The sequence below is a fragment of the Capsicum annuum genome, chromosome 9 (assembly GCF_002878395.1).
Source record: "Capsicum annuum cultivar UCD-10X-F1 chromosome 9, UCD10Xv1.1, whole genome shotgun sequence".
NCBI lineage: Eukaryota > Viridiplantae > Streptophyta > Magnoliopsida > Solanales > Solanaceae > Capsicum > Capsicum annuum.
This window is the reverse complement of record NC_061119.1, coordinates 145,272,567-145,344,655: the sequence shown is the minus strand read 5'-3', so window position 1 is coordinate 145,344,655 and position 72,089 is coordinate 145,272,567.

Below are 72,089 nucleotides of genomic sequence, written 5' to 3'. Positions count from 1 at the left end.
CTCTTATGACATTAAAGTATTGATATTTAGATTGATTCATAATCAGGAATATCAGTAGGTGTTCCCAAATGAGTTTTATTAGGAATCCAAAATAGTGCATCGATGCGATCTTAGTGTGGCGCGGCAGCCATCACATCGATCAAAATTTTCCTTGGCTCCTAGTGGAAATTTCTATTGAATAGATACAGACTCAATGCAGTGCATTGGCTATTACATTATTGCCAATAACGCTGTGCGTCAGTCTGTCCATCAACAGTTCAATTATCAGTCATTAAAAAGCTGCGTCCTAAGGGGTAATAGAGTCTTTATCCCATATTTATCATCCCCCAAAACACGAGATTAAGCCCCTTTAGAGGATAAATTCATTTATTATTCTAAAATTTCTCAAGAAGAGAAACCCTAAGGGGGATAAATTTCAGATAAAGAACTCAAGAAACCACTACCAATCTTTCAGAATTCAAGTACTAAGGTATGTGAAGTGTTGATCCAAGGGTTCCTTCCACCCTTGGAGTCTAAGAAACTTTTTAAACCTTAAGTAGTTTGATTTCATGATTTTCATGATTGGAATTTATGTGTATTCACGATTATTATTTGAATTAGGTTTCTATTTAATGATTTATTACATGTTTTAAGTGAAATTGATTATTATGTGTGTAGATTCATTTGAATCTATTATTAAACCCTTGAAATTGTAAAATTGGAATTAAATCATGATGCTCATATGTTGTTTAGCTTTATGTGCATATATTATGCCCTGCAAGTGTTTGATAGAATGCCTCTATTTATATATTATGAACAATTGTGCATTTTTATGCTATGCAAGATCATGTGATCCTTTACTTTTAATGTTATCGAGTCCTGGGGTATTTAATACCCAACAAATTTGATGTTTAGCTAAAGCCAGCGTCATTTACCAAATAATCTCAGTAATGGCTCGATCAGTAAAATTCAATCATGTTACAATCAGTAGTACTCTCAGTCAGTTACAGGACTCAGAAAAATTTAGTAGACTCAGTATCATGTCCATTCTAGTTCAGCATTAAGTTCAGACCTTAGTAAACTCACTCAGCTAACAAAATTCAATAGTATTTCATTAGTCAACAAAACTGAGTAAACTCAGTAACAGTTGAGTCAAGTCTAGTATGAACTAGGAAAATCAGTTTAGTTCCTATTCAGTTAGGAGTAGGATTCAATAGCTATCTAGCCTAGGGATGGGGGCATCTCTGCCAGCATAGGGTTTTATTCGTAGTATCAATCCCTATCTTATAGAACTAGGTATCCAGCATAGGTTGAGATATTTTCTTGCCAGATATTATGAGGGTTGATGTATCTTATATGAATTTTTCTACTAGAGAGGGTTGACAAAAGAGCTTCTTATCAGAGAGGGTTAACTCACAGCTTGTCTTTACCCAAGGTACGGTATTAACACCCTTCTAATTGGGGTTATAAGTTGGACCCTAATCATTTTGAAAGGGGCATATAGATTAGATGATTACCTACCACAATCTCAATTTCAGTTCGAGTCTCAGAATATAACTCAGTTCAGTTCTACTAATTTAGGACTGTCAGATACAGTTACTCAATTCAGTACGAAACTTAGTATAGTTCCACTAGATTAAGACTTTCAGATATAATCACCCATGTTATCAGTTACACAGTATCAGTAAACTCAGATACCAGTAAATCAATAATTCAAAATTCAGTATCTAGTGTTATCACGATCATAGTTATAGTATACGCATTCATGCATGTACTCTTATTTAGCTATATTTATATCATTCAGTTATTATTGTTCATGTATATGAACCCATGCATTTCAGCCTACCATACTTACCATACCAGGACATTCAAAGTACCAACACATACTTTTCTCTTGCGCTATGATATTTTATATCATAGGTTCAGATGAACAGACTCCCCATCATCCCTAGCAGTTATAGATTTTCAGTAGTCAGAGTTAGTGACGAGTCCTTATAGTTCTAGGACATGATTATTAATTCAAGATTTCAGTTTATTTCAGTAGTCAGATTTAGTTGGGGACTTGTCCCATCAACTCTACATCTCAGACTATTTAGAGGCTTTTTAGATAAAGTATTTTCAGATAGATATTTAAGTTTTGGTGTTGTTATACCTTATTTTAGTTTTAATTTAGTAGTAAACCTTACAGAAAGTTTCTGCCCAATTTCTGCATATCATAGTATTATTATTCAGTTATTGCAGCAAGTACCAATCATGGGCTAGCTTTTCGTCCTTCGGGATTATGAGCACCATGTAGCATCTGGGGTACAGAGTCAGGGCATTACAAACTTGGTATCAGAGCCTAATGTTTGAGAAAAAGCTAGCATATTTAATGCTTTTTAGCTGAAAATAATTGTGAATTCTGAAGAACTCTTATTGTTTTGATGTGTTTTCTCATGATATTGCAGAAAAAGGCTGAGGAAATGAGAATAAACAATAATGGAGAAAAAGAGTTTAAAATCTGAGCAAAATAGAAGAAAACATGGATGACGACCTCCGTGATAAGTCGTCAGCCTCGTGATAGCCTATCAGCATTGGCGTCAGCCTTAACCAGGGAGTTGCAGTTTGAGGAGCTGTTCTGATGATGCCGGTGACATGGCGTCAAAGTCATGATAAGGCGTCAAGAATGGTGTCATCCTTAAGTAGAAAGTTAGCATGGGAAGAAGATATTTGATGATGTCAGTGATACGCCGTCAGATCCCTGACGCGATGTCAACCACATCGTCAGCCTAAGACAGAACCTGAAGGCAACTGAAGCCTCTCTGACACAATCCGTGATAGGGCGTCAACTTCTTGACGCGGCGTCAGCCTGAGCGTCACCTATTTCAGATAATTTTTTTAATTTTGTTACTTTATTTCCTTAATTAGGATTTAGTATAAATAACATCTTTTAGGGTTTTTGATTCAAGGAATAATTCATCTATAAGACATCAACTCTAAGAGGAGAGACACGTATTTTTGCTCTTTTTCATAAAATATTCTTATGTTTTCGTGTTAACTATTTTTGGGGTGTCTACCTTGTGATTAAATTGGAGGAACTACTTGTTATTTTCTACCCATTCATAAGTTTACCATTATAATCATGAATTCAACTTGTTATTTCGTTCATCAAATCATGAACGGCTAATTTCATTAGCCGGAGTTATGGGATCCATGGATTAGGGTTTGATATGTAAAACATCTTGAGATTCTGTTGTTTTAACTAAAATCTAATAGTTGCAAACATTAGGTTAAACCTTAGGTTTTATTTGCTTTTAGTGGAGAAATAGACTAGAGAACATAAATTATCAACAGGGACTTGGAAGCTACCAACCTTCTGTTTAATGATTAATGCCGTAACTGGATTAATCTACCTGAGATAACATCCTATTAGAAATAAATAAGTTATCTAAGTTCGAGAGAATTAGATAATAAATTGTCTGGTGAGGTCGAGAGAAAAGTAAGATAGTATAATCGTCAGGGATATTCTACTGTTCTACTCATTCCGAGAGTCTCTAGCTTTACCTAGTATCTGTCAATTCTCGAAACACTTAATGAACATAGCTCTGGTTTCCCATTTATCTGGATTACCAACATTGAAGTATTGAAAGTGATATTTAACACACCATGAACTTAAACCCCCATCTTTCAGAAATAGTAAACTACCAGTAAAATCTTTCATAAACAAATCGAAGTTCACACCCTATTCCTTGTGCGATTCGACCCCAACCTAGTTGGGTTTAATATTGACAACGATCGTTTACACCCATTCTAGAGTATGATTTGAGCGTTATCAAAAATGGCGCCATTACCGGGGAATACGATTATAGACTAAAAATTTTATGTGCGAAAATTTGCTGATAGTTAAGTTTCCATGATTTATGTTTATTTGTTGTTTTTATTTATTGTAGGTACTGTGTTGTTTATTCCAAGAACGAGAAGTTCCAGAGAACCTCTATTACCAATCAATCTAGAACCTCAACTAATTGGGAGAATGGCTAAACAACAGAAAGTAGAAAGACTAGCTGCTTTAGCTAGGGCTCAGGTGAATGTACAAAATTAGGGTCAACAAGCACATTACCAAAACCCTGATGATGAAGACTTGGGTGATAAGGAATTTCTGAATCCTCAAAACCCAATGAGAGTTGAGGAAGTTACTGCACCAGTACAGCCAAACATCAACAAAAATTATCTAGTTCGAGGAAGTTATGGTTAACAGCCTATGCAATATAAGGCTGATGAAGATAATGAAAGAATGGATGGAGCTAGTACAATGGGTGGTATCATTCCTCCACCGTTGGCACTAGGTGAAAAGTTTAGTATAAAAAGTACCATGATCCAACCCTTGAATCTGAAAGGGTTATTTGGAGGCTTGCTTGGTGATGATCAAAACATGCATTTGGTGAAATTCATCACCATCTGCAAATCCTTTGACAATTTGGGAGTGAGCCAGAATGCGATCAGGTTGAGGTTATTTCTATTGTCTCTATCTGGAGAGGCAACAATGTGGTTGACTGAGTTAGAGACTGACTCTATAACTAACTGGAGACAGTTGAAAGATGTATTCATAGAACGGTTCTTTACACTCTCCAGAAGGGAACAGTTGAGGGACGAGATTAGAAACTTCAGACAACTTCCGACTGAAGCACTGCATAAGACTTGGGAATGGTTTAAGAAGAAACTTGCACAATGTTCGAACCACAATATGACAGACTTGCACTTGATGGAGACTTTGTACAGAGATTTCAACTCTGTGACAAAGCCAATTGTTGACAATTCTGCAGGTGGTTCTTCATTGACCTCTCTTTTCTGGATGCTTCTGATATGCTGAATAGAATGACCAAGCAGAGTCGGGCTTGGCACACTAGGGATTCTGTAGTGGCTAGCCCTACTGTTGCTGGTGGTATTACTACAGAGCAGTGTAGAAGAGATGAGGAGCAAGATCAAGACATGTCCCATTTAAAGACATAGATGGACTAGCTGGCTAAGCACTTACTATCCAACAAGACTAAAATGGTTAAGGCTGTGGACTCTCAGGGTACTATATCTGCAGGTGCTGATACTGAGGCAAACTATGTGAGTAATTAGGGGGTTTCCAAGGTAATATCCAAGGGAACCAAGGTCAGACTTTCGATAACAAGCCTGATTATAAAGATAGAGAGTAGGGACATTGGAAAAACAATAAGGACAGGAGTGGTTTCTATATTCCTCCTATAAGTCGGGATACTACAATAACTCGTTCTGGTAAGATGTCCATAGAGAACATGATGGAAAAGCTGTTGAAGGGAGTGGAGGAAACCAACTCGGGGGTAACTAATATGAAAAGTGAGTTTTATACCCTCAATCGGTTGGTTAGCTCACACTCAGCTTCTATTAAGCAGTTGGAACAGTAGATAAGCCAACTTTTGGCTACTCTGAATCAGAGAAAAGCTGGCACTTTACCAAGTGATATGGTTTAGAACCCATGGAATGATGGCTCTTGTATGGAGATTACCACTCATAGTGGTAAGATATTATCTAGACCTTCTATGGAAAAAGCTATAGCGAAGGAGGTAAGTGTTGATAAATTAGAAGAAAGCAATCTAGTGGAGTCTGAGAAGCTGGATGGCTTTGTCGACACATCAGAGAAAGAAGACGACATGAAATAGGAAGTGGTGTTGAAACAAATACCAAGACCTCCACCTTTATTTCCTCAGAGGTTGAAAAAGAAAGAAGATAACGAGAAATGTAGCAAGTTCATGGAAATAATGAAACAACTGACTGTGAATGTGCCATTGATGGAGGCACTTGAGCAAATGCCGAACTATGCTAAATTTATGAAGGAATTTATAACAAAAAAGCGGAAGGTAAGTTGTGAGATAGTGGAAAACATCCATCACTGTGGTGCTGTGTCTTCACAATCTTTAGTGCAGAAAAAGCTTGATCCCGGAGCATTTACCATATCGTGTATAGTTCGGTCCATAAATTTTACCAAAGCTTTATGTGACTTAGGAGCAAGTATAAATCTTATGACACTTGATATCTATAAGAATCTTGGATTGAGGGAGCCTACCCCCATAACGATGCATCTTGTTATGGTAGATAGATCGGTTAAGCGATCGGTTGGTATATTGCAGGATATGCTGGTAAAGGTGGATGATTTTATTCTGCCTGCAGACTTTGTGATACTAGATTGTAATGTTGTTTTTAAGGTACCCATCATCTTGGGTAGACCATTATTAGCCACAGGGAGAGTATTGGTTGATATGGAGCTCAATGAGCTCAAGTTCAGATATGGGAAAAAGAAGGCCAGATTTAAAATGCAACCTCCTATGAAGCAATTGGAGGAGATGAACATCTTGTTAGTTGTGGATGTATTCCAGGAATGCAGTAATGAGGTAGTGATACTGCATTTTGACGAAGTCTGAGTAGTTGAGATAACAAAGTCATGCCGCGACACTAAATCAGGCGCTATTGGGAGGCAACCCAAAATTTTATTTTCATGCATTTTTTATTCAATTAGGTAGTAATAGAAAGGAACTGAAGGGGTACAAAAAGGTCAAGGTAAAAATTGAAGAATGCAAGTCAAGTGGTCTTGACGACATTCGTGATAGGCTATCACAATTGTGATGGCTTATCACCAACGTCGTCAGAAAGATCAGAGGGTGAGACATTCTCTGTTAAGGTTGATGACCTTTGTGATAAGTTATCATATTTCTGATGGCTTATCATGAGTTTACATCGACCATTGTGTTATTTTGAAAAATTTAGGCCCAATTCAATCCAAATTCAACCCGGCCCAGGTGTAAAATCCTTCAGGTTCCCACTTTATTTTATTTCCTTCTTTAACTATTATTTTATTTCCTTGGTAAGATATTTACTTCCTTTCAAAACACTCCCAAGTATACAAGGAAACCTTCTTCCTAATAGTTGTGGGATTACAAGGAAAATCAGAGTCTATCTCTCATCTTTTCTTCTGTCTCGTGTAATCAAGTGGATCAACTCATTAGGTATGCTCATAACTTTTTTCTCCCATCATTGAAGTGATAAAGTTGTTGAAAACATGATTTTCTAAAGGAAGAAACTTGAGTTCAAGTTGTAATAGCATGGAAATAAGAAAATAGGGTTAATTTGTGCCTAAATTGCAAATATTTAAAAAGCCTAAGTACAAAAATAAAAATACCATATGATTATACGAAGAATTTGGTCCCAAAATTATGAATGCAAACTGAGTGGGGGAAAAATTCTGAGCTGACGACGTTACTGATAGGCTATCACAAGCATGATGCCTTATCAGCTACATCGTTAGAAACTTTTAAAAAGGGAGCATTCACTGTTTAAGGCTGACGACATAGCTGATAGGTTATCACAAATGTGACGCCTTATTAGCCACTTCGTCATAAGTTAGATGATAATGCTAAGTTAACTTGAATAATATGTTTTGACTGTTATACCTTGATCATTAACTTGTGTTTGTCTTATGGTCCAGGAACATTCTAATGGAACCTAAAAGCGATAATCCTAACACACCAAAGAAAGATACCAAGCCTAAAGTGGTTTGAAAGCTTATTGATGAAGACTCTAATTATGAAGATGAAGAACCACTGCTCAGGTGGAGGAGAAAGAAACCCATTCTAAAGGCACCTCTTCCACCTAAACCCATTGCGGTGGAGGATAGTGATGATACTGAGGGTACCACCCCAGCTGAGAGTGAATCTTCTGAGCAATAAGGTTCTAAGCAAACTGAGTCTGAACAGCCTGAGTTTAAGAAGGCTAATTTTGAGGAAACATTCTCTGAAACTCCCGTGACTAAAAATCAAGCTGAGAAACAACCCCCAGTTCGGGGAACTTTGATAAAATGCAAGAATCTGGAGGTTCGAGAGAGTGCAAGATGGCAGATCCCTGAAGCAGAAGAAATCTTCCTCAAAGGGTTGATTAGAACAACAAAAAGATCTACCAGACGACCGATGTTTCTAGAGAAGAGAGTCATCATCACAGGATTGCCTGGGTATCCTATAGCTGAAAAGAAATTCAAAGATTATGGGATGGGATGGACTAATAAGGGAGGTAAACTATTTTTCCTTATAGTAGTCTAGGATTTCTATGCGAACTACCAGGTTAGATTAGAGAGCATGTGCAAGAGTGAAGAGACCACATTAGACCAGCCTTTGCTTACCAGAGTTCCAGTTCGTGGGGTAAATGTAGATATTTCTGATACGACTATCAACAGATTTTTACATGGATCTAACTTTAATCCTCAGGTCACAAATCCTATATTCTACCATCGTCTGAAGAGTAAGGATAACCAGCATCCTTGGTTAGCTACACTTATAGCTGAGAGAGACCCTTTATGGATGATCTGACCCAGTGAGCGTATTTACAAGGGTTCTTTGACTCAAGAGAAAAACTTATGGTGGGGTGTTGTGTGCACCCATTTGATGCCGACCGACAGATCTAATATTCTGGGTGATGATCGAGCAATATTGGTTGCATGTCTTATGGCCAGCCTTAAGCTGAATTTTAGGGAGATTATTGCTGAAGAGATCAAGATTTGGGTAACGAGGTCTGACACAGCTTATCTATTCCCTTGTCTGATTACCAGGCTATGTACAGAGGCAGGGGTACCACATATTGCTGTGATTGATTAGACATTGTATGCCACTAAGACCCACAACCCTATTCGCTATGAGAAAAATCAGCCAAGGCTAACACTTGATAGAGGGGTGAGGGTTGAGGTGAACCCATCAGTTGTAGGCCCTAGTTCAGTACCTGAAGTTGAGGTGTAAGATTCTGAGGCTGCTTAGGCAGGCTCAGTTCCTGATGACGAGCCAGATCCATCAGCTCTTACAGCACTAGTGAAAGTTGTATCCTAGCCTATTGATATCAGAAAAGTAGCCAAACAGGCCAGATGGTGTGAGACCCAGCTACGTGCCTTTGTTGAGTAGTTTGCTACTGCTGTAGATAAAAGAATTAGGGCTTCTCTTGAGCCCTTTGCTACTTTGCCTGCACGGGTTGCAGATCTGGAGAACAATTTCGATATAAGGGCACAGAAGCTGACTGGAGCAGAGCTTTCTAAATTTAGACTAGCCCTAGAAAAGGTAAAAGTTGAGATGGTGGTTGTACAACAACACCAATTTATGATGCCTACAAGGAAGACAACTGAGGAATCTAAGGATGAACCTCCAATCCTAGATCTCACTGTAGAGCCAGTAAAAAAGAAAAAGAAGCAGAAAAAGGTAAGAGAAAGAGACAAAAAGATGATGAGAATGAGAGCAAGGCCAAGAAAAAGGTAAAGAAGAAGAAGAAGATAGAGAAGACACTGCAGGCAGATGATGAGTTACAGAACAAGAGAAAGTGGATCTAAAAAGGGCAACACAAGCATCCCGAGAAGACAACTAGAAATGGGAAGAAGTACTGCAAGTGAGAGCTATAGGAGCCTTATCTAGCAGAACAGCTGAACCAGAGCAAAGAGAATTTCCTGATGAGGATAACACTGCTGCAGGGTCGAGGACCCATGATTTGATACTTGATTGACTCCAGATATATCCTAGCCCTTAGTTTTATTTTGTTTTGATTTTAAGTTGAGGGTGTAGGTTAGCATGTTATTGTAGCATATTCTATAAATAACTAGGAGTAGTACAAGTTCTGTAGGCAGTTAACTGACTTTGTGATTTTAAACACCTCTTCGAAGGTTTGTTTTGTATGACTGTATGTATTGCACCTTAGTGTGACCACTGTGTATCTCTTCATGGCATTAGTTTAGTTACTGATCATCACTGTTGAACAATTGCATGAACCAGATAGGCAGTAACCAGTGATATTACTTGTGTGCTATGTGTGTGTGGGACTATACCGAGTTCTCTTTGTAGTGTCAAATATAGAACTTACCCGATTCATCTTACCATAGTTGAAAGATAGGGGTTAGGAAAGGATCATAGGCCGTTTTTAAATTTAAGTCATTATTAGCCTAAATGACCTTCCTCTAATGCATGATATCCCTTGATCCCACTTTGAGCCTTAATTGACCATTTTTCTTTCTATGATACCTACCACCTTTCTTTTTTAAATCATGATGAACCTATTTTGGCCCTGGTCCTTTTTGAAAACTGTGCACCTTAACATAGGCAAACATCGTAAGTTAAGGGTGGCTATCATAGGGGTGCATGATATAAGTTGGGTATGAATAAAGGTAGAGTAGAAGAGAAAGAATCAAAGAAAAAGAATAAAAGGTTGGGGGTTAGAGAAAAAGAGCAAGAGAAGAAACACTTGTTGAATAAAAAGAAGTGCACCCATCCTGAAAGTGTGATCAAGAAAATAGAAAAAGTAAAAAAAAAAAGAAAAAGAGAAAAAGAAAAGAAAAGAAAAAGAGAGAAAAAGAGGTTAATAAGTGGACCCCACAAGTTAAGGTAGTGCTAAGGAGAATAGTCACTCTAAATGCCGTATAGTATCATACCAGCCCTAGTCTACGTTACAAGCCGAAGAAAGACCTATTGTGATCCTAGCGTACCTATCTGGAAACCTTGGTAATGACTATAAGGGAAAGCATATGGTATTTGGCATACACTGGTTTATACTTCATTTTGAGAGTGAGTGTTTTTGTGATGATCCCCGTGTTTATATTTTTGATGTCTGACATGAGAAAAAGAGGGGAATTTCTTTATTGTGAGGGCACACTAGTATCCTGCTAAGTTACTTACTTGTTTGGGTAGTGTACATTGATACATGCATGATTGTTGGTAGTTAGTTGATGCTATGGGTAGAAGCCTTTGTGTTACATTGTTTCTTTTCAATAAATTGCATAGTAGTTTTGAGTTGGTTGACCTTGGAGATGGTAAACTGAGTTTTGAGCTAAATTGGTTGTTGACTGCTGAATGTTTGTTGTATTCTCTTAGTTAGTTGTTACTTGAGGAAAAGCAATTATTTTAAGTTGAGGGTGTTGATGTGTGAGAAAAAGCTAACACATTTTTTTTAGCTCAAAATAATTGTGAATTCTAAAGCAACTCTTGTTGTTTTGATGTGTTTGCTCATGATATTGCAGAAAAAGGCTGAACAAATGAGAATAAACAATAATGGAGCAACAGAGTTGAAAATTTGAGCAAAATAGAAGAAAACATGGCTGACAACCTCCGTGATAAGTCGTCAACCTCGTGATAGCCTATCAGCATTGACATCAGCCTTAACCAGGGAGTTGCAGTTTGAGGAACTGTTCTGACGACGCCGGTGATGTGGTATCAAAGTCGTGATAAGGCTTCAAGAATGGCGTCAGCCTTAAGCAGAAAGTTAGCATGGGAAGAAGATATCTGACGATGCTGTTAATACGCCATCAGATCCCTGACACGGCAGCATCCAAATCATCAGCCTAAGATAAAACTTAAAGGAAACTAAAGCCTCTCTGACGCCATCTGTGATAGGGCATCAACTTCTTGATGCAGCGTCAGCCTGGGCGTCACCTATTTCGGACAATTTTATTAATTTTGTTATTTTATTTCCTTAATTAGGCTTTAGTATAAATAACATATTTTAGGGTTTTTGATTCAAGGAATAATTCATCTATCAGACATCAACTCTAAGAGGAGAGACGCGTATTTTGGTCTCTTTTATAAAATATTCTTGTGTTTTCGTATCAACTATTTTTGGGGTTTCTACCTTGTGATTAAATCAGAGAAACTACTTGTTGTTTTCTACCCATTCGTAAGTTTATCATTATAATCATGAATTCAACTTGTTATTTTGTTCATCAAATCATGAGAGGATAATTTCATTAGCCGGAGTTATGGGATCCATGGATTAGGGTTTGATTTGATACTAGGTGTTTAACGGATTCAAAGAGTTGTAAAACATCTTGAGATTCTGTTGTTTTAACTAAAATCTAGTGGTTACAAACATTAGGTTATGCCTTAGGTTTTATTTGCTTCTAATAGAGAAATAGACTAGAGGACGTGAATTATCAACAGGGACTCAAAAGCTACCAGCCTTCTGTTTAATGATTAATGCCGTAACTGGATTAATCTACCTAAGATAACATCCTATTGGAAATAGATAAGTTATCTAAGTTCGAGAGAATTAGATAATAAATTGTCTAGTGAGGTTGAGAGATAAGTCATATAGTATAATCACCAGGGATATTCTGCTGTTCTATTCATTTCGAGAATCTCTAGCATTACCTAGTATCTGTTAATTCTCGAAACCCTTGGTGAACATAACTCTGGTTTCCTATTTATCTTGATTACCTACACTAAAGTATTGAAAGTGATATTTAACACACCGTGAACTTAAACCCCCTCTTTCAAAAATAGTAAACTACCAGTAAAATCTTTTGAAAACAAATCAAAGTTCACACCCTATTCCATGTGGGATTCGACCCCAACCTAGTTGGATTTTATATTGACAATGATCGCTTACACCTATTCGAGAGTGTAATTTGAGCATTATCAGAGCCTAAGGTTTGAAAGAGTCCTAAGAAGTTTGTAAGCCGCATCTAATAGAATCTTGTGCATGTGTATATAGCATGCCACACTTATGGAAGAACCTATCCAGAAAAGCAATAGCCCTTTCTGGTACAAGCAATAGACCATATTGTGATAACTTTCCTGACCATATGTAAATGAAAAACATAATGGTACAAGAGTATTCTTTTAAGTTTAATCAATTAGCCAGATATGCTCCTCATGTGGTAGCAGATAGCAGATCTAAGATGAGTAAGTTTGTGTCTGTCGTGTCTGTTAGTATGGTCAAGGAATGTAGGACCACAATATTGATTAAGGAGATAGACATATCCAGGATCATGGTCCATTCTTAGCAGATAAAGGAGGCTAAGAATAAAAAGAAGGAGATGGAGAACAAAAAAGCTAGAATAGGTAGCTTCAACTTCACTCATCCTAAGTTAGAGGGTGGTAATCGTTCTTAGTTTCACTCAAAATCCTTTGTTCCATCTCTGTCCACAGCTAGTTCTCCCATATCAAAATTCAAAGATGGCAATAGAGATAGGGCATCAGGCCCTAAACCCTAGGGTAGTGTTAGCAATACTCGAACAAATACTTTTCATCAAAAGTATGGCAGAAACCACCAGGGTATCTGCAGAGCTGGCAGTGATGTGTGTTTCGGATATGTCATGCCAAGCCACAGGGTCAGACAGTGTCCTCATGTGGCTTCTCAGAGTTAGGATAACAGTCCCCAACTTAGTCCAGTCACCCGAATCAGCAGGGTGGTGCATCTAGTGCCACCAGTGGGCAATACCCAAATAGACTATTCTTTTCAAACTCGACAGGATCAGGAAAGTTATGACAATATGGTCATTGGTACGTTATAATTTTTTCATTTACATATTTATTCTTTACTAGATCCAGGAGCTTCGTTGTCCCTTATTACTCCATATATAGTCATTGATTTTAGTGTCAGTCCTAAAATTCTAGCAGAGCCTTTCTCAGTCTCTACCATAGTGGCTAAATCTATCATAGCCCGGTGGATATACAAAAACTGTCCGGTTATGATATCTTAGGAAGTCACTTCAGCAGACTTAGTTAAATTAGAGATGACTAATTTTGATGCCATTCCTGGCATGGATTGGCTTCATTCCTGCTATGCCTCAGTTGACTGCAAAAATAGAATTGTTCTATTTTAGTTTCCAAATAAACCCATCCTTGAGTAGAGGGGTAGTACTTCAGCACCTAGGGGTTAGCTTATTTCTTACCTTCGGGCGAGAAAAATGATATCTAAGGGATATATCTATCATTTCGTTCAAGTCTAGGACTCTAGTTCAAAAACCCCTACTCTTTAATCAGTGTCAGTAGAATTTGAATTCCTAGATGTGTTTCCCGAAGATCTTCCCAGAGTTCCTCCCGAAAGGGAAATTGACTTCAGAATAGACCTCTTTCTAGATACTCAGCTGATATCTATTCCGCCATATAGATTGGCACCTGCAGAACTCAGAGAATTAAAAGAACAACTAAAGGATCTCCTAGATAAGGGATTTATCATACACAGTGTGTCCCCTTATGGTGCCCCAGTTTCATTCGTGTGTAAGAAAGATGATTCTCTCAAAATATGTATTGATTACCGTCAGCTAAATAAAGTCATGGTTAGGAATAAGTATCCACTTTCTAGAATCAATGACTTGCTTGAGCAACTTCAGGGAGCCAGTTATTTTTCTACGGTAGACCTCAAATCAAGCTATCATCAGCTCAGAGTTAGAGAATGTGACATCCTAAAAATAGCCTTTAGAACTTAATATACTCATTTTGAATTCTTAGTCATGTCCTTTGGTCTTACCAATTCCCCTACAGCCTTCATTGACTTGATGAACCATGCATTGAAGCAGTACTTGGACATGTTCATCATAGTCTTCATAGATGAAATTCTTATTTAGTCCCGCAGTGAGCATGATCATGCAGACCATCTCATAATAGTACTGTAGACTCTAAGAAACCATCAGCTATTCTTCAAATTTAGTGATTGCAAATTTTGGCTAAGTTCAATAGCTTTCCTTTGCCATATCATTTCTGATGATGGCATTAGAGTTGGTCCTCAAAAGAACGAAGTAGTAAGAAACTATCTTAGACCCATCTCTTCATCAGATATCAGGAGTTTCTTGGGCTTGGCTGGCTATTACCAATGGTTTATTGAGGGATTTTCATCTATTGGATCCCTTATTTCCATATTGACTCAGAAGAAAGTCAAATTCCAGTTTAAGATTCTTGTGAAAAGAGTTTTCAGGAGTTGAAGACTCGATTTACTACAACTCCAACTTTAACCCTACTAGATAGTTCAGATGGGTTTGTAGTTTATTATGATGCCTTCAGAGTCGATTTGGGGTGTATTTTGATGCGGAGAGGTAAATTTATAGCCTACACCTATAGATAGCTTAAGCCCTATGAAAAGAACTATCCTATTCATGATCTTTAGTTAGCAACAGTAGCATTTGCCTTAAATATTTGGAGGCACTATTTGTATGGTGTGCACATTGATGTGTTCCCAGACTATAAGAGCCTACAGTATATGTTCTCTCAGAAAGACCTAAACCTTCATCAGAGAAGGTGGTTGGAGTTGTTGAAGGATTATAAAATGAGCGTCCTGTATCATCCGGGTAAAGCCAATGTAGTAGATGAAATTCTCAGTTGGATGTCTATGGGTAGTACTACTAATATAGAGGATGGTAAGAAGAAGTTAGCTCAGGAAGTTCATCAGGTTGACCGACTAGGTGTTCGGTTAGTCGATTCAGCAGAAGGCAGTAAATGGGTGCAAAATATTTCAGAATCATCCATAGTTTCTGAGGTAAAGAAAAAGTAGGATACAGATCCCAGTCTAGCTAAGTTAAAGGAATCAGTCAAAGATTAGAAGGTAGAGGTTTTCTCCTAAGGGGGGAGATGGTGTTTTGCACTGCTAGGGTCAGATATATGTGGTGTAGATGACTTGAGGTAGTAAATTCTTTTAGAGTCACACGGTGTCTGCTGCTCTATTCATCCAGGGGCCACTAAGATGTGCCATGATTTGCAGAAGATCTACTAGTGGGGTGGGATGAAGAGAGATATTACAGAGTGTGTGGCTAAGTGCTTAAAATGTTAGCAGGTTAAGATCGAGCATTTGAAAGTAGGTCCATACAAGAGTTTATTATTCCCACCTGGAACTGGGAAGAAGTGAACATGGACTTTGTGATCAGTTTGCCTCATACTCGTAGTCAGCATGATTCAGTTTAGGTCATTATAAACAGAATGACCAAATTAGCTTATTTCCTACCAGTCCATACCTCTTATTTAGATGAGGATTACACAAAATTCTATATCATGGAGTTGGTCAGATTGCATGGTATTCTTTTGTCCATATCTCATATAGAGGTACCCAGTTCACCTCTTACTTCTAGAAGGCATTCCAAAAGGGTCTTGGTACCTGAGTTTACCTCAGTATAACCTTTCATCCTCAGATAGATGGTCAAGTAGAAAGGACTATTTAGACTTTAGAAGATATGATGTGAGTATGTACAATAGACTTTAAAGGTAGTTAAGATGACCACATGCCCTTGATTGATTCCCATATAACAATAGTTATCATTCTAGCATTCAAATGGATCCATTTTAGGTGCTCCATTAGAGGAGAGGTAGATCTCCTATCGGTTGGTTTTAAGTAGGTGAGGCCGCATTGGTAGGTCCTGACTTGGTGTTTGACACCTTAGAGAAAGTTCAGTTGATCAGGGAAAGGCTTAAGACAGCTCAGAGCCGATAGAAATGATACGCTAATGTGTACAAAAAGGATCTCGAGTTCGAGATTGGGGATTTTTTGTATTTTAAAATCTCTACTATAAAAGGAGTAAAGAGGTTTGAAAAGAAGGGGAAACTCAGTCCCCAATACGTTGGTCCTTGCCGAATTCTCCATCATTTTGGAAAGGTAGCTTATGAGCTTGAGTTGCCTTTAGACTTAGCTTCAGTGCATCTAGTGTTCCATTTCTTCTTTCTTAAGAAATACATAGGTGACCCAGCAGTTGTAGTCCCTATAGAGGGAATAGATATTCCGAGCAACCTCTCTTATGAAGAGATCCCAGTTGAAATCCTTGATTTTCAGATTCACAGACTGAAGAACAAAGAAGTCCCTCTAGTCAAAACTACTTTGGCGAAATTAGTCCGTTAAGGGAGGTACTTGGGAAGAAGAAGAAGCCATGTGGACCAAGTATCCTCACCTCTTCTCCACAAACTCAGACTCAGCCCAAGGTAACAGTTTTCCTATTAAATTTACTCAGTCTCATATTCAAATATAGCCACCAATTTGGTATCAATTTACATTGTATACTTAGTCATGCATTCATGAATCAGTTCAGTCAAGTACTCATTCTTCATATATGTATGTTCAGTATATAAACTCAACTTATCAGTAATCCCAATCATGCATTCATGAATCATGTTCAGCTATACACTCATGCATCAGATATGCATGTTGAGTATGATAATTCAGTATATCAGTAATTTCAGTCATGAAATCATGCTTTAATTGTGCATGTCTAGTGTCTAAATCCAGTCTATCAATATTCTCAGTTTAATCAGTCTTATTCGAGGATAAATGTTCCCAAGGGGGAGAAAATCCTTACCTCAACTCAGCCTTTTAAGCTTGCTAAGGGGTCCCAGACTTAGAAAATTTTAGCTATGATTCAGACTTAGAATTATTTTGTCCTTTGTAAGTTGGAAACTCTATTTCACGACTAATATGACCTTAAAGTATCGATCTTTAGATTGATTCATGATCAGGAATTTCAGTAGGTGTTCTCGGATGAGTTTTATATTTTTCAAACCTCGTCTGAACCAATTTTAGGAATCCAAAATAGTGCATTGACGCGATCACGATGCGACGCGGTGGCCATTGTGTCGATCAATATTTTTCTTGGCTGCCAGTGGCAATTTGAGTGAATCGATGCGGACTCGATGCAGCGCATTGGATATCACATTGATGCTGATGACGCAGTGCGTCGGTCTGCACATCGATAGTTCAATTTTTAGTCATTAAAAACCCGCATCCTCAGGGGTAATAGGGTCTTTTTCCCATGTTTATCTACCCCAAAATAGGAGATTTAGCCTCTTTAGAGGCTAAATTCATTCATTATTCTCAAATTTCTCATGAATAGAAACCCTGGGGGGATCAATTTGAAATCAAGAACTCAAGAAACCACCACCAATCTTTCAGAATTCAGGCACTAAGGTATGTGAAGTGTTCATCCAAGTGTTCCTTCCACCCTTGGGGTCCGAGAAACTTTTTTAAACCTCAAGTAGTTTGATTTCATGATTTCCATGACTGGAATTTATGTGTATTAATGATTATTATTTGAATTAGGTTCCTATTTCATGTTTATTACACGTTTCATGTGGAATTGATTATTATGTGTGTAGATTCGTATGAATCAATGATTAAACCCTTGAAATTGTGAAATTAAAATTAAATCATGATACTCACATGTTGTTTAGCATTATGTGCATATATTATGCCCTGCAAGTATTTGATAAAATGCCTCTATAGATTCATTATGAACAAGTGTGCATTTTTATGCTATCTAAGATTATGTGATGCTTTTATTTTTCAAGATATTGAGTCCTCGGGGTATTTAATACCCGACAACTTAGCTATTTATCTAGATCCAGCGTTATTTATAGAATAATCTTAGTAATGCCTCGATTAATAGAATTTAGTCACGTTACGATCAATAGTACTCTCAGTTAGTTACAAGACTCAGGAAAATTCAGTAGACTCAGTATCATGTCCTATCAAGTTCAGTATTTAGTTCAAACCTCAGTAAGCTCAGTCAGCTAACAAAATTCAGTAGTATTCCACCAGTCAACAAAACTCAGTAATACTTCAGTCAAGCCTAGTATGAACTAGGAAAATTAGTTCAGTGTCTATTCAGTTGGGAGTAGGATTCAGCACAGAATTAGACTAGGGATGGGGCATTCCTACCAGCAGTGGGTTTGACCCTTAGTAGAAATCCCTGCATTACAGAACTACATAACTAGTGTAGGTTGAGATATCTTCCTGCCAGATATTATGAGGGATGATATATCTCATATGAGTTTTTCCTAACAGCGACGGTTGACAAAAAAGTTTCCTGTCAGAGAGGGTTAACTCACAGTTTGTCTTTACCTAGGGTACGATATTGATACCCCTCAAACTGGGGTTATAGGTTAGACCCCAATCTATTTAGAAAGGGGCATGTCGGTTAGATGATTACTTGCCACAATCTCAGTTTCAGTTCCAGTATCAGAATATAACTCAATTTAGTTCTACAGATTTAGGACTGTCAGATACAGTCACTCAGTTCTGTGTGAAACTCAGTATAGTTCCACAGGATCAAGACTTTCAAATACAAGCACCCAGTTATTAGTTACATAGTATCAGTAAACTCAGATATCAGTAAATTAGTAATTCAGAATTCAGTATCTAGTGTTATCATGATCTCAGTTACAGTATATGTATTCACATATGTACTTTTATTCAGTTATATTCATGACATTCAGTCGGTATTGTTAATGTATATGAACCCATGCATTTCATCCTATATCACTTAACACACTAATATATTCAAAGTACCGATGCATATTTTTCTCTTGCGCTATGATGTTTTATATCATAGATTTAGACGCACGGGCTCCCGATCATTCCTAGTAGTTACAGATTTTCAGCAGTTAGTGGTGAGTCCTCATAGTTCAAGGACCTAATTATTATTTAAGCATTACAGTAGCCAGAGTTAGTTAGGGCCTTGTCCCATCAATTCCACATCTCAGACTGTTTAGAGTCTTTTTCAGATTAGAGTATTTTCAGACAGATGTTTCATTTTTGATATTGTTATACCTTATTTCAGTTTTAATTTAGTATTGAGCATTAAGGCTAGTTTCTGCCTAATTTTCGTATATTACATTATTATTATTTAGTTATTGCAGCAAGTACCAGTCATGGGTTGGCTTGTGGTCCTTCAGGATTATGAGCACCGTGTAGAATCTGGGGTATAGACTTAGGGCGTTATAAGATATTTCCCTAAGATGAGTGAGCATAAGTTTCATTAGCTTAGGGAGCCCGAGGAGGACTAGAAGGGACCAATGGAATCCCACATAAAGTGGTATAGTTAGGAGGAGAGACCCTAGATTTGGTCTTCACTCTATAGATAAGGTGAGTCCTCTCCATATTTTGCTTAGGTGGAATAGAGTTTCCAGCACAGTTTCTATGATTATCATATCTTCAGGGAGGCATGATTTATAAAATGCAAGTAATCCAGGAGTTAATGAAGTCTCGTGACAAATAGATTCTATATCCCAAAATAGAACATAAGAAAGGAAACACTCCTAAATGCCTTGTAGTCTCCCCTTATAAGTGTAGTGCTCTACACACCTATAAATGAGACTCTAGTCGACATGGATTTGTAGACACCAAGCGACCCTAAACTGTTCTCCAATACCAAGATTTTTACAACCCAAACCATGTCCTGGTCGTGACAAATATTTGAATCCCACCATGAGCCAAAGACCACCCCCTTAGCCTAATCTCTAGAACACTATAAATAAATACATGAAAGCTAACAAGAAATAGTAAATACGATAATTGGATCAAATGAAATCTAAGATTCTAAACAAGACAACCCATCATTCCAATATCGCCCACCAAAGCCTCTCAAACTAGAAATACCAGCTAAATTGGGACATGCCCCTGACTATAACAAAAAGATTCCAAAGTACTAAGAAATAAGAAAAAATAAGTGAATGATTGGGCCTTCCAAAAGATAGAGGCTACCACTTCACAACAGATCCATAAGAATATCAAATCACCTAGTGTTGCACAAAATCAACAAAAAATCCCTCAACCCTACATCATGAAATGATGTAGCATTTAAGGACGGTCAGTGTGGTGAGCACTAGCATGCAACTCTGGGGAAGGGATAAGATAATGTCAATTATATGCAACTTTGGGGAAGGGATAAAATATGTTGATTACGATAGTAGTCAAAATTGCATGCACAATATTTATATGTACATCTATAGGATGTTGGGATAGGGACAAGGGTCATAAACATGAGAGTTTAAACCATTAGCCTGAACTTTGTAGCTCGCTCTACCCTAGCGATACCTACATGCAATATGGGTTCAGCTTCCCCTATTGAAAGGGCTTCAGTGCATTTTAGCCGCACAAAATGAGAAAATCAAGAAAATTCTAAATACACCTAGGCAATATCTATCCAAAATCTAATGTATGCACCAAGCACACGATCACATAGACCCCCACGCTGGTAAATGTGGTTTTCAATGTCAGTCCCCTCGGGATCTCAACTTTCATAGTGAGCTACACAATTTTCTTTAAGCCTAAATTAAAATAGTTTGCACATAAAACCAACCATTAACCCATGATTCATTCATTAAGGAATTTACAAACTTTATATTATCATACCAATACGCTTGCAAGCTTATATAATTATGTCAAACCAATCCATATAACTATTAGACTCCCAATCTCCATTTAGATTCCAAAATCAAGGCCACCAATGGCCTTTCAAAACTATTTTTACTATTCATTATCCTTTAATGCAATGCAATGCAATGTTCCAAAGGTAAGTTAAATTATGTAAATTGCATGTTCAAACCAAGATTTTTAAAGTGGGTTGAGGTTAATACCATTATCCAACCAAAATTCATTAATTTGGGGAAACTCATGTTTTCCATCCTAATCCTCATAAGAATACATACATTTAGTCCCAAAATCTACCGACTAAAGCATAAATAACACATTCAAATCATGGAAAAATAATTCAAGTAATTACCATCAAAAACCCTCAATCAAATTTCAAACCTATCAATTAAAATCACATGAACAATTATTAAATAAAAGACACAATATAAAATATAATATAAGCATAGGAAGCATGCCTGAAATACTCCAAAAGTTTAAGACAAATAAAAGTTTGGAGCTCAGATGATGAATTCGCTGTAAAACCCTTGAACTTTCTTAGGTTGAGATTTAAAGAGGAATTTTTTTTTATCTTAATAACTAAAGGGAAATAGCCCAATTGGGTGTTTGTAAGACTTCCAAGGGGTAAAAAGACCAAAAGACCCTTACCACAAGTGAAAAAATAAAAATTGGACAAAATTAACATAGCGGTGTGGCATACTGCTATCGCAGAGGTTATCCTCTGTGCCACACTCTAATCATGTAGGTTAACATCTATGGCACACCACTATCATGGAAGCTTACTATCTCGAGATTCCAAAATGACCCCGAACCCCTTTTGAAAACTCTAAAATATTCTCAAAACACCCTTTTAATATCCCTAATCATAATTAAACTCAAAATTCAACATTACGAGCATGGTAGGGTCAAAAATTAAATCATTGAAATTTCATGAGGTCTTATATCAAGGAATCTTAATCAAGTGGGAAACTAGTATTGGCATAAACAGAGTCCCTAACCCTAATGCATATCCATGAGATAATTATCCCTATTATAATTTATCATAAAAGATAATGGATAGAAATATACATCTATCCTCAATATCAGTTGTAATGACTGTCCTAGTTATTTTCTATATTTCCATAGATTTTCACTATTTTGGAGATTTCCTATAGCTTCCCCATGTTATTTATTGGTTTTTGGATTTAAAATTTCAATTATTTAAAACCCTATATTTTTTTCCTCAGGAAATTTCCTGAGTTTGGAGCTCACTTCTCGAACTACGGCTTACCTAATGAGTCATAAGGTCTCCTTACGGGTCCCAGGGCTCGAGTAGTAGGGTGGCTAATAAAGGATGCCTATGTTTCTATTGTGACTAATACTAGTATTCCATGAGTCATAATGTATCTTTACAATTCGTAGGGTGCTTTCCATAGTCAAACCAGTGTAGGTTCCCAAGATCACCACTGTGGTTACGGCTAGGACCCTATGAGTTGTAAGGTCCGTGTATGAGTCATATGGTACGAATCATATGGTAAATATTCAGTGAGAATGAGACACTTCCCATATTATGAGTCAAGGGTATGAATCATAGTTAGTCATTACGAGTCGTAAGTTGACCCGTAACGACTAAGCGGTAATTTTTCAACATTTTTGTTTAGGGTACTTCGGTTCCCTCCTTCCACACTTAGACCACATGTACATACAACACTAAAAAGGGTTATTTCCATATGTTATCAAATCACACAAGTCTTAAACACTCATAAATCCCTACGTCAAGAAAAATCTAGGTTTTCTTAAGATTGATCATTTGAAGCTTCCAAGTCTAGACTTCTCTCCATAATGGGGATACTTTCAGGAATGTACCTTTCCCCTTAAACTAGTTTTACTTAAAGCATGTTTTTAAATGACTATTCATGTGGATTTAAATATGGATTTTTAGATGGGTTGAGGGTTTTTAAAGGATTGTTACTAGATTTGAATTCCCATGGTTTTCAATACAAGTGTTCATGTTTTATTTAACTATTTGAAACCTATTGGGGTGAATGGGTATGGTTAATTGGATATGGGTTGCAGTATTCGCCAAATTAATGATTTTGGTTTTAAAGTTGGTTTGGAAATTATTTCCCTCAATCCACTTGCATAAGTGGATTTAAAATATGGTTAATCATATGATTTGGCTTATTTCCCAAAACTATTGCATTAAATAAATGGTTAAATGGATAAAAAGAGTTTTGAAGGCCTTGTTGACCATTTTTTAATTTTAAACTGGACTTAATAAACCAATGTGGTCTTGGCATTCCCCTAATTGGATTTAATAAACAAAAGGAGTTGTAGTATCCCCCCTAGGTAGATGGAATTGGTATGGCATAATTATAAGCTTGTAAGAATAATGGTATGACGATACCTGTGGTTAATGCCTTAACAGATAATCCTTTGGTTAAATGGATGGGTTATGTGGAACTTGTTTTAGTTGGGCTTAAATGGGGTTGCATAGCTTGTCGTGGAGTGGTGGACTTCCTAGAGGAACCGATACTAGAAACCATATTTTCCGTTGTGGGAGTTTTTGTAACCATGTGCATGGTTCACACTTATATATATTTTTGTTGATTTGCTGGGGTCGAGGTATTCCCTAGCTTATCCTTAGATTTTCCTAGTGTGTGCAGCTAACACGCACCGGGACCTTTTTAGCGGTGGGAGATGATATCATATAGCCTATGGCTAACCTTAGGATGGTTATAGCTACATATCCCAGGTTAATGATTCTAAATTTCATGCTAAACCTTGTTCCCTATTGCAATATCTTATATATGTGTGTGTATGTGTGTATGCATATATGTTAACATGTACACTAAGTTTGGATTAAATTTCTAGTGGAATTATTTTATCCTTACGCCGAGTTACATGCTAGCACTTACCGTGCTAATCCTCTCCAGATGTTATATCCCTTTACGATACAGGGAATTAAGATACTTATTCTTTCCTTTCATAGTGATTAGGTGAAACCTATAATCATGTTGAATTGATGAACTTCCATACTTCGAAAGACCTTCATTTCATGTTCTTGTTTCATTTTATTTTGGGGCTATCTTTTTTTACTTTTTTTGGCTATGGCCGGGGTCATGTCCTGAGTTAGGTTCTTTTTGATATTTAGAGGCTTATCAATTATTGTGGATTTAGATGGATATTTATAGTTCTTATATTTCTTTATGAGTTAGTTGAGTTGCCTATCTTGTTATATGTTCAGAACTCGACTATATCTTGTAATATATTCAAAGTTCATCTGCTGCTAGTTGTATTGTGTTCTGGTTGGCTAAGGTACAGGGGGTCGTCTCCGATCCTCGATGGACTTGAGATGGCTAGGCCATGGTTCAGATTTTGACAAAGGTAGTATCAAAGGCTAGGTTCATGGTTATTTTGGGTGTCCACAAAGTCGTGTCAAGTAGAGCCACTTTTATGGGTGTGTATTGCGCCATACTTATAAGGGAGAAGCTACGACGCATTTAGGATTATTTCCTCTTTCTTGTGATCTATTTTTCAAACTATATAGTCTAACGTCTTGAAATCTCCTCTAATTCCATTTGTTAGCAATTTAAATCATGCCTCACCAAAGATCTAAGGCTCGTGGAAACACCTCTATCCCATCTAAGGACAATATGGATGGAACTCGTTCTGCTTATGGAGTACAAACCCAGTCCAGGACCCCTGCTCCTGATTTTTTATATGGATTTCCACCTGTCCCTACTAGCCCTTTTAGTCTTCTCGGGTTGATGATGTGCATGCCTCACCACCCCAAGAAGACATTTCTAATTCCGAATTTTGTTGATCTATTCATATACCGACTTAGCTGGTGACTACTCAATCTCATCAGCTTGTCCAAGTTAGTTCTGTTGCTCCATCTTCTGAGGTTGCTAGAGTTAGCCAGTTTATGAAGTTGAATCCCTTGACCTTTTAGGCTCTAGGGTTGGGGAGTATCATAAAAGGTTTGTTGATGAAACAAAGAAGATATTTAGGGTGATACATACTACTGATATGTATGGTGTAGAGTTAGCCACTATTAGTTGAAAGATGTTGCATACAAGTGGTACAAGGAGTTAAAGCAGTTGAGGGGTAACGATGCTGAGCAGGCCATATGGTAAGAATTTTCTGGCACCTTTCTTGATTGATTCTTTCCTCAGGAGCTGAAGGAGGCTAAATCTGAGAAGTTTGTTAACTTGAAGAAAGAAAGGATGAATTTAAAGAAATATGCCTCGAAGTTTCATCAGTTGTCTTGCTCCGGAGTTGGTGTCTATCTGAGGGAAAGAACGAGGAAGTTTTCTTTGCGTTTGTATTGGGACCTAGTTCTGGAGTATAAGGTGGCGATGTTGAATTATGACATAGACATCATTAGGATGGTGGTGTATATATAGTAGGTTTAAGATGAAAATAAAAAAGCAAGAAGAAATAGGAGAGAGACAGAAAAAAAGTTCAGTTATTTATAGAAGAGTTGAGGCCAGCAGAATAGTGATATAGATGGTAGGTAGTGGGGAAACAAGAAGGCTTGAGAAATTCAGGCTTGTATTCTATAGCTAGTGGTTTTGTATCCTAAGTCCTCGGGAGATCATTACTTTCCGGCTGATAGTGGTTTTAAGACCCAGGGTGCCAAGACCTAGGTATTGTAGCTCAGTCAGCTTTATCGTATCCTCTTTGTAGATTCTATGGGTAGTGGCACCGTAGTTTTTGTGATGAGGGGAGAAATAAATATTCCAAATGTGGACAGCCTGGTCATTTCTAGAAGAATTGTCCGATAGCAGTGTTGCTAATGGAGGTAATAAGGTTCTGGTTACTACTTCTTAAGCTCCTACACCAAAAGGTGTTGGTAACGTCAGCTCCTCCTGCACCAAAGGGTACTGGTGACGTCTAAGCTACACCCCCTATCAAAAGATGATATGGTCGCTGTCAAATATAGTAACCCAACAAATGATGGGGCTGAATCCCAAGGGAATACGTGGACTCACAGATCTCAGTTGTTGTAATCAATAGGTAGAACTGGAAAAGTAAATAAGGGGTTTTGAGTATCAATATCGAAAAAGTATCAAATATCAACTTTGGTTGTAATCAACCATAGGTGTACCCATGGATTGTGTTTCCCCTAAATTCTCAACTCTGTAGGCTTATCGTTCTTTGTTAAGCCAACCCGATACCTTACATTTAGAAACGATAAGTTATGTACCTTCTATATTCTTTTAGATGAGCAGAATGATTTAACGCTTTATCTTTTGAGTCTCAAGATGTCTCTTTACTAAACCTTATCTTGATCCTAGTTAACTATTACCTTTTGAGTCTATAGTTATTATATGAAATTTAACCATCATACTAAGATAAAACCTAGAAGCGTGGATCAGTAGTTAAACTCCAAATTATTATTGTCATTATCTTTTCCTAGTCACTACTCCTCTTTTGGGGTAACTAGCAATAATCTAGGTGGGATCCTAACATTTTCAACCGCTAAAATAACTATTAAAGTGAATATAATACAATGCATGCATAGGTATCGATGCAGACTAACAATAACACTTCCCCTACTTCGTTACTCGACCAAGATTCCCATAACCCTAGATGAGGATTTTTAGCCTCTCATGCTTGTGAAGTACTCAACAATATTCATTATTGAAAGCATAAAATGAAATCATAATAAGAAGAAGTAGAAAACCTACAACCATAACAGAAATAATCAACTAAAGTTAATATAAGAGAATCCCAAGATCAAAATATAATCTTGGAATCAAAAGATATTTGTAAATATCAAAAGTGCGTAAATTTGACTAAAATCACATAAAGGGTATTTATCGTACATGAGGAAACCCTAAAACTAAAGCCCAAATAAAATAGTAGAAAATAGGGTCGATGGCCACTTATGGTCTCTACTTGCACCCTATCCTTAGGCACAGGTGTAACTTGTAGTTAGCAGGAAGGGCGCAAGTGGCGACTGTAAGTACCAGACCAAAGTTTTCCTACAAGTCAGCTCTTGGGATTTTGGACTTCTAGCACTTTCTTTGCCCACATGCGGTCCATAAGTGCTACTTGCGGTCCACATATTGACTTAGCAAGTATCGAGAATCATGTTTTAATGTCTTCTTCAATTCCCCCACATGGTTTGATCACGATCAAGCCAAAAAGTGTCCCATACATCCGTAATTGCTCTAATAGGTAGCAAAAAACACCTTTTAAATCTTTTTCGCAAACTTAGCATCCAAAACATGATTTCCCGCAAAAATACCCAAAACGCATCATGTCTAACAAAACAACCTTAAAAACTTTCATATTTTCCTCATTTTAAGAATTGAAAGTGCTATATTTCTATAGCACATCAACACCCTCAACTTAGAACTTTGCATGTCCTCAGGAAACAAAATACGACAAAATAAAAACGATGTTTAACTACGAGAATCTAAGTTATTCAAGGAAGTCAGTCAACACTTTTAAGCTCAGAACACATCACCCCCTCAAATATTACTTTTCAAAACCAACTGTGTATGAATATGAAGCATGATAATGTGACACAATGGGATCAAAGTATGGCATCACATTAGCAAAAGACAACCACACAGATGTACAATTTACACTACAAAAAATAAGCAAATAGCTAGAAATTTTACTCAATTGCCCTCATAATAAAGATGTACCACTCACTCCTATGAAATAATGCGTGTAAATACAGGGACAATCAAGAAACACTCACACTCAGAAGAGAAATTTGAATCAATGTGAATCAAACACCATAGGCTTGCCCTTATTTTCTTTTCCTTAATTTTTAGACGGTCAAGTTAGGATCACTATAGGACTTTTCTCGGCTTGTAATGTAGGCTTAGGGGCTGGTATTGTACATATAGACATATCAAGTGACTAGGCCTCTTTAGTACTACACTAACCTTAGGGGTCTCACTTACTAGCCAATTTCCTTTTTATTACACTTTATTTCCACCCTTATTTATCCCTTTTTACTCTTTATTACACATTCAAGTTGGATGTGGTCTTTTATTCTTTATTTTTAACTGTTTCATAATTTTTCTTCTTTTTTTCTTTTTTATTTTCTACCACACCCAGCACTACTAACTTTTCTCTTATTTTACCCTTGTACATACCCACTATACATTAGGCACCCCCATGATAGCCACCCTCAACTTAAGTATTTTGGTTGATTTAAGGTGCACAATGTCCAAGGAGAACCAGGGCCAAGACAGGTTTATCGTAATATACATGGGACGGTGAATAGGTAAAACAAGAAAAATAGGCTGTATGCCTCAAAATAGGGATCAAGGGATACTATTTCACACATGGAAGGTCATTTATGCTAAAAGTGGACTTAAATAAAAATGTCCTATCATCCTTTCTTAATCAACTAACTTTCAACATAGGCAGGACTAACCAAGCAAGTTCTGAATTCAATATACAAAGGGAACTGAGTAGCATCTCACATACACATAGCACAAAGTCAATATCACAAACTATAACTTATCTGATTCATGCAATTATTAACAAGTGATTATCATGTCCATAATCCTAACATCATAACAAGATCCACAATGTTCACACATTTCCAAAACACAAATTTTAAAAGGGTATCATTTTTTCTCAAAAATTGATGAAAATATGACTACTGCCCAAAATACTTAAAAATCTCCTAATTACAAAAAAAAACATCAAAAAATGAAACAAAACACAAGAAAATACAAATTATCCTACACATGCCGATTCCACAACCATATCGCGATCGAGAGAAAAAGAAGTACGGTAACAAAAACCTATGGTAACTATGGTACATCCCACACCAAACTAAAAACTATGCACTATCTGCAATATGTCAAAATAATATAAAACAAAGGAAAGTGAGAACATACCTGGGATACACCGCGCTCGTGTACCTTTGGTTTTCTTCTAAGTAGCACCTAATTTACTATCACAACATGACTCAGCTCTTTTAGCCACTCAAACTTCAGCAAGGTCCATCTCAGCACCATGTATGGAGATTGTGTGCTTGAGCATGATACCTTCTTTCACCATGAAGTGGTGTTTTTCCCAGTTAAGTACCAAATCGCACTCTTCACATCTGTGCAGCGCACTGGCTAAATGGGACAAACAATCATCAAATGATTCCCCAACCACTAAAAAGTCATCCATAAATACTTCAATTGTATCTTTCAGTATGTCAGATAATATGGACATCATACATCTCACAGAAGTGGCAGACGTATTACATAACTCAAATGATATTCTCTTGAACGCAAAGGTCCCATAGGGACAAGTAAAAGTAGTTTTTTGTTGGTCATTAGGAGCAATAATGATTTGATTGTAACCTAAATACCTACCAATAAAATAGTACCAACCACTACATGCTAATCTATCCAGCATCTGATCCATGAATGACTCAGGGAAGTGGTCATTTTGTGTTCACTTGTTTAGCTTTCGATAGTCCATGCATACTCTCCAACCAAACACTGGCGTCATTAGTACTAATTCATTATTTTCATTTGGAACCATTGTGATTACCCCTTTCTTTGGAATATATTAAACCGAGCTCACCCATTTGTTTTCTACAATAGGAAAAACCACTACAGCATCTAACTACTTGATTATCTTGTTTTTTACTACCTCTTGTATATGAATATTCAGTCTCCTTTGGTTCTTAATACTGTGAATGTTGTCTGGCTTAAGTTGAATTTTGTGTGTGCATAAACTTGTGGAATACCTACAATGTCAGCAATGGTCCACCCAATAGCTCTCTTGAATTTTTGCAATACTAATTTTATAGATTCCACCTATGCTCCAACAGATCTGCCAAAATGATTGTTGGTAAGATTTTTATTGTGCCCAAGAATGCGTACTACAGATGTGATGGGAAGGCCTTTAATTCTAATATCGGTGGCTCCTCAATAGATAATCTTGCAGGTGGTGTAGTTCTATTTTCAAGTCAAGATCCAGCTTCTTAGGGGCATATTTGTAAGAACCTATGCCATGTAGTTCATGAACACGCCTATCATATTCATCTATCCCATCACTCTCAAAGTTTAAGACCATTGTTGCTAATGCTTCTATATCATATTCATCTATATCATTCACTCCTACCACTCTCATATCATTAGGTTGTTGAACTGTCATGCATATATTCAATACTATTTGCTCATTGTTCTATTTAAAGGTTATCTCCTCTAAGTCCATATCAATCAACACTTGACCAGTCAATAAAAAGGGTCTCCCTAAGACAATTGGAGAGTGGTCATCCACTTCACAATCTAAAATCATAAAATCTGTTGGATACGTGAATGATAGCACCCTCACTTTAATATTGTACACAATACCCACTGGCTTATTTACAGATGAATAAACCATCAGTAACCTTGAAGATATAGGCTTGATTTCTCCTAACCTTAAGACCTTGTCTTTCACCAATGGCATTACAATCTTTTTTTCTCTTGAATCACTAGGGCCTGATTAATGACATAAAGCCTAATAAAACATAGGATGGTGAATACTCCTATTTCCCCCTTATTTTCTACTGATGTTGCATGAAAATCCATACTAAATTGCTGCAATATATCTTGGAGCACTTCTGCAACCTGGTTGTCACCGTCATAACTCTCAAAATAATCATCACTACAAGTTAGCTTCTCAAATTCAGCTTTAGGTGGCTAATTTGCAATAATATTATCCTTTTTTGGATCATTAGTTGCAGGAAAAAATGCTCATTAGGTGGGGAATCACTCCTTATTTAATAGCTAACAAAGCATAAGTGTCAGAGGATTCTGCACACTGTCATTAGGAAGGGCAGGGTTGGTAGAGTTATGCCCATACTTCTGCTCCAAATGCTTAATAGCAGTTGAATGTGACAACCTTTTGGGTTAATCCTAAAATATCGGCCTTGAGTTATTTAAGAAAAGTTTCCTGACTCTCTTTAACCCTGAACAACTCAGTCAACATCTCTTTTATTCTTGATTCGACATCTTGTTTGCTAGGTGGAATGTATTTTTCTTTATCATCATAATACTTCCAACCTTGATTCCCTAGACCTTGGGATCAAACACCCACTAACTAACAATCCACATACTTTTTTTCCTCCTTTAACTCAAATTTATGAACCCTAGAAACTACACCCTATACCCCTACTACATTATCCTTTGTAAAATTTATTATTGGAAATTATTTAGCCAACTCACCGATATCTATCCTTCATAGTGAAATATCCTAAGCTACAACATCCTCAGCTACTCTCTAATTGTTAAAAGCTCCAATGGCATATATTTTAGAACCTCTCTCAACCTTTTGTGTTTGCCACCCTAGGTTAGTTAATGAGATCTGATCCATAATACTAGAGGCTATCCCTCATCATAATCTCATAAAGGATCCATTGGAGATTATGTCTGCCATTGCTCTAGATTTGATAGTCAGGTCTCTATAGAATATCTCCAACAATCTTGTCCCTAAAATTTGGTGGTTGGGCACTATGCTAAGCTTCTTCTTAAACCTAAACCATACCTCATACATAGATTCTGACTGCAGCCACATAGATTCTATGTAACTCATTCCATGTAGTCATAGATCTTATTGGGAGTTCTCCAAGCCATAATGATCTTTTTCTAGTAAGCACGAAAGGAAACAACCTCAGTCTTACTGCCTTATGATCTACCCATGGAATGGTGTATTAAGTGCAGATCCTAGTAAATTTTGCCAAATGCATGTTTGTATCATTTGTAGGCAACCCTGGAAACACACCCTTTAAGTATAGGAGTTGGATCATAGCACTTAAAAAATTAAACTTGACGTCTGGGGGAAAATAAGGAGGGATAATGGCTTAAGTCTTAGCTAAATCAACGTATCCCAAATCTTCTTCACCATCCTAATATGGATGGACATACTAATATGCTGGGATCACTTATGGTCGGCCTCCGTAGACTCTATTCTAGTTTCCATCGAGTAATGCTTAATGGGCATGTATTTTCTCTATTAATTCTACCTCCTGATCTATGCATTGATCTTCATCTACTGCTCTTCTCTATTTTTCAGCTTGATCTAAAAGTTCATTATTCTATCGATCAACAATGTCCTGAACTCCTTCAGGAGGAAGGGGAGGCAAATCATCACAAATTCCTTCAGTATTATGGTCTCTTTTCTATTCCACCATCCTACTAGGTGTTTGTAGGATCCTCTCTAGATTTTGATTTACTTGGACTAAGGGATTAGGAAGGCAAAACATCACAAATCCCTTTAGTATTATCATCTCTTTTCTATTCCATGATCCTACTAGGTGTTTATTGGATCCTCTTTGGCTTTGGACTTACTTGGACTAAGGGATTAGTGCTACTCCATGTGATAGGCATACACCATATTCCCTGGCAATGATGCCATAATTTGGTAACGTCCAAGCTATACCTCCTTTAAGAAGATTGTACGATCCTGCCAAATATAGTAACCCAACAAAGGTTGGAGTCGAATTCTAAGGAAATATGTGAACTTATGTCTCTCAGTTGTTGTAATCAATGGGAGAAACTAGAAAACTAAATGGGAGTTTTGAGTATCAATATCGAACAAGTAGAAAATATCAACTTTGGTTGTAATTAGTCATAGGTGTACACTAGGATTGTGTTTCTCCTGGCTTCTCAACTATGTAGGCTTATCATGCTATATTAAACCAACCTGATACCTCATATAGAGAATCAATAAGTAATGTACCATCTACAGTCTTTTGACCAAGCAGAAGGATTTCACCCTTTACCTTTGAGTTTAACGATATCTCTTTACTAACCCATATCTTGATCCCATTTAAATATACCTTTTGAGTCTTTAGTTATTAGATAAAATCTAACAATCTTACTAAGATAAAACCTAGAAGCGTGGATCGACAATTAAACTCCAAATTTCTATTATCATTATCTTTTCCTAGTCACTACTCCTTTTTTAGAGTAAGTATCAATAATCAAGATAGGATCCTAATGTTTTAAACTGCTAGAATAACTATTAAAGTAAAGATAATACAATTCATGCATGGGTATCAGTTCAGAACAACAATAACACTTCCCCTACTTCATCAATCATCCAGGGTTCCCATAACGCTAGTTAAAGATTTTTAGCCTCTTATGCTTGTGAAGTAATCAACAATATTCATCATTGAATGAATAAGATAAAATCATAATAATAAGAAATAAAAAGCATAGAATCATAATAAAATTAATCAATTGAAGTTAATAGAAGAGAATCCTAAGATCAAAATCTAATCTTTGAATCAAAAGATATTTGTAAATATCAAAAGTGCAAAACTTCTAGTAAAAATACATGAATAGTATTTATAGTGCAAAAGGAAACCCTAAAACTAAAGACTGAACAAAATAGGAGAAAACAAGGTCAGTGGCCACTTAAGGTCTCTACTAGCGTCCTGTCCCTAAGCAAAAATGGCACTTCCAGTCACCAGGGAGGCCGCAAGTGATGACCACAAGTGCCAGACCATAATTTTCCTGCAAGTTAGATCTTGAGATTTTGGAATTTTGTCACTTTCTTTGCCCATATACGATCCTTAAGTGCAACTTGCGGTCCACATGTTGACTCAGCAAGGGATAGAAGTCATTTTTTCAACTCTTCTTTAATTTTTGCACATGATTTGTTCACGAACAAGCCAAAAAGTTTCCCAAACATCTATAATTGCTCCAATAAGTACCCAAAAACATGTTTTTTCATCTTTTTGACAAACTTAGCATCCAAAACATGATTTCCTACAAAACATACACAAAATGCATCATATCTAACAAAAACCTCAAAAACATGCATATTTTCTTCATTTAAGCATCAAAAGTAATATATTTCTATACCACATTAGGTGTTACGACTAGAACCAGTATTGGTTAGAATGGGATTTATGCTATTGCCACTCGTAAAGAATTTGAAGTGTCTCATAATATGGTTACTGGTACATTATAGATTTTTCTCTCAGAATTAATATTATCTGCTTTATTCAGGTTCTATCCTTTCCTCTGTGACCCTTTATATGGCCATTTATTTTGGTTTTTGTCATAAGATTATTCCTGATCCTTTCTTTGTATATACCTCAGTGGGTGATTCTGTTGTGCTTAAGCGGGTCTATAGAGGTTGTGTGGTATCTTTTTGTGATAGGGAGACATCGATGGATCTAATTGAATTGGATATAATAGATTTTTATATGATCTTAGGGATGGATTAGCTCCACTCTTGCTATGCTTCTCTTGATTGTAAGACCCGTAAGGTTAGTTTCCACTTCCTAAAAGAATTAGTAAGGGAATAGAAGTAAAATTCCTTCATTCCTAAGGGAAGTTCATTTCATATCACAGAGTCTAAAACTTAATTTCCAAAGGCTGCCTATACTATCTAGTTCGGGTTAGAGATTTTAGCTCAAATGCTTTCTTTCTATAATCTATCCTTAAATAAATAAATTTCCTAAAGTATTTCTTGATAATCTTCCTGGTATTCCTCCCAATAGGGAAATAGACTTTAGGATTGACCTTATATCAGATACCCATCTTATCTCTATTCATCCTTACAGAATGGCTCCAACTGAGTTAAAAAACTTAATGAGCAGTTAAAAAACCCTCTTGATAAGGTTTTTATCTTTCCTAGAGTTTATTCATAGGGTTTTCCAATTTTATTCATGTGTAAGAAGGATTGTTCCTTTTTGATATTGATTATCAGGAAATAAATAAGGTATTGGTGAAGAATGGTACCCTCTTCCTAGGATTGATGATCTCTTTGACTATCTTTAGGATGCTAAGTACTTTTCTAAGATTGATCTTCGGTAGGGTTATCATTAGTTGAATATTAGGGAAGTGGTTCTCCCTAAGATGGCCTTCCAAACCTAATATCGTCATTATGAGTTTCTAGTAATGTCATTCGGGTTGGCAAATACTTTGGCTGCATTTATGGATCTTATAAACTGGGAATTCAGACATGTTTTGGGTTTATTCATTATAATGTTTATTGATGACATTTTGGTATATTCTAAGAGTGAGGAGGGCCATGCTAATCACCTCCATATGGTGATACAAACTCTTAAGAATCACCAATTATATGCTAAGTTTTCTATGTGTTAGTTCTGGTTTAATATTGTGACCTTTCTTGGTCATGTTTTTCTATTTAGGAAATCATAGTGGATCCACAAAAAGTTGAAGCACTTATGAAGTATCCTAGACCCATGACTCCTACCAACATTCAAAGCTTCTTGGATTTAGCTACGTATTATAGGTGATTTTTGGAATTTTTTTCATCTACCTCTACTTTGTTGACTAAGTTGACTCAAAAAAAGGTAAAGTTTTTATGGTCTAATGCTTCAGAGGGTAGCTTTGAGAAGCTAAAGTATAAGTTGACTTTTTCTCTGATTTTAACTCAGCCCAAGGGTACTGATGGATTTGTTGTTTACTATAATGCATCGCGTGTAGGATATGTTGTGTATTTACGTATCATATTAAGGTTGTGGCCTATTCTTCTAGGCAGCTAAAAGTTCATGAAAAAAATTACTTAACCCATGATTTAGAATTGGCAGTTGTTGTGTTTGCTTTGAAGATTTAGTGTCATTACTTGTATAGGGTTCATGTTGATATCTATTGAGATCATAAAAGCTTGTAGTATGTGTTCACTTATAAGGAGTTGAATCTCATGCAAAGGATATGGCTTGAGTTGCTCAAATACTATGACATGAGTCTTCATTACCATCCAGCTAAAGCTAATGTGGTTTTTGATACTCTTAGAAGTATGTCCATGGGTATCTTATTTTATACAGATGAGAAGAAGCGTGGATTGGTGAAGGACATTCACCGGTTGGCTAATCTTGGAGTTTATCTATTAAATTCTAAGGATGGAGGTATGATTGTATAAGAGGTAGTGAAGTAATCTCTTGGTGCATAGGTAAAGGAGAAGTAGGTTTGGACCCCATCTTGATGCAGATTAAGGCTGATGTGGGCCACTAGCAGTTCATGGCATTTGACATTAGTAAAGATTGTATCTTGAGGTACCAAGATAGATTATGTGTTCTTGGTGTTGATAGGTTGCAGAAAGAGTTTTTTCTGAGGCTCATGAGTTAAGGTTTATAGTTTTGGTGCTTGATGGAGATGTAGCATAACCTGAAGAAGATTTATTAATTGAACAACATGAAGAGGTATGTGGCTAACTTCGTGTCTAAATGTATGGCATGTCAGTAAGTGAATATTAAGCAATAGAGACCCAAAGGTATGTCTCAAGATTTTGAGTTACCTATGTAGAAGTGGGGGTGGTCAACATAGAAATTATTACTGGTCTTCCACTATCTTGAAATCAACATGATTCAATTTTACTCATCGTGGATAAGATAACTAAGTCAACTCACTTCTTGCCTGTGAGGACTACTTACACTGGAGAGAGGATTATGCGAGGTTTTTCATTTAGGAGATCGTCAAGTTGTATGGTGTGCCCATTTCCATTAATTTGAAATGAGGTACACAGTTCTATTCTCACTTTTGGAGTTCACTTCATCAAGGCTTGGGCAAATGGGTTAACCTTAGCACCACATTCCACCCTCAGACAGATGGAAAAGTGGAAATAACTATTCAAACTTTGGAAGATATGCTAAGGTCCCGTGTGATTAATTTTGGTGGTAGTTAGGCCAATCATTTGCCTCTTATTGAGTTCGCATATAACAATGGTTATCACTCAAGTATTGGGATGGCTTTTTTTGAGGCTCTTTATGATAAGAAGTGTAGATCTCCTAGTGAATTATTTGAGGTTTGAGGTTGGTGAGACTAGGTTGATTGATCTGGACTTGGTTCACCAAGCTATTGAGAAGGTGAAGGTGATTTGAGATAGACTTAAGATCACTCAAAGTCACCAAAAGTCCTATGCAGATGTGAGATAAAGAGAGTTGGAGTTTGAGGTTGGTGATTGGGTGTTCTTGAAGGTATCTTTTATTAAGAGAGTGATGAGATTTATAAAGAAGGGGAAGCTCAATCCCTGATTTGTGGGTCCATACTTAATTTTAGGGAGAGTGGGTAAGGTTTCTTATGATTTGGATTTTTCATCGAGTTTGGGTTCTGTTCATCTAATATTTTATGTTTTGATGTTGAAGAAGTGAGTGGGTGATCCTTGTTTGGTTGTGCCTATTGAGAGTGTTGGTATTTTAGATTCCTTGTCTTATGAGGAAGGCCCATTAGAGATTTTAGATAGATAAGTCCATTGTTTGAGGACTAAGGATATGGGATATGGCTTCGCTAAAGGTTCTATGGAGCAACCAAAATATTGAAGAAGCTACTTAGGATGCTAAAGAGGACATAAAGTCTATATATTTATTCGTGTTGCCTGGATTACACAATCATGCTTAAGGTATGTGTTTTCCCTATCATCATTGGTTTTTGACTTTATTAAAGGAAATTTTGAGTGTTTAGGTCTTAGAATCGTTCTAAGGGATTCCCTGACTCATCATTCGGGGATGAAAGATCTTTGGGGGTAATGTAAAACCCCAAATTTTTTGCCTCTAAAAATTTCCAAAGTTTGGAGCTCACTGCTCAGACTACGACTCACCTAATGAGTCAAAAGGTTTCCTTACGAGTTGTAGGGCTCGAGTTGTAGGGTGAAAGGTAAGGGTTTCCCATGTTTCTATTGTGACTATGACTAGGATGTCATGATTCATAGTTACTCCTTATGAGTCATATGGTGCTTTCTATAGTCAAACTAGTGTAGGTGCCCAATATCACTACTGTGGTTATGACTAGGATCCTACAATTTGTAAGGTTTGTGTACAAGTCATATGGTATGAATCATAAGGTCAAAAGTAGAGGTGCCTTGTGACACTACCCAGACTACGAGTCAAGGGGACGACTCGTAGTTAGTCATTATGAGTCTTAAGGTGACTTGTAATGACTGGGCGGTAATTTTTCAGTGTTTTTATTAAGGGTACTTTTGTCAATTCCCTCCTTCCCCAATTAGACCCCACATACATAAAACACTAAAAAGGGATTATTTCCATCCTTTATCAAATCAAACAAGTTTTAAACACTCGTAAATCCCTAAGCCAAGAACAAGCTAGCGTTTCTCAAGGTTTATCATTTAGAGCTTCTAAGTGGTGACATCTATCCATAATTTTGATACTTTTAGGCATGTACCTCTCCCCTTAAACTAGTTTTACTTAAATCATGTATTTAAGTGGTTATTCATGTGGATTTGAATATGGATTTTGAATTAGGTTGGGGTTTTTGAAGGATTGTTACTTAATTTTAATTCCCATTGTTTTTAATGTAAGTGTTCGTGTTTTATCTAAGTAATTGGAAACCCGCTAGGGTTTGAAACACCTTGGCTTTTGACCCTTATAAATTTCTTGTGTTTAAACTCTCTGGACATTATATGACTTAGGCTTACTAGTCGTATGATGTGGTTATAGTTTAGGGGCTCGAGTTGTATTTTAAGAAGTGTGTTCTTGATCATGTATTATATTAGGTATGACTAGACTCCGTATAATTTGTATGGAGTTGGTATGAGAGATTCATGCCATTCTTATGTTGGACAGTGTCCAATCCCTTTTTGAATCTATCTTAGATACAGTTTGAGGGTACTAGTCATAAAGTATGGGTACGATTTGGACAAGGGGAGTCATATGGTGGATAGTGTATGATATCCAGCATTCTTTCTAGGGTACAAGCAATGGTTACCGCTCATATGTATGTGTACGATTCAAGGGGAGAGTCTTACCCCCTTGCGGTGATTTTTACATTTTAAGTTGGGAGTATTCTGGACATTTCCCCTCTTAACCTCTTTTTGCCCCACAACTTAAAACACTTATGGGACTTCATTTACATTATTATTCTCAATTAATACCACTTTAAATAGTCTCAAATCTCTCTCAAGATCTTGGGTTAAGTAGAGGCTAGTGTTTTCTTTAAAGTGGTCAATTAAGTCTCTCAAGGGTGGTTTCTCTTCATACACTTTGGAATCTAATACAAGTTACTCCTCCCTCATTTTTATTTCAACTAAATTCATATTTTAATGAATGGTTTTCATGATTCAATGGAGGATATTGTTTGGTTTTGAATTGTATGTTGGGGGGTTTTGGTTGTTAATGGATGAATATTATTTTCCAATGGTTTTCTTAGGGCTTTCATATTAAAATTTTAAAATTGAACATGTGGTTTCATGGGAATGGTCAATTGGTTCTTGGTTTTGGTTTGGAAACTATATGCCCTCAACATGTTTGTTAAATGCCTTTAAGAATGGTTTTGTCACACAGTTTGACTATTATTGGAACTATAGCATTACATAATATGGTTATGGAACCTAAATTTGTTTTAAATGGTTTGGTAAGGCCTTGTTGGCCATGTTAATTATTTAATTGGAAATTATGTGGGGTATATAAGAATCCCTGAATTTTTGGATAGTGACATTTTTTGCAAGCTATAGTTAGCATGATTGTACCATTTCATAAAGCTTTGGTTAATAACTTATAGAATTGGTAGGTGGTTATGTGCTAATGGTTTAATTTGGCATTAAAAGCAAGTTGTTATAGCTTACCGTGAAGGTGTGAGTCCAATGGATGGACGCTCAAAACTCATATTTTCAAACATGAGGGTTCGTCATGGCGACCTTATACTTGTGGAGTACAAGAGAATCCCCTAAGTTAAACTTATATATATATATCATAGAGGGTAAAGGGTACACGGGAATCCATGGACCTATGATATCTCTAATTCGTGCAGCTACAGGTAATGGGGCCCGTTCAATAGGTAAAACAAAACCCATATTGCCCATGGGTGAATTATGATGATAAAGCTACAAAACCCAGGTTGAAGGTTTAAATGCATGCTAAACCTGATTCTCTTTCATGGCATAGATTATATATATATATATATATATATGAATACGATTGCAAATGGTTATTTACTTGGTTTTAAATATTGCATTATTTTATCCTTACTCCTGAGTACATGCTAGCTTTTACCCACTAACCCATCTTCGGGCGTTGTATCTCCTCGCGATGCAAATCGACCATACTACTCCTTCTGCTCAGTAACTCAGATTCGGGGAAAACTTTGTGTCGAATTGAAGCGATAAGCTTCTATGTTCTGAAGGCTCTATTTCATGTTATGGTCTTTTTTACACACTTTTATTATTTCTTAGACTTTAAATTTTGCCTACGATCGAGGGCATGTCCCAACCAGATGTTGTCTTGATCTCAAAAAGAGGCTTTATAAGACTACTTTGGGTTGGCATGGGTAGTGTCAGTATTGGTATTAGCCTTGGAATTGGTATTACTATTAGGGCTAACACTACTTGATTGTATTTAATTTATTATTGTTTTATTTTTTATGTTATATATATTCGGAGGCATTATATATATTCGGAGGCAGTTATTATTGGGTATTGGGGGTGGTTTGCGATCCCAGTTGGGCTTGAGGCACCCAACATGACTAGGCCTTAGTTCAGGTCATGTCATATTGGTATCAGAGACCTTGATTCATGGTCAATTAGGAGTCCACATAGCTGTATAAAGTAGAGTCTCTTTTAAGGGTGTGTAGCGTGCCATACTCATAAAGGAGAGGCTATAAGAAACTTAGGAATGTTTTTTTTTTCTTATGTTCTATTTTCAAGCCATGGAGTCTAAGTGCAAAATTCTTTTCTAATCCTTGTTTGTTCACTTTTAAGATCATGCCTCAGTGATTTGAAGTTAATAAAAACTCTTCTGTCCCAACTGGGGACAGTGTTGATAGGGCATACCCTACTCATGGGATCCATACCCTGACTAGGGTTCTAGTTTTAGATTGTTCTGGAGTTCCACCAATTTGTTCTAGTCCTTCCCAGACTCCTCGGGCTGAAGTGACAAACGTTGAGTTTTGTCAGTCTATCCATATATTGGCACAGTTGGTAGCCACTTAGTCTAAGTGTAGTATTCCTATTACTCCATCTTCTAAGGCTAAAAGTGTTGGCCAATTTATGAGGTTAAACCCTATGACCTTTATGGGTGTTATGGTGGAGGAGGATTCTCATAGTTTTTTAGATAAAATTGAAAATATTTTTCGAGTTATGCATACCACAAATATAGAGTTTTCGGTCTATAAGCTAAAGGATATGACATACAAATGGAATGAGGAATGGGAATAGTTAAGGGGTAATGGTACATAGTCATCCCTGTGGGAGGATATTTCTAATGCTTTCTTGGACCATTTCTTTCCTTAGGAGTTGAGGAAGGCCAAGGCGGGAGAGTTTATTAATTTGAAGCAAGGGAAGATGTCAGTCAAGGAGTATGCCTTGATGTTTCAACAGTTATTGTGGTATGCTCTGGAGTTGGATTTTAGTATAAGGGATTGAATGAGAAAGTTTTCTTTGGGATTATCTCATGAGTTCATCCTTGAAATTAAGGCTATTTTATTAATCAAGGACATGGATATCTCTAGGTTGGTATCATACATGCAGTAGTTAGAGAAAGAGAAGAAGAGGCAGGCTGAGTTATAGGAGAAACAACAAAAGAAGTTCAAGTTCTCTAAAATGAGTGGTGTCCAATAGTAGAGTGGTGTCCAAAGGGTAGTGGCCCAATAAAAACTGGGGCAATTATGGGTCTTTCTAGATGGCTAGTGCTTCCTACCCAAAGTCGTCGTGTAATAGGTGCTTCCACGGTGTAGACAACTTTAGGGAATAGGGTGCCTATTGTCAGGCTAGTGAGGCTCTTACCCTGATGACTATGACTATAGGGATGATTCTCAGTCTGTCTTTATTTCCAGCGAAAGCTATGAAAAATAGCTCATCATAGGCAAAAACAACTCTCTTTCTTGACTCATATCCTCGAAACTTAACCCTTTTTTCATGAGCAAAGAAAATCAATTTCAAAGGTTAGTTAGCTTTATCATATCTTCCTTATCGGTATTGTTGTTATTTATATCATGGTTTATGTAATGAAGGAAGGGACAGTGCTTCAATTGTGGTCATCCAGGGCATATTCTTAGAAACTGTCCTGTTGGTAAGGTTGCCTCAGGGAAAATAAGGTTCTAGTTGCTTCATCATCAACTTCAGCACCAAATAGTGCACCATCTGGCTCCGGTACTAGTCAAAACCGTCTTTATGCTCTCATACCCGATAGGAGTCTGAGGGATTTCCTGATTTTGTGACTGGTATGTTGAAACTCTTTTCCAGTGAGATGTACTATTTACTTGATTTGGGGTCCACTCTCACTAATGTGACCCCATTTGTGGTTGTGCATTTTAGTTTTGGTCCCGAGTATGTTTCAGACCTTTTTTTATTTTTACCTAGTAGGTGGCCTAGTGATTGCTAAAAAAGTTTATAGGGCATGTGTGGCATCTATTTGTAGTAAAGAAACTTTGGTGGACTTTTTGAATTAGATATGGTGGATTTTGATATCATATTAGGAATGGATTTGTTGTACTTGTGCTATACATCTCTAGACTTTAGGACCCATAAAGTTATCTTTAATTTCACTAATGAGCTAGTTATTGAGTGGGAAGGTAGTTCCCTATCTCCTAAGGGGAAGTCCATATCATATCTTAGAGCTCGGGGATTAATCTCTAAGGGTTGTATCTATCATCTAGTCCAAGTTAAAGATTTTAACTCGGAGGGTTCTTCTTTGCATTCTGTCCCTGAGGTCTTCCCTGATGACCTTCCTGGTTTTCCTCTATATAGGGATATTATGTTTGGGATTGATCTTGTTCTAGACACTAGTCCGATTTATATTACTCCATATAGAATGACCCCAGCTGAGTTAAAAGAACTTAAGGAGAAATTTAAAAATCTTTTAGATAAGGGGTTCATCAATCCTAGTGTGTCCTTATGGGGTACACCGGTGTTATTAATATCTGAGAAGGATAGCTCCCTTCAGGTATGTATTGATTACTGATAGTTAAAAAAGGTGATGATAAAGAATAATTATCCTCTCTCGAGGATAGATGACTTATTTGATCAGTTGTTATATGCGAAGTTTTTCTCTAAAATTAATCTTCGATTCAGGTATCATCAATTAAAGATTAGGGTGGTGGATATCCTTAATACAACTTTTCGTACTTGGTAGGGTCACTTTAAGTTTTTGGTTATGTCTTCTAGGTTGACCAATGCCTTTATGGTATTCATGGGTTTGATGAACAGGGCCTTTCATCAGTTTCTACACTTATTTGTCATTGTTTTCATCGATGACATGTTGGTATACTCTAAGAGTAAGGTAGATCATGCCAATCACCTCCATATTGTGTTGCAAACCTTGAAGGAGCAACAATTTTATGCCAAATTCTAGAAATATGAATTCTAGTTGAATACTATCATTTTTTTGGGTCATGTCATCTCTAGAGGAGGGATCATGGTAGATCCACAAAAGGATGCAGTGGTAAAGAACTATCCTAGAACGATGACTCCAATCGACATTCATAGCTTTTTGGGTTTAGCGGGTTATTATAGGAGGTTTGTGGAGATCTTTTCTTCTATAACTTCCGCATTAACTAAGAAGACTCAAAAGAAGGTAAAGTTCTTATGGTTTGATGCCTATAAGGTTAGTTTCAAAAAGTTGAAGGATAAGCTAACTTTGGCTTCAGTTTTGACTTTGCTGGAAGGCACAGGTGGGTTTGAGATCTACAGTGATGTATCTTGTGTGAGGCTTAGTTTTGTTCTGATGCAGCATGGAAAGGTGATAGCTTATGCTTGTAGACAGTTGAAGGTGCATGAGAGAAATTATCCAACTCATGATTTTAAATTGTTAGTTGTGGTGTTTGCGTTGAAAATTTGGCATCACTATTTGTATGTAATGAATATAGATATCTTTTCTGATCATAAGAGCCTGCAATATGTGTTTACTTAGAAAGAACTTAACCTTAATCAAAGTAGATGACTTGAACTACTCAAGGATTATGACATTAATCTTCACTACTATCCAGGTAAGGAAAATGTAGTTGTTGATACTCTTATCAGGTAATCCATAAGGAGTCTAGCTCATTTGGATAAGGAGAAGATAGAGTTGGTAAAGGATATTCACTGTTTGGCTAACTTGGAGTTCACCTCTTGGACTCTGAGGATGGTGGTGTGTTCATTTAGAAAGTAGCGTAGTCATCTTTGGGTGCTGAAATTTAGGAGATACAAGTGTTAGATCTTGTGTTGATGAGGATCAAGGGTGATGTTGGTGGGTAGAGAGTGATGGCCTTTGAGATTAGCAGTAACGGTACTTTGTGGTACTAAGGGAGATTATGTGTTCTCGATGTTGATGGCTTGCAAGAATAGATCTTGGCTGAGGTGTATGATTCAAGCTATGTTGTTCATCCTGGTTAGATGAAAATGTATCATGACCTCAAGGAGGTGTATCGGTGAAACAATATGAAGAGGGATGTGGCTAATTTTGTGGCCAAGTGTATGGTGTGTCAACAAGTGAAAGTTATACACATAATGTCGGGGGGTCGTATCATAAAATTGAGTTGCCAGAGTATAAGTGGGAAGTGATCAACAGAGATTTCATTACCGATCTTCCACAGTGTCAAAATCAGTTTGATTCACTTTAGGTTATCGTGGATAGGATGACAAAGATTTCCAACTTTTTACCAATAAGCACTAACTTCTCGGCTGAGGATTATGCGAGGTTGTATCTTTATGAGATTGTGTAGCTGCGTAGGGTGCCTGTTTCTATCATCTATGATCGTGGTACATAATTTACATCTCACTTTTGGCAGTCATTTAAGAAACGTTTGGGGACTAAGGTGAGTCTTAGTACAGCTTTCCACCCATAGTTGGATGGGGCAGAAAGGACTGTTCATATGTTGGAGGACATATTTTGTGCTTGCATGATTGACTATGGTGATAGTTGGGTTGAGCATTTACCTATTATAAAGTTTGCCTATAATAATATCTACCACTCTAGTATTGAGATGTCTTCATTTGAGGCCTTGTATGGTAAGAGGTATACGTCTCCTATTGGTAGTTTGAGGTTGGTGAGACAGAGATGTTTGGCTCAGATTTGGTTCACCAAGACATGGAGAATGTGAATATGATTCAGGATAAACTTAAGGCTTCCCAAAAGTCACCAAAAATCCTATACAAATATGAGGTGAAGTGAGTTAGACTTTGAGGTTGGGGATAGGGTGTTCTTGAAGGTATCTTCCATGAAGGGAGTGATGCAGTTTGGCCAAAAAGGAAAGCTCAGTCCCTAGCTTAGTCCCTGGTATGTTGGTCCTTACTTGGTCTTTAGAAGGGTTGGTAAGGTTGCTTATGAGTTGGAGTTGCCTTTTAGTTTGAGCTCCATTCATTCAGTGTTCTATGTTTCTATGTTGAGGAAGTTTATGGGTGATTAGTCTCAAATCTTACCTATAACCGATATTGGTATTTCGTATTCCTTGTCTTATGAGGAGGTATCAGTTGAGATCTTGGATCAGAAAGTTCTTTGGTTGCAGACCAAGCACGTAGCTTTGGTAAAAGTTCTATGAAGGAACCACTAAGGTCGAACAAGTTACCTGGGAAGCACTAGAGAACATAAAGTCCAAGTATTCATTCATTTTTCCTGCTCCAAAAATCCATGCGGAAGGTATGTGTTCTTTATCATAATTTTGTTTTCAAACTTTGTTAAAGAAAAGATTGATTTCCTTGCATCTTTGTTTTCTATCTTTGTTAAAGGTTGGAGTAGGGGATGTTTAGGGTTTAGATCATTCTTGTAATGCCATAGCCCATCATTCTAGGATGAATGATCCAAGTGGGGGAGAATTGAAACACCTTTGCTTTTGTCCTTTAGAAATTTCTTGAGTTTGAACTCTCTGGACATCATATCACTTAGGCTTACTAGTCGTTAGATGTGGGAATGATTTAGGGGCCTAAGTCCTATGTTAAGCAGTGTGTTCTTGAACTTGTACTGTCCTAGGTATGACTAGACTCCATACGAGTCATATGGATATGGTATGAGAGATTCATGCCATTCGTATGTTAGATAGTGTCCAACCCCTTTTTGAATTTGTCTTAGATACGGTTTGAGGGTACTAGTGGTAAGGTATGGGTAAGATTTGGGAAAGGGGAGTTGTATGGTGGACAGGGTATAATTTCCAATATTTTTTCTAGTGTACGAGTGATGGATACCACTCATATGTTGTGTGTACGAGTCAAGGGGCAGTCGTACCCTCCTGGGATGATTTTTACAGTTTAAGTTGGGGATATTCTGGATATTTCCCCTCTTAACCTATTTTGACCCAACGACTTGAAACACTTTTGGACTTTATGTACCCCATTATTCTCAATCAACAACACATTAAACACTCTCAAATCTTTCTCAAGTTCTTGGGTTAAAAAGAGGCTAGGGTTTCCTTCAAGGTGGTCAATTAAGGCTCTCGAGGGTGGTTCTCATCGTACTCTTTGGAATCTAAGGTATGTTACTCCTCCTTCATTGTTAGTTCAACTAAATTCATATTTTAATGAATAGTTTTCATGATTCAATTGTGGGTATTGTTTGGTTTTGAATTGTATGTTGGGTTTTTTGGTTCTTAATAGATGAATATTCTTTTTCCATGTTTTTGTTATGGTTTTCATGTTAAAATTGTTGAATTGTACATGTGGTTTCATGTGAATGGTTAATTGGTTCTTGGTTTCGTTTTGGAAACTATATGCCCTCAACATGTTTGTTAAAATACCTATAAGAATGGTTTTGTCACATAGTTTGACTTTTATTGGAACTATAGCATTTCATAATATGGTTATGGAACCTAAATTAGTTTAAAATGGTTTTGTAAGGCCTTGGTGTACATGGTATTGGTTTAATTGGAAATCATATTGGGTACATGAGAATCCCCTAAGTGTTGACTAATGACATTGCTTGCAAGCTGTAGTCGGTATGACGATACCACTTGATAAAGCCTTAGTTAATAACTTCTGGAATTGGTGGTGGTTATATGCTATTAGTTTTAATTGGGCAATAATGGTAGGTTGTTAGCTTACCGTGAAGGTATGAGTCTGACGAGCAGACACTGAAAACTCATGTTTGCCAACATGAGGGTTAGTCATGGCGACCTTATACTTATGGGGTCTACAAAAATCCACTAAGTTATACTTGTATACATGTATCATGGAGGGTGAAGGGTACACTAAAATCCCTGGCCCCTGTGATATCTCTAGTTCGTACGGCTACACGTACTAGGTCTTTGTCAGGGTGTAACACTAGACCCATATAGCCCGTGGGTAGATTATGAATGTAAAGCTACACAAACCCAGGTTAAAGGTTTCAAATACATGTTAAACCCTATTCCTTTTGTCGTCTTGGATTATATATATATATATATGGATATGATTGAAGATGGTTATTTACTTGGTTTTAAATATTGGCATTATTTTGTCCTTACTCCGGAGTACAAGCTAGCATTCACCCGTTAACCCATCTTCAGACGTTGTATCCCTATGTGTAATGTAGGAACCAACCATACAACTCCTCATGCTCAGTGACTCGAATTTGTGGACAACCTTATGTCTGATTGAAGTGGTGAGCTTCCATACTCCGGAAGGTTCCATTTCATGTTATGGTCTTCTCTACATACTTTTGTTATTTTTTAGACTTTGATGTTTGGGTATGGTTGGGGGCATGTCCCGACCAGATGTTGTTTTCATTTTGGATAGAGGGTTTGTGTGATTACTTTGGGTTGGCATAGGCAGAGTCGGTATCGGTGTTAGCCTTGGCATTGGCATTGGTATTGGTGCTAACACTGCTTGAATGTATTTGATTTATGATTGATCTATTTTTTTATGTTATTTATATTCAAAATTCAGCCGACAAAAGGTGTACAGTATCTATTTAAGGTATTGGGGGTGGTCTCCAATGTCAGTTAGGCTTGAGGCACCCAATATAACTAGACCCTAGTTTGGGTCGTGTCAGGGTGTATGGGTATGGTGAATTTGATAAGGGTCGTGGTAGTCCCCCAAATTGATGATTTTGGTTTTATAATTGTTTTTGATATTGTGTTTCCTCAGCCCACTTGCATAATTGGATTTAAAAATTTGGTTAATCACATTATTTGTCTTATTTCCCTAAACTATTGCATTACATAAATGGTTAAATGGATAAAAATGGTTTGGAAGGTCTTGTTGGCCAAGTTGTGATATTAAACTGGATTTAATGAACAAAGAGGGTCGTGGCATTCCCCCAACTGGATTTAATGAACAAAGTGAGGTATTGGTAGCCCTCCCCCAGGTTGATGGAATTGGTATGGCATAATTAGAAGCTTGCAAGTGTAATAGTATGATGACACCTGTAGTTGATGCCTTCACGGATAATACCTTGGTCAAATGGATGAGTTATGTGAAACTTTTTTTAACTAGGCTTAAAGAGGGTTACGTAGCTCACCTTGGAAGGTTTAGGTCCTGGGGGACCAGTACTGGAAGCAACATTTGCTGGCATAGGGGCCTTTATGACTGTGTGCATGGTTCACACATATAAATATACATGTATACATATATATATATATATATATATATATATATATAACATTTGGATTGGCTAGGGTTGAGGTATTCCCTGGATCATCCTTAGATTTTCCTAGTTTATGCGGCTAATATGCACTTTGACCCTTTCATCAGGTGGAGTTGAACCGAAATAGACCGTGGGTGCCCTTAGGATGGTTAGAGCTACACAACCTAGGTTAATGATTTTAAATTTCATGTTAAACCTTGTTCCTTATCCAAGCATCTTATATATTTATGTATGTGTGTATGTATATATGTATGTGAACATGTACACTGAGTTTGGACTGAATTTCAAGTGGCATTATTTTATCCCTACCCTGAGTTACATGCTAGCACTCACCCCACTAACTGTCTTTGGACCCTCTATCATCACATGGTAGAGGGAATGGAGACACTTCTATTTTTTCCTACATTGTGATTTCATGATTCCTGGATCAATCGTGAGTTATCTGGAAGTGGAAAGCTTTCATACTTTGAAATACCCATAATTTATGTTCTTGTTTCATTTTGTTTTGCGATTATTTTTTTACTCTTTTTGGATATGGTCTGGGGCATGTCCCGATATAGGTTGTTCTTGGATTTTAGAGTTGGGATGGATGTTAAAGTTCTTAGATTTCCTTATGAGTTAGTTGAGTTTCCTATCTTGTTATATGTTCGAAACTCAGCTTTATCTTGTGATATGTTTGGAATTCATCCACTTCTAGCTGTGTTGTGTTTTGGTTGGCTAGGGTAAATGGGGGTGGTTTCCGATCCTCGGTAGACTTGATATACCCGTAACGACTAGGCCCTGGTTTGGGTCATGAAAAATTACCAGACAGTTTATTTGGTATTTAGACCTAATTCTCATTTTAAGTCTTTGCTGGTAAAAATTATCTATTGGGTGAAAATTTCAAGTTTACAACCTCGTATTCCAAGTCTGACAGTTCTAATATCTCTAGAATATCAATTTTAAGCTACGATGATTGGTTTGGGTTCCAAGGCTTTCAAATCATCTCGGGCTATTAGATGGAATTTGACAGAAATTTCCCTTAGGTATAGGGCCCACTTTGCATCAAAATGACCTCAGATGAAAATTTTGACTATGCTATTGAGACCAGAATATCAAATTTGATAGGGTAGCATAGTTTATTTTGCATTTACAAAATTTTGAATGAATCTCAAGGGATAGGTGGAAACCTGGAGTTTTTCTATGTTATTGTTGGTGCATCCGCTAAAATGGCTTTTGGCTGCTTTAGTGGAGAGCAGCCATCCAGTCTCTTTAACGACCACGGTTTTCCCAACCAAGCTGTTTTAGCAGTGGTTTATCCTCATAACCTATCCACTTTATCAATAGACCAGGCCCAGTAGGTACCGCTTTAGCAATACTTAGCCACTTAAGCGGCATATGTGAGGCCATTAAATACCTTTTTTACCTGATTTTCACCCTATTTCTTTTAGATATTTCTAGAGTTTGGATCCCTAAAGTGTGTGGACAAATGGGGGAGTGTGCATTGAGAGACTTTGGGGTGTTGGTGAGCTCGGATTACTCATTTCTTAGTCGAACTCTTGGTAACTTTTTGTTAAATTCTTGGTTAATTCTTCAGTTTATTTCCAAAATCCCTAAATAATTGTATGGTTGATTTTAGCATTATTTGAGCTTGGAATTTACCCATTCCTGAGGGTAATTGTTCCTTGGGCATAAAGTATGTGTTGATAGTTTTAAAGGTATGATTCTGCAAGTGGGCCCATATGAGATTTTGACTTGATTTTGGACCTGAAGCAAAAAAATATAATATGGGTACATTTGTTCTCATAGTGATGAGTAGATTATCATTTTGATAGTGTGGCATTGTGCAAAAGCTTCTCGAAAGAGAAAATTGGTGATTTAGCAAACTTCATCGGACATTCTTTGGCATCTTGGTTGGATAGGTTTACCTTTATCCTAGATTGGACTAAATTATAGTATTCATATAGTATTGTGTTAAATTTACGTTTGGAAATTTGGACTTAGAGTTATATTTACTGTGATTGGGTTATTTAGTCGATTAAGGTATTGTAATAAGGCCTATTAAACTTAGCCACTCATTCTTTGGACTTATAAAACTTATTTAGCATCTTGTAGTAAAATTTGACACCTTAGTCTAGTCTAGGGAAGAATTTTCCCTAGAATAGCTTATCGAGGCTAAAATAGGCCATTTCAGCCCACCTTAGGCCAAGATTACTACTAGCTCCTTGTATACTATATAGGTATGTTACATTATCCTATTTATATTCTTATACTGAGGAGGTTTTACATGTAATGGTTACCTGTGATTCGTATTAAGGAGATGGTTAGTTTTGGTTCAAGCACAACGATTTATAATATTAAGACTAGTTTGATTCTAACATTGTTAGCAGTATTAGTTCCGATTCAAGTCCGGCATTCTTGATAATAGTTTTGGCACAAGTGCAATATACAAGATATTAGTTCTAGTTCAACTCCGACATTCAGAGATTATTTATGATGGTTATGGGATCAATTCGAGTCTGGTGCTTATGGTATGGAAAGATCCATGGTTATGATTTCGAGATATGCTTAATTATCATAATTACATTTATTATTTCATCTAGAATGCACCCACCGGGATTATGAGGGGCCCTGAAGGGTTATTTACTTAGTTATACCTTCTGGCTTATGGGTGCAAATTATGTAGAATTAGTTATGCTCTACTTTAAAGCTATTATTATGGTTATTAACTTTTAATATTGGGAGCAATATTTCAGGGTTTTCTTCCTCCTTTGACTTATCTTATTTATCTTGTATAATATTATATTTATATTATGGCCTATCCCAGTCAGTCGATGATGCCTACTGAGTACCTGTGGCTTTGGTAATCATACTACACTTCTATATCTTTTTGGTGTAGATCTGAGTATTAGTTGCCATTGTTGACGATGTGATTGTGCTGGTTACAGATTGGAGACAGGGCGAGCTCTCATAGTTGGAGTTGAACTTTTCTCCATCTACTATATTTTTAATAGACTTTCTATTTTGAGACTGATGTATATATTTAACTATTATAGTACTCATATACGTTTGATTAGAAGCTCTTGTACCGACTCTACTAGGTCATGGGATGAAGTACTCATCTTTTACTTATCTTTCATTATGATATTATTATCCTTATGTCTTTAGCTTGAAACTTTTTTACTTGCATATTTCTCGTATTGATGCCATGTTCCACCAATTGGCTCATTACTTATAACTTCGAGCTATGGTTTGGCTTACCTACTGGTGGGGTTAAGTGGAGGCCATCATGACTCGCGAAATTGGTTTGTGATAAATTTGTATCAAAGTGCTATGCTTATTAGTATTATTGGTACAAGAGCAAGTGTCTACTAGAGTCCCACAGATCACAATGATGACGTCTGTCTCTTATTTATCTTCGAATGGATGTAGGACATTCTTAGGAGATATTCACCTTTTTCACTTATTTCCTATGAAAAGTCTGAGTTGGTTTCTAAGATTCATTTGGTTTTACTCTTTCATAGATGGCTAGGACATAGGCTAACACTACATGAGATAAGGACCCCAAGTTCATGACTAAGGATCCTCCTAGTGGATGTAGATGACCTAAAGGTTAGGGAAAGATGAGAGATGGGGCTCTAGCTAGAGATCAGGATAGGAAACTTCATTAGACCCTATTTCTACTCCCACACCAGAGATTTCTCTACTCCAGTTAGTGGTGGGACAGAGGCCAGTCCAGGCTCTACTGACTTTATTTCTCTATTACGGATTAAGAAGAATTGGTTAAGCTCTTGGGATTAGTTAGTGGTGCACTATATGATGGTGCTCAGTCTATGTATCAGAGTAGTAAAAGCTGGAAGCAAAGCCTATAGTTGTGGCTCCTAGAGTTGATATTCCCTTAGCACTGGTAGTTACTTAGACGGTAGTTGCTCATCCAGCTATCCCTATTGAAAAGCAAAATATTTTGGGTAGATCCTTGAGATTGACTTCACCTAGGTTTTTCGGGCTCCAGGAAAGGATTCTTATAAGTTCTTGGTTGGTTGTGAGGATAGGCTTTGAAATTTAGGCTTAGGAAAACATCGTGGTGCCGATTACACTATCTTCTTATTCGATTTGGTAGCTTGACATTGGTGGAGAGGTTATCTTGAATCTAGGCCAACTGGATCTCCTACTTTGACATGGACCCAATTTTGTGAGGTTTTCTTGAAGAAATATATGCCTCGTAGCCTTAGAGATTATCTAAGGGAGCAGTTCTTCAGATTGGAGCAAGGTTCCATAACTATTATAGAGATAAGGCTTTATTTTATGAGTTCATCAGGAATTGTATATCTATCTTACCAATCGAGTATGATCGGGTTTGATGTTTCATTTAGGGATTGAGACTTACTCTCTGAATGGATACATAGCGTTTGGTTTCTACCATTAGATCTTTTACTAAGGTTCTAATCCTTCTCGAAATATGGAAAAAATGTATCACGAGGCTCAAGGGGCCAGTGATAAGAGGCCGCAATATCAAAGAAGTTTCAATAGGAGCTAAAGTAGCTCATGCTTTAGCGGTAGTGGTTCTCATGGTACGTACCTTCCATGCTTGTCTTATCTGTAGAATAGTCAGTATAGTAGTCCTATCCATGATGTACTTTAGATTACTAATGAAGGTCACTCTAGCCACAGTGATCATCTTATTTAGAGTAGTGGCCAGCCTCTTAGTGGATCCTCTTTAGGTATTCTAGCAGTGATAGTTACTATGGTTTATCCTGATCATCTGGTTATAGTAAACACCTGGGCATGTTATGATTTTGGGGCCTTTGGCCATTTCTCTAGAATGTGTCCTCAGGCATGGAGAAGTTATTCCTATAGCATAGAGCATTCCATCAATTAAGGTAGTGTCGTCTCCAGCTAAAGGTGGTATGCAGGGTCATCGGGGTGGTACCCATAGTGCTTATAGAGGTTGTCAGATAGGTAGGATAGGAGATAGATTAGGCTCCCAAAAAGGTAGTGGGAAAGGTTATTTGTATGTCACACCTAATAAACCAGAAGCAGAGTCTTTGGATGTTATTATTACAAGTATGATCTCTTCGTACCATCAATTGGCTTTTTCTTTATATGATTCGGTATCCACTTGTTCTTATATTCATCTTCTTATAAACTGTGGTTAGAGATATCATAGGATTCTTTATTTGTACTAGTATGTGTATCTACTTCCCTTTGTGATTGTTTAGTAGTGGATCCAGTTTATAGATCATGTGTTGTGACTGTTCAAGAGTTTGATACTCATGCTAATATTATTGTATTAGATATGGTAGATTTTGATGTGATTTTGGGCATGGACTGGTTATCCCCTATCCTGTGGTTTTGATTATTTTACTAAGACCATTACCTTATCCATGCCCAGCATACCCCGAATTGTGTGGAAGGTATCTTTTAGACTTGACTCAACAGGGATTATTTCTTATGTTCATTATAGGGGACTTATATCAAAGGGTTGCGAGTCTTATCTCACTTATATTCATGATGTTAGTATGAAGCATCCCTTGCTTAACTCTGTTCCTATAATCTGTGATTTTTCTAATGTTATTCCTATCAATATTTTTGGTCTTCCTCGGGAGTGTGATTTTGAGTTTATTATTGATCTTTAGAGAAGCACTCGACCTATTTCTATGGCACCTTACCATATGGCTAATGTTGAGCTTAAAAAGCTAAATTCTCAACTCCAAGATCTCTTGGGTAAGGTTTAATTAGGTTGAGTATGTCGCCTTGGGGTTCTCCTATATTTTTTATGAAGAATAAGGATAGTTCACTACGTATACAAATTAACTATACGTAGCTTAATAAAGTAATGATAAAGAATAGGTAGCATATGCCTCGGATTAATGGCTTATTTGACCAAATTCATGGAGCAGCGATGTTCTCTAAGATTGAATTGCGGTCCAGTTGCCTTCAGTTGAGGATTTGGGTTGAGGACATACCAAAGATAGCCTTCAGGACTCGCTATGGCCATTATGAGGTCCTGTGATGTCTTTTGGGTTGACCAATGCCCTAGTCGTGTTCGTAGATTTGATGATTGCATGTTCAGACCTTATTTGCACTTCTTTGTGATTATGTTAATTGATGACATTCTTGTATATTTGAGGAGTAGAGAGGAACATAAGCAATATTTGAGGAGTACAGAGGAGCATATGCAATATTTTGACCATCTGTGGGTCTTCTAAAATCCTAAATCTGGTGGTCAGGTTGGTGGTCCACTATTTTGACTGTCACTGGGTCTTCTAAAATCCTGAATTCTGTTTTAGGTCTGGGGGTAAGTTTGGTGGTCCACCACAAAACTAGTGATCCACTATTTTGACCACCAGTGGTTTTTTTCTATAAATTTCCTGAGTCTTCTCCTTCAGCTAACTCCTTACCCTAAAACACTAAAATCCAGCATTAAATACAACCTTGGTTGCTTGAAAACCAGCAATTTTCCCAAGAAAAAAATGTACAATGTTCCGTCAAAAGCTAGAACATCAACACCCTAAACTTAAAATAATTGATTGTTCTCAAGCAGCTACATAATACCATACTATGTGCTTAACTAAGAGAAACATAAGATACCTATGACAGTCAATCATCAATTTTATTTCAAAATACATTACCCTCTCCAAGTTCATTCACTTTAAACCCAACTGTGTATATTAATAAAAGTTAACAATGTCACACAAAGAAATCAAGCTATGGCATCACATTAGCAACAAAAAACCACGCATATGTACAAGTTACACTATCTAAACAAGTAAACAGCCAGCAATACAACCCATGTGCCCTTACAATGAAGAAGTCCCTCCTTACTTATATATGAAATCAAGCATGTCAATGTGGGGACGGTTAAGAGATACTCACTCTCAAAAAGAAGTTCCAATCAATGTATGTCAAATACCATAAGCTTTCCCTTATTTTCATCAGCCAAGCTTTCAGACAGTTAAGTTAGGATCACTATAGGACTTTTCTTTAGCTTGTAATGCAGGCTTGAGGCTGGTATGATACGTAAGGATATTTAAAGTGGCTAGATCTCCTTGGGACTAAACTAACATTTGGAGTCTCACTTATTAACCTTTAACTTATTTATCCCTTTCTTTATTAAAGAAACTCAGGATGGGTACTGTCTTTGTCTTTCATTCTCTTTTTTCACAACTTTTCTTTTCTTATTCTTTTTCTACCACACCCTGCCTTGCAATCTTTTCTCTCATTTTACCTTTCTTCATACTCACTTTACATCATGCACCCCTATGATATCCACCCTCAACTTAGGCTATTTGCCTAAGTCAAAATGCACAATGTCCAAGGAGGACCAAGGCCAAAACAGGTTCATTGTGATACAAATGGGAAGGTGATAGGTCTATAAGAAAAATAGGCATACAGGCTCAAAATCAGGGATCAAAGGATATCATTCACACATGGAAGGCCATTTAGGCTAAAAGTAGACTAATATCAAAAATGGTGTATGATCCTTTTCTAATCACTATCCCACAACCTAGTCAAGACTAGCCAGAAAAATTGTAAATTTAACACACAAAGAAACTTGGTAATATCTCACACACACTTAGAACCAAGCCATATCACAAGTTACTACCTGAATGGGTTATGCAATTATTAGCAATGATCATTGTTTCCCTAATACTAATGCCATACAAATATTCACAATTGTCGCATATAGATGCATATCACACAGTTACAAAGTTGACAATTGGAGAGGTATTTATCATTTGTCCCAAAAATCAACAAAAATATGTCAACTCGCCTAGATACTTATTTTTCTCCAAGTTAACCACAAAACATCATGAAAAAAACACAATACACCTAAACATGCTAGCTCTTCTAGGAACAAGACTTTGGGGAAAAGAGACACGGCAAGAAAAACCCCAAGAGGACATCAACACCCATAAGTATCCCTATACATACACCATCAACTTAAAATCATGCATTGTCCCCAATGCATCAAACCAAAACAAGAGAGTTAGAAACATACTTGTGGCACCATAGGTGCGAAGATCTAATGTCAACCATAGAAGAAAAATAAAAACAACAAAATACCTTGGGTTGCCTCCCAAGCAGCGCCTGATTTAACATTACGACATGACTCGATCATCTTGATTACTCAAAATTCGTCAAGATACCTTTTTGATACCTCTTTACTTCACTTGTTGAATTGAGCAAATGCTTTATTACTAGTACAGCCACTTTGGAAGCACTAACACCCTTGCTTTCAAGTTAAACCACGCCAGCCATGATCTGCTCAGTAGACCTATCCTTATCTTGTACATCTCACTCATCTTTGTAGAATACATCAACAATCAAGAAGACACTTCAAAACTAACCTCTTTCCCATTGAGCCTAAATTTTAGCTCATTCAACTCAAGGTCAGATAACAATCTCCTAGTTGCTAAGAATGGCCTACCTAAAATTATGGGTACTTGAAAGTCCACTTCACAATCAAGAATTACAAAGCCAGCAGAAAATATAAAATCGTCCACCTTTACAAGTACATCAAGTGGAATACCAATCGGCCTTTTCACTGATCCATCCGCCATTAAAAGCCATATGTTAGTGGGTGTAGGATCTCCCAAACCCAATTTCTTAAAAACTACCAACAACATTAGATTTATACTTGCCACAAGATTACAAAGGGCCCTTTCAAAATTTAGCGATCCAATCATACATGGGATAGTACATGCTCCTGAATCAGCTTTCTTCTACATAATAGATCTTGTAGCAATAGCACTACAATGATGAAGATTGTCTACCATTTCATATATTACAATCTTTTCATCGTCAATAGGTCTTTCATAAACTTAGCATATCCGGGTATCTGTTCCAATGCTTCAACTAAGAGCACATTCATTATCAACTACTTCAACATAGCCATGAATTTTCTAAACTTGCCATTATATTCTTTCTTCTTTAATCAGTATTGACATGGAGGTGGTGGCCTTAGGATTTCAACTGGAGCAACTTCTACCTTCTTTCGTATACCTTGCCTTATATCACTATCATGCTTCAGCTAAGGTGGTTGTTCCACTTTTAAACTCTTCTTTTCCAAACCTCCAAACTCTACAGGCACCACTGGAGATTTATCAACCATCTTCCCATCCATTTGACCTCATTAATATGAAAGGATGCTCCCAGATATGGACTAGATAACATCTTACCGATCCTAGTGGTGATAGCTATACATGATCCATCAGTCTTTGAATTCTAAACTATATCACTTAGTAGAGTCCCACTGTTTATTTAGTTGAATGCTGTAGATAATTGTCTCATCTGTTGTTTCAGTTGTTTGATAGAAGTTGAGTGCGAATTTACTAATTGACTCATGGAAGATAAGTCACTCTTCAATATAGTCACTCTAGTATTTGTTTCCTCAAATCTCTTTAATAGTTTCTCCATCATATCCTCCATTGATATTTTTCCTGAACTGATGATACCATTATCATGGCTTTCAAGAGGTACATACAGTCCACTCCTATCATTATTATTCTTCCAACTCCCTTGGTTCGTATCTTTATAACCAGCTTTGTCATAATAGTTCTGACATTGGTTCCTTTGGCTATTGCCATAGAAACTCGCTTGGTTGTTTAGATAGTTTACCTCTTCTTTCGAATCAGATTCAGCTCTGCCTTGGGATCCTACAACTTTTACTTTCTCAGTCTTTCCATATAATAAATGCTTGGTCAACAAATCCATTTGCATCTTTAAGTGTGCCATGTCCTGGTCATATCTCTCCTCTTTCTTGTGTTTCTTTACAGTCATACCACCAGACATAGTAGAGCTTGCTACCATAGAATCCCTAGTATGCTAATCTCTACTTTGTTTGGTCATCCAATCAAGCATCTCCAAGGCCTCTAGAAAAGTAAGATCCATAAATGCTCCTCCTGCAGCATTATCCACAACTGACTTTATAATAGAGTTTAAAGCCTCGTAAAGGGTCTCCATCAAATGAATATCTATCATATTATTGTTCGGGCATTGCATTAGCTTCTTTTTAAACCCATCCCATGTCTCATAAAGAGCTTCAGTAGGGAAATGCCAAAAGTTACTGATTTCATCCCTTAATTATACCCTCTTTAAAGGTGGAAAGAACCTTTTTATGAAAGTCTCTTTCAATTGCCTCCAGTTGGTTATAGAATTGGGAGTCAGTCCATTGAGCCATAGTGTTGCCTCCCCAGACAAAGACAATGGAAACAAGCATAGTTAGATAATATTCTGTCCCACTCCCAGAATATTAAAGGACTTTCAAATAGTGACAAAGTTCACTAAATGTATATCAGGATCATCCCCCGGGAGTCCACCAAACAACCCCTTAAGATAAAGGATTTGAATCAGTGTACTGGTAATATTGAACTTAGATCCTAGTGCTAGAATTGAAGGAATAATAGCTCCAGTAGGACCTGCTCCATCTATTTCATTATCATCATCGTTAAGTTCAAACTACACAGGCTGACGGTCCTGCCTTACTTTAAAAGAATGATTTCTGATTACATTTTGATTCACCAGAATAACTATATTCTCTACATACCTTGGATTAGCAGGATCTAACAAGTCACCATCCCCCAAATCATTATCATTAGGATTACGATGACGTGCAGGTTGACCATCATTCTGTTGATCAATCTGGGCTCTAGCCATGGTAGCTAGTCTTTCAGCTTCCTAAGGGTCTGCCATTCTGCCAATTAACTGCAATTCTGAATGTACTGGTAATAGCAGTGCACCCATTCTTCATGTACTTGGCATACATAACAATTACCCTAAACAGATCAAAAACAACAAACAAAAATAAAATTTAGGACTTTGACCAAAGGTCAATTAATAATCATGGACTTAATTGACAATTGTATTCTCCGACAATGGTGCCAAAATTTGATATGCCCAGATTACTAATCTCATTAGAAAGTGTAACCAGCCACTATCAAATATAGAACCCAACGGGGTTGGGTGTCGAATCCCACATGGAATACTGTGTTTACTAAGGGGAGTTTTGATTTATCAATTGTATTCAAATGCTTGTCATAGAAAGTAATCCAACTGTAGATTGTATTTCAAATAGTAATTCAATAAGAGTAGTCAAGCTAGAGTTATAGTTACCAAGATACTTAAGCAGCTAAGGTTGTGAACTATTTTTAATTCCTAATGAACAATTCTAATTGCAAGAGTAATTGAATTCTATTGTCTACCCATTAGTTTCTCAACCTAAATGAGTAGCTTATCCCTTAATTCTTTCAAATTTAAGGAACATATTATTTAGTCAACTATATTATCATAAGGTTTTATCTGGTTAAGGTATCTACCCTCCATCCAAAGGTTAAAGCCTTTTGATTTATGTAAACCTTTTCTTTTCCCAACAAATACTTTTCTATTCGAACAAGTGATGTTCTTGGGATCACTTTTCAAGTTTGTAACCAAGAAAAGTGATTAAAGTAAAGAAGGGTTTATGCAATATTAATTAATCATGGGAATCGACTAGATTCAAAACCCCTAATCAATTATTCACATCAAGGCTCTTATAACCCTAGATATGGGAGCTTCGCCACACATCTCCATCACAGGAAGAGAAGAAATTATTGTGTTATTCAAAAATTAATTCAAATTTACTTACAAAAGTCATAATTATTGTTCTTCAATCTCCAATAAAGAAAATGATAATGGAATCTAGATCCCTAACTCTAGAATGAATCTCAGAGAAAAACTATGTACAATATGTTTCTAGTATGAAAACCCTCATAAAAGATAAAAGATCCCTAATAAAACCTAAAACTGGGTATTTATATATTACCAGGTATAAAGGATTTAAAATTTAAATTAAAAAATGCATCCAAATTGGTGGTCAAATTGGTGGTCCATTGCAAAACTGGTGGTCTACCATTTTAACAGTTACTGAGTGTTCTTAAATCTTGAATTCTGCTTGGGTATTGTGGTTAGGTTGGTGGTCCACCATAAAACTGGTGGTCCACCATTTTGACCACTAGTGGGTCTTCTGAAATCCTAAATCTAGTGGTCAGGTTGGTGGTCCACCACTAAACTGGTGGTCCACTATTTTAATCATCGCAAAGTGTTTTGAAATCCTTAATTCTATTTGGATCTGGTGGTCAGGTTGGTGATCCACCGCAAAACTGGTGGTCCACCATTTTGACCACCAGTGGGTCTTCTGAAATCCTAAATTTGGTGGTCAAGTTGGTGGTCCACTATAAAACTGGTGGTCTACCATTTTTACCATCACTGGTCTTCTGAAATCCTAAATTTTGTTTTAGGTCTGATGGTCTGTTTGGTGGTCTACAACAATATTGGTGGTCTACCATTTTGACCACCAGTGGTGTTTTTCTGCTACTTTCCTGAGTCTTTTTCTTCAGCTAGCTCCTTACCCTGAAAAACTAAAATCTAGCATTAAATATAACCTTGGTTACTTGAAAATATGTAATTTTTTTGAAGAAAATGATGCACAATATTCTATCAAAAGCTGGAACATAATTAAGGTCGTACCTATAGTGCTCATGGAGGTCGTCAGGTAGGTAGGATAGGAGATAGATTAGGCTCCCAACAAGGTAGTGGGAAATGTTATTTGTATGTCATACCTAATAGACCTGAAGCAAAGTATTTGGATGTTATTATTATAGGTATGATCTTTTCGTACAATCAATTGGCTTTTGCTTTATTTGATTAGGTATCCACTTATTCTTATATTCCATTTCATATAAACTATTGTTAGAGCTATCATGGGATTCTTTATTTGTACTAGTATTTGTATCTACTTCCCTTTGTGATTCTTTAGTAGTGGATCTAATTTATAGATCATGTGTTGTGACTGTTCAAGAGTTTGATACTCACGCTAATCTTATTATGTTAGATATGGTGGATTTTGATATGATTTTGAGCATGGACTTGTTATCCCCTTTCCTGTGGTCTTGATTATTTTACTAATACCATTACCTTATCCATTCTAAGCATACCCCCAATTATGTGTAAGGTATCTTTTAGACTCGACTCAACAATGATTATTTCTTATATTCATCATATAGGACTTATATCAAAGGGTTGTGAGTCTTATCTCACTTATATTCATGATGTTAGTATGGAGAGTCCCTTTCTTAACTCTATTCCTATAGTCTTTGATTTTTCTAATGTTATTTCTATTAATCCATTTGGTCTTCTTTTGGAGTGTGATGATGAGTTTATTATTGATCTTGAGATATTCACTCAACCTATTTCTATGGAACCTTATCATATGGCTCATGTTGAGCTTAAAAAGCTAAATTCTCAACTCTAAAATCTCTTGGGTAGGGTTTTATTAGGTTGAGTATGTCACCTTGGGGTGCTCCTGTATTGTTTATGAAGAATAAAGATAGTTCACCATGTCTATATATTAACTATAGGTAGCTTTAAAAGGTTATGATAAAGAATAGGTAGCATATTCCTCGGATTAATGACTTATTTGACAAGTTTCATGGAGCAGAGATGTTTTCTAAGATTGGATTGAGATCCGGTTTCCATCAATTGAGGATTTGGGTTAAGGACATACCAAAGATAACCTTTTGGTCTCGCTGTAGCCATTATGAGTTCCTGTGATATCTTTTGGGTTGACCAATTCCCCAGGTTCATGAATTTGATGATTGCATGTTAACACCCTATTTGTACTTCTTTGTGATTATGTTCATTGATGAAATTCTTGTATATTTATGAAGTAGAGACGAGCATATGCAATATTTAAGGATTGTGCTTTAGGCTTAGAGAGATCATAGGCTTTTTACCAAATTCTCAAAGTACGAGTTTTGGCTAGAGTCGGTGTTATTCCTAGGACATGCAATGTCTAAGGCTAGGATCATGGTAGACTTAGTAAAGATTGGGGTTGTATGTGATTGGACTAGGCCTACATCTGCATTTGAAGTTTGTAGCTTTATTGGTATGGCCGATTATGTAGGTGATTCATGAGGGTTTTGCTACTATTGCAGTGTTGATGACTAGATTGACCTAAAAGGAGGTTCCTTTCTAGTGGTCCATGGAGTATAAGTACAGCTTTTGGAAGCTCAAGGGTTTTCTTACCTCAGCTCCTATATTGGCTCTTTATGTTGAGGTTTAGAAATTTAATATGTATTTTGATGCTTTTGGTTTTGGTTTAGGTTATATATTGATGAAGCAAGCTCGCATTATTACTTATACATTGAGGTAGCTAAAGGTATACCATCGCAACTACCGCACTCATGATTTAGAGTTGGAGATACAGTTTTTACACTTAAGATTGGGATGCATTATTTATATGGTGTGCACTATAAGATCTACACTAATCACCATAGTCTTCATGACCTAAAGAGAGCTTAATTCTAGGCAGTGCAGATGGATGGAGTTGATAAAGGATTATGACATCTCTATTCAATTTATCCAAGCAAGGCGAATTTAATAGCATACACCTTGAGCTAGAAGACAATAAGTATGGGCAGTTTGGCTTCTATTTCAATTTTTTAGAGGTTGTTGCACGTTATATCATGTCCTTAGCTAACTTGATAGTGCGACCTAATACTTTTGACCCCAGAAGGATTTTTGCTAGTGTTGAGGTGGAGGTGTACCTTATTTGGGCAGATTTAGAGTTGTTAGTTCAAAGATATAAGACTTTCTATCATCCATGATCAGGTGTTGAGTGGTATTCTAGGAGGGCTACTGTATATTTTAAGGGTATTTTAAGGTATGATAGTTGCATTTGTGTTTTTAGGGTTGGAGACTTTGATTAGTCAATTTTGCGTGAGGCCTACGCTCGAGATACTTTATTCACCCTAGTACAGCTAAGATGTATAGAGATTTGAGGCATCATTATTATTAGAATTGTATAAAGGGAGATGTACCTAATTTCGTAGCTCATTGCCTATGTCATCAGTAAGTAAAGGTCGTGCATCAGAGGCCTGGTGTCCAAAGAGATTACCTATTCCCAAGTTGAAGTCGGAATGGATAATTATGGACTTTGTTAGTGGATTTCCTCGCACCTCCATGGTTCTAATGATTTTTTGGTCATTGTAGATTAATTGACCAAATTGGTAAATTTCATTCCTATTCAAGTGTCATTTAGTGCCCAAAGGTTTGCCCATATCTATGTTCATGAGATAGTTCACCTACATGGAGTACCCATATCCATCATCTCAGACTAGGGCTCAGTATACTTCTGACTTTTGGAGAGGTTTTCAGGAGGAGCTGGGTACTCAAGTGTATCTTAACACCACTTTTTAGGCACAAATTGATGAGTATCTGGAGCAAACTATTCAAGATCTTGGGAATATGCTCTGAGCATATGTTATGGATTTTATAGGTTAGTAGGGTGATATTGGGTGTATTTATGCATTCTAGCATCCCTATTGTAGCCATTTTAGCCTTGTGTTGAGGAAGATTCTAAGATATAATGGTTTATAATTAAATAAATGTGTTAAAACATGTGTTTATATGGTTCAAGGTGAATTACAAGCAAGTTTGTGCCAAAAAGAATCAATTAGAGTTTAATAGAAAAAACTAGTTGTTTTAGCATAAGCTAGGTGCTTGTCTAGCCTCTCTTGTTGGATTCAATTGCGTTATATGTATTCCTTATGGTTTTAAATGTGTGATTATATGTGGAACTAAGTTTTATGAGTGTACAAGGATCAAGTGGATCAAGACAAGAGTCAAAACAACAAGTTAAATATCAAAGTGAAATTTGCCTATGCTTAGCTCTTGTTTCTATTTTATCGTGTTGGATGTTGTGTTGTTTTGAGGTTTAAATTATTCTTTTTAATGTTATAGGATGCTTGGTGAATGGATAATGATGATATATGAAAGATATTCAAGATTTAAATCAGGTGGAAATAACTCAAAAAGGCTTGGAATGGATCACAGAAGCCCAAAACATAGCTTGATGCCAATTTGGACACCTGAAAAGTATTGGGAGAGTTTGGGAATGTGGTAAGGATTCTAGGTGTGTACGACACATTAATAGACTAAGAAGTGATCGAAAATGGTATGTATGTGCAATATGCGTACATCGTATGCTCTACTCTGATGCAATACAGCGTGCGACGCGTGTTTTACTTCAAGGGTCCAATGCCTTCGAGAAATTTAAGAAGCCAACTTCTATTGAGTGCATGTGAAAAGAAAGCGATGCATGCTCCACTCCATACCTAGGCGTTTCACTCCAATTCGACTCCAACACTAACTTGGCTTACCCTTATGCTATATTTACATGTTGTATCACGTGATTACATACTTTTGGACATATTTTGTAGATCAACGGACTACTACAACTTCATAATTAGGTTTTTATTAATTTCATTTATTTCATACATATTTTTAGTTGTTAATTACAACCTTGTGATTGCGATTATGACTATGCATGGCTAAACGCCCTCTTTCTGGGGTTAAAGCCAAAAACATAATTATTATAGTTTTGAATTGAATTCATTTGATTTGCTTATCACTTTTGATTGTTTGATTATTCTTGTTATAACTATTTTATTGATTTATCACTTGTAGAATAAATTATTTGTCGACCTTGTGAACTCAAGAGAGGGAATAGAGAGATTGAACATAGGAATAATTAGAGTCTGGTTTGTTTTTCTTTATAAAATAAGGAATTCAAATTAGTATCTAGGACAAGGATTTACATAGATACCGTACTTGATTCATAGGTAGGATGATATTTGTAAAGAACATAAGTGAATTATTACACCCCCGCTCAATGATATAGGTGTAAGATTCAACTTAGGTAAACGATTAGAGGTTGGGAAACCATAGTCCTACAATAAATCCTATGAATCAACAACCACGATAAGTAGATTAATGAATGAAGTAGAAGACGTAATATGATTGTTTGAAGTGCTTCAACCTTGGGTGTTCTCCTATTGATTGTCTTTAGATCTTTACTTACGTTTTGTTTATTTTCTTGCAATTATAAACTACAAACTCTATTTTTGGTTATGCTTGCATCAATTGAAACTAAACTGTGAAGTGAAATTAAATCATTGAAAAATATTATCTCTGTGGGATCGATAACTCGGCTTTCTTGAAGGCCACTATATTACTTGTACGACTACGTGCACTTGTGTGTGCGCTTGAGTCGTAACATAGGATCAGTACTTAGCCCTGGAAGATTTTGCATATAATAACAACTATTATTTGAGTATTGAGATGGCACCATTTGAGGTGCTATATGGTGGGTCTTGTCGATATCTAATTGGTTGGTTTGAGATCTCTAAAGTTAGGCACCATAGTACTGACTTACTTCAGGAGTTATTGGATAGAGTTAGGGTGATTTAGAATAGGCTGAGGGTAGCTGAGTTGGAAGAAGCCTATTCAAATCATATAATTTCTTCCTTGAGGTTTATATTCCTTAGTATCACCCATTAAGGGTGTGATATGGTTTAGGAGGAAAGGCAAGCTCAGCCCCAAATACATTGGACCTTTTAAGATCCTTTGCACTGTTGGAGAGGTGTCTTATAAGTTAGTATTACCACATATTTTCTCAATGTTCATCCAGTTTTCCATATTTTTATGTTATGGCATTACTTCCTGATGCATCACATATGCTTCAGTGGGACTTGGTTCTGTTAGACGAGGGGTTAACTTTCGTGGAGGAGCCAATTCTCATTTTAGCCAAGAATTTTTGGCAGTTTCTCTCTAGGGAGATTCGGTAGTTAAGGATTAGTGGAGACACCGCCCAATAGAGGAGGCTACTTAGGATATCAAGATCGAGATTCAGGCTAGTATCCTTGCCTGTTCAAGTCTTCAAGTATTTCCTAACCCTTTATTATTGTGGCTGAAAGTTCTTTAAGTAGTGGATATTGTAATGACCCTCTAGGTCATTTTCTGCAATTCCACATATTTTTTCCATATACAGCTTTCTTATAGCTTTCCCAACTCATTTATTACTTGCTAAAGCTGATAGTTCAGTTACTAAGCAATTTGTTTGGCATTTAGAGCCAATTCTCTATTTTAAAGTCTTCACTAGTAAGAATAGGTTATTGGGTGAAAACTTTAGGTTAACGACCTTGTATGCCAATTCTTACAATTCTAACAGCTCTGGAACATAAATTAAGCTAGGGAAACATTTAGTTTGGGTCCCAATGCTTCTGAACTCATCTTAGTTTATTGCACAAAATTTGATAAAAATTGCCCTTGGATGTGGGGCCCACTTTTCATTGAAATGACCTTGGACGGAAATTTTGACTGTCTCATTGAGTCGATAATGTTGAATTTGTTAGGGTAGAATAGTTCTCTTGTGTTTACAAGATTCTGAATGAATCTCAAAGGGTCAGTGGAATCTTTGAATTATCCCAAGATTCAGCTAGTGCATTTACTTTAGCGAGTTTTTGGCCACTTTAGTGAAGGCTGCTTAATCGGTCAAAAATTCTCTTTGTCAACCATGGATATCCTATTCAAGCCACTTTAGTGATGGTCTTTCTACTAAAGCTGAGCAACCGCCTGTCTACTTTAGCGGTAGGCTAGGCCTAGCGGTTACCACTTTAGAGGTACATAGTCTCTTAAGCGGTCAAGTAGTTGCTTAAGTGGCACCTGGGAGGCTATTAAATGCTTTATTTCCTTAATTTTATCTCTATTTTTCAAAAGTCTCGAGAGCTTAGAGCCTTAGAGAGTGTGGAAATGTACTTTTTTAGATTGAAATTTTAGAGGCTGAGCATCACCCCTAGGCCTTATCATTTATTCAAAAAATTTGTACAATTGGAGGGGGCATAACTTGGCCTCTAGTAGTTGTATACATATTTGACAAAACAAAATTAAAAAAGACATAAGTGAGACTATGTAATAGTTGTGGTGTGTGCTATACAAGGGAGATGTTGTTCTATACATTGTATTACTATAAGGGTTTGTGTAGTCGTTTCAATCTTTTTCTCCTAAAGCTTGCAATGCATAGCTTGTCCATTCGCAGTTATCCTTTTACTTCTGGTGGGAGTCGATTGTATTCGGAATAATGCTGGGGGATATCGGATTGATGACTTAACTTGGATAGAGAGTCTGCTACAAAATAAGCCTCCCTGTATACATGTCTCTAAGTACAATGTTGAAACTGAGAAATGAGGTTAAAAAGAGAAATAATTAAAGGTTGTAGATGCAAAGGGGGTATTTTCTAAGCCCTGATCTATCGAACAAGTAGTTCAGAGTCAACCTCTATGATTAGTTATTGTATACCATTATTTAACTACCAAGATAAACCCCAAAGAGCAACCTCTACCTCTGCCTGATTATATGTCCCATGCCTAAGGGGAGTAGCATATGCATAAAAGAGGTCACCATGTTGGTCCCTAATGACTCCTCCTGCTCCTATTCTACCAGGATTATAAAGTACACTACCATCAGAATTCAACTTAACAATATTAGCTGGGGGTTCGGACCACTATACAGGCCTCACAATTGTCTTCTATCTATATTGTTCTACCAGAGAAATCATCTTGGTCCACTTAGCCGGACAAGGAATATAGGAAAAAATAGAGGTTAACAGGTGGAAAATATCCTCTTAGATTAAGAGCCTCACCTTAAATGAGTGAGACTTCTTGCCCCCATATTTAACCACACACATGTTCTTCCAGAGATTCCATTAAATAATGATAGGAAGGGCCTAAATTATCAACTGATGAGCACCTTTAATGACCCTCAATGTCCACCAATTCATCAGAAGATTCACTAGTGATGTTGTGTTATGAATAACTCCCAAGGATGAGGAGAAATTTTTCCAAATACTCTTTGTAAATTTTCCAACAATCAAAATATGATGGATCGTATCAGGACTGGGAGTGGGATAGCAAACACAAGTAACAGGATCAATACCAAATTTTCTATGACATTCATTAGTAGGCAGTTTCTTTCTCAGGGCTCTCCATATAAAGAAAGAGCATTTAAAAGTGATAAGCTTATTTCAGGTGTATTTATCTACCATTGTAACTTCTTTATGCTCCCTTACCACCTCCCAAGTAGAGAAGCATGAAAATTTTCCACAATCAGTCAGCTTCTAAATAGGGTAATCTGTGATATCTTCCGGGATTGAAAGAAAATTCCCATAATACTCTGAACAATATATGGTGGAACTGCATTTGTTAGTTTTTGAAGATCCCATTGTCCATCAGTCCAGAAGGATGAATCTCTTACATTATTTGAACTTGTTCCACTATGTTTGAGACAATGTAATAGCCCCAAACCTTTCTAGTTGTCCCAACAGAAATGGCAAGTACCAGATGTGAGTTTCCTTTAAATGTGCTTCTCTTCTTCAGTCTTAATTTTCATCATAGTTCTCCACAACAAAGATTGACCATTGCACCATTTTTTAGCCTCAGGTTTGACTCTATGACAGTGTTTAGCTTTCAAAAAGTTACCCCAAAGAGTTTCCTTTATTCTCAGACACGACCATTGTTTGAGCTGCATGGCCTTACAGATATCAGCCATATGCCTGATCCTAACACCTCCTTCATTGTAGGGAAAGCACAATTTTTTCCAAGCAGCCCAATGGAATTTTTGCTTAGTATCTTTCTATCCCCAAAAGAAATCAGCAAATAAACTCATGATTTGCTTCAAGTAGTCTTTGGAGGTGTGCAGGCTGACAAAATATGCACTTGGATTGATAGTAAGACATGTTTTACAAAAATTTATCTTCCACCATGGCTGAGTAATCTTGATTGCCACCCAGTAATTTTAGAAGTGATTTTCATAACTATTCTAGAATAATGACTGATTCTCTACCTCCCAATGTATATTGGGAATCTCAGATATGTTTCTATTGGAATCCTATTTCAGCTCTAATTTTGGATACTATGGAAGGGAAAGCTTGATCTGGAAGCCAAAAATAGCTCTGTTCTTTATTTATGAGCTGATTAAACACAACTTCATAATCTACAAGAGTCTTCATTATTAATCTCAAGGTGTGCCTTCTACCAGTAGTGAATAGAATCAAATTATCAGCAAAGCTGAGGTGATTCATTTGAGATCCATACTTTGACATATGATAACCATTATACTAAGGATGTTGATACAGATTATTAAGAGTTTTGGAAAGCACCTTAGCCCCAATAATGAACAATATAGGTGACAGGGAGTCTCTTTGTTTTAAACCTCTAGTGGAGTGGAAAAAAAATCCCTAGTACCATTAACAATCACATAATACCAGTGTAGAAATATAATGAATCAATTTTTTTGAATTATTTATTTTTATACAATTTGACCATTTTAACCCTCCTTGTGGTTGCTACGTAATATTTTTAGGATGTAGGGATGCTTTTTGGTGTGAACTATACAGGTTTATGGTTTTTGGAGGTTTAAAGGCTTTATGGTTGAATTTGGTCAACATTTATTGTTTTGTGCATCGAATGACAGAATGGAATATGCCAGCTAATCTAAAACGTTAATTTAGGGATGGTAGCATGGTTGGTATGATTTTATGGACCTAATATCTCATTTCGACCCTAGGTTCAAAAAATTATGAAATTAGGTCTTAGGGTTCAATTTCGTGAAAATAACCTCTTTTCAAAAATATAATTTTGCCATTGAGTACGAAGCATCGAATTTGATAGGGTAGAAAAGTTTATTGGCATTCTCGGGATTTTAAATAAATCCTAAGGGGTTGGAAGAGACTTGAGAAATTTCCAAGTCCAGCTAGTGTACCACCAAGCAAGTGTTGCGGCTAAAGCACTATTTTGGCAGCTTTAGCAACCTGGCTCCTAGATGGGAAGGGGTACTTTAGCCTTGTCCACTTTAGCAAATTGAGAGGTACTTAACCGCTTGAACAGTCTATGTCGGTAGAGTAAAAAAATGAATTTTTCTCATTTTTCTACCGTTTTAGGGACTTTAGCTTCAGGTTTTAGAGTGTTTAGGCAATTTCTTACACTTTAAAGCTTAGATAAGTTCCAAATCTTTATTTTTAATATTTTACTTCAGTTCTTCTCATCTAAAGCTTGTTAAAATGCAATTTAAAAAGTGAAATTTAGGAATTTTGGCCCAAAAGGTATAAAATGGTTTTCATAAAATTGAAACCTTATTTTTAACTGGTTTTCACTTGGTTTTTCTTCTATGGCTTTCGTTAATCATAGGTAATGTATTTATGAATAAAAATTCAAGTTTTGTGCCTTCATTTTAAAATCCCATTCTAGGGGTCCATTTTGACTCTAACTCAAAAATGGTAATATAAGTATTGTTGGCTTCATTATTGATGCGTAGATTCGATATTTGTATGTTTTAGTTGGTTTTGGGGCTATTTGAGTGGGAAAGGCTCCTTATTAAGGATTTTTTTATCGGGATTTTATTGTTCAAGGCAAGTTATGGCTTAACTTTATTCATACTATGATAGGTAGTTAATATTCACATAAAAGCAATAGTATGGGTACTAATTAGGAAAATAGTGTTATTACTAATATATGCCTATATGGGGGACTATGTTGTTGATAGCGGTGGTTTTAGACATTATTTACTATGTGAGGCTAGCGTGGGGGTCCTATATGCTATTGTTGGCCTTATGTATATATATTTGGTTGTTATCTTCTTGCTAAAAAGGTGTAAGTTGAGGTTTATGTGGTATCAATGACATATTACTTACAGATCTCACTCTAATGGTAATGGATTATCCTAAATCATGAATGGATGGTTTATTGAGTGGATTATAGCTCATATGCACTTATTCTTGTTTGGTTGTCAATATAACATCCTCATATCATATATTCATTCATGAGACCTGTATCACCATGGAAATACTCATTTTTTGACAAAAATATGATATTTTTAAAAACCCTTTGTCAAAGATCATGTGTCAAAGAGGACTTATAGATATTAGATTGGTATTGGTATTGGTATCAATTATTGAGATTATATATGGTTTACGAGAAACCCATGGGTCCTACCTCAAGAGTAGTGCTCGGTAGCTTTAGATGAAGGTTGTGCGACAACCTCAAAAATATCACACCATCATCATCATCATTATCATTATCATTGCACTTCATACATTAAGCACTTTCTGTTTTGTACTTAAATATTTAATTTTATGTCTACCTATTCTGGTGCTTCTTTATTGTACTTGTACCTGGAATATGTTTTGTATATTAGAAAAATTTGTGGAGATGGTGTGGGCTATTATTTGGGATATTTTCTAATGGTAGGTGATGTGCCCATAATGTGTATTTTATATACCTTATTTTCTACTTTGCTCAGTCAGCCTATGATACATATTGAGTACAAGTGGACCTTACTCATCCCTACTGTTCCCATTTAGTATAGATCAAGACGCGATTGTGCCCCACGGCAGCTGAGTTTGGCGAGCAAATTTTGTACTTTCGAGGTAGTGGCCGCTCTATGCTTCAAGAGTCGACCTCCTACCTCATCCTATCTAAATTTTGTATTATTTTGTATTTAGAGATGGACGTGTATACCCTTTTTAATTATCAGTTGTATTTTCAAACTTTGAGTTGTATGTGTATTTTCAAACTTTGAGTTGTATATAGATTGTTCTTACACTGTGACACACGGTTTTTGGATGGTTTATGTATTATTCTAATATTTAAATTCCTATTATCTTTGTGTATGTATGGTTTGACTTAATTCTGGAAGTCTTGCCTTAGGATTTTGGTGTTGTTTTTCTCATTCATATCATTTTAGGTGATTGGCTTACTCTTTAAGGTATAGCCTCTATAAGTGCTATCATGAGCCTCATTTTTGGGTCGTACAAATTGGTATCAAAGCTAGGTTTATTGGTCTCATCAGTGTAAGAATAGGGTGTCTGGTAGAGTCTCACAGATCGGTATATAGACGTCCATATCTATCTTTGAGAGGCTATGAGATATCTTTAGAAAAC